At 38.1% G+C, this 72089-nt stretch overlaps 4 protein-coding genes, 1 non-coding gene and 2 pseudogenes across 5 annotated transcripts in view; 6 read left to right on the top strand and 1 right to left on the bottom strand.

Moving 5' to 3' along the window:
- The first annotated feature begins 1428 nt into the window (after positions 1-1428).
- Positions 1429-1532, top strand: LOC143383966 (U6 spliceosomal RNA). Its single transcript, XR_013089226.1, has one exon. It is a non-coding gene; the product is annotated as a U6 spliceosomal RNA (small nuclear RNA).
- Positions 1533-12262: 10730 nt separating this feature from the next.
- LOC143401187 (olfactory receptor 7E24-like) lies at positions 12263-13078 on the top strand. Its single transcript, XM_077110322.1, has one exon. The coding sequence runs from the start codon at positions 12263-12265 to the stop codon at positions 13076-13078; it is 816 nt and encodes a 271-aa protein (XP_076966437.1).
- A 1409-nt stretch (positions 13079-14487) lies between these two features.
- Positions 14488-15279, bottom strand: LOC143401181 (dnaJ homolog subfamily B member 6 pseudogene; annotated as a pseudogene).
- A 22240-nt stretch (positions 15280-37519) lies between these two features.
- LOC143410860 (olfactory receptor 7E178-like) lies at positions 37520-38485 on the top strand. Its single transcript, XM_076871629.2, has one exon. It carries the CDS (start codon positions 37655-37657, stop codon positions 38483-38485), a length of 831 nt encoding a protein of 276 aa, XP_076727744.2. The 5' UTR covers positions 37520-37654.
- A 16017-nt stretch (positions 38486-54502) lies between these two features.
- Positions 54503-55501, top strand: LOC143401174 (olfactory receptor 7E24-like). The gene has a single exon (XM_076858310.2). The coding sequence runs from the start codon at positions 54503-54505 to the stop codon at positions 55499-55501; it is 999 nt and encodes a 332-aa protein (XP_076714425.2).
- A 7550-nt stretch (positions 55502-63051) lies between these two features.
- Positions 63052-64036, top strand: LOC143401168 (olfactory receptor 7E24-like; annotated as a pseudogene).
- Positions 64037-69871: 5835 nt separating this feature from the next.
- Positions 69872-72089, top strand: part of LOC143410857 (olfactory receptor 7E24-like) — a 3325-nt gene continuing 1107 nt past the window's right edge. Inside the window, exon 1 of the mRNA XM_076871613.2 lies at positions 69872-69900. Coding sequence (XP_076727728.2) covers positions 69872-69900 — 29 coding nt within the window. The remainder of the gene's footprint in view (positions 69901-72089) is intronic.

Here is a 72089-nt window from a genome sequence, read left to right as displayed (position 1 = left end):
AGCAGTATGCTCCAATTTTCTGCAAGGGGTTTCATCATTCTTTGATCTTCTCACTAGCCTCCTTTGTGCATTTAAGTTTTCTCTTTAAAATTATATAACATGAAATAAGAATCCTTGCCTGTGATAAACTTCAGATTTTGATAAACAATATTGAGTCAGTGCACGTAATCAACAATATCACTAACCACAAATGTGGCACTGGTGTGCAATGCACCTATCAATGATTTTTAAATCCTAGACTGTAAAATCTCTTTTGAGTAGTTTTATTTTACTCAGGTTTACTGTGTCAACCAATACAATATCAGCAAAGCATCTGTTTATATAAAATGGCACTTAACTCTTTTTCTTTTTCTTGATACTGTACTTCCTCTAGCCTGCCAAAACTGCTTCATGGTTTTGTGGTCTCAATCCATCAAGTTTATTGTTTATGATTTAAGAAAAAGGAAAGCCCTTAAACTCAAGTTTTATTTCCAATCTTCTTATTTCTTCATGGATTTTCTGGTCAGTTATTCCTGCCACCTTGATTTCAATTCTCTTATTTAGACTACATGAAATACACTTGGGTTCATATTCATTTTTCACCGTTATTGAACTGTATACAGCCCCAAACAGAATATAACAATAAATAATAAAACAACTTCTTCAAAACTTCCTCATCTGTAAAATAGGGTAATAATTCCCAACTTGTATTATTGTCAACAGGAAATTATTTTAACAAATCTCTCAAGCTGCATAACTTGTAATTCTCTCCCACTATTAAGTGTCTATGTGTATATCTTAGAATATCTATACACAGTGATGTCAGACCAACACCAACTGTATCTGCATGCCCACATGTGAAGTTCTCCATGGTCCTTTCTTATACCAGATCTGAAATTCATTGCCTAACAATATCCTGACATAGAACATGCTCTATGAGTATTATCTACTCTTCTTGTCCATAATACCCATTACCTAGATTAAAATAAGTTAGTCCAATAATACTTGTGCCAGGACTAACATTGGCAAGAGATCTGAATCATTATATAACAAATTTGAGTCTTGATATCTCTGCCTGATTCCATTCTCCTGCAAACCTGTCTCCCAGACATATCTACTGTCATGAAATGGGGAAGTGTAATTTTCTGTTGATATTTTCATTTCAATGTTATGTACCATACAATTTCCTTTACAAAATTGCTTTTAAAGTACCTAAAAATACACATCTAAGTATTCTGCAAAAAAGTGCCTATTGCCCATGAAAATATACCAGTTTACATTAAACTGAGGTAATAATTCCTCTGTGAAGTACATTTTTCTTCTTCAGTTTTTATCTGATGCAAAGTGCTACCAGAAGAAAGGACATTGTCATTTAGTTGGATACTTTATTAATATGGCAATGATTTCAAAACACATCTGCCAATTGATTTGTCACTCAAATAAGAATATGCTTGCTTTGGCAACACATATATTAAATTTGAATGATTTAGAGAATTTTAGCATGGCCCCTGCACAAGGATGACATGCAAATACATAAAGAATTCCATATCAAAAAAAAAGAATGTTCCATAACATCTTGTTTGGGGATAGGAGACTGATTCCAATGGGAAAAAATGCATGTTGAAATTTGCTATTAATGACCTATATTTGTGTCCCTATAAGAGCAGACAATATCACCTACATCTTCTCAATCCTGATATGAATCAGGAAAATGAAGCATCACCCCAAGTAGTAATATGCTGTCCTTGAAGATTCCTAGATTCCTGAAGAAATTTCATCTTGTGCAGGGAATACTGTTTCCCTCTGGCTGCAGCAGAAGAGCTGGTGCCCTGGGCTGGAGTCAGGAAGGCAGCATTTCAGACCCACACCCACCTGCCAGTGTGTGCACAGTGTGCGAATCTCTCCTCTCCCTGCTCACGGCTTAGGGGAAACACAGATTATAACACCATCTCCACAACATGTGCAGCATCAAAGGGAAACGTGGGACTCAATAAATATTTGGTCACTATGATTTCAATAAACAAATTCCATGATTAGGTAACTATCAGCATTATGGAGGAAAGCCATGGTCAAGGGCACTGAGGCTGGGATGAGGTGGAACTCTGACCTGTGCCTCGTGGAAGGCTGCAGTGTTAAGAGCCTTTCAGCTTCTGCCTCATTGCCATTATTCAAACCCATGAAGATTTCTGTCATGATTTCTGAAACTTTCTACTGTGGATGACATTAAATAAAACTAAATGGTCCCTATGTCCAAAACATGGACAGAGAAAGACACTATTTTAACTTCCATGGGCACTGCTAAAAGGAATGAATGTTCAGACAGGAGGCCACAAGTCTGTTCATCCAAATTTATTTGGCCAATTTAGAACAGAAAGAATGGGGGTTTATTGTCCAACAGACCTGCTCTAGACTCCTCTTGTGCCAAGCAGTGCATGGACTTGGAGTGTAAGAAATAGGAAAAAGAAAACTTGTTCTAAAATGCACAGCACATGTATCTGTAAGGGCAAAAATAAAGTGTCCCATCCAGAAATACGAATGGTCACTTCAGATTACTGAATGCATTAGTTGAGTGGCATGAGGATCAACCTAGTCATGCTAGCAGTAACAATAATCTCTAGAATTTTTTTCCCAGATTTTATTCACATATCTCATATTATACATAGAATAGCACCAAGTATCTATTTATCTTTACTCATTGCAGTTGCATCAGTGGGAAATCAGCTCAGATGGCAAGGCTGACTCTAGACCCCCGTGAAACTAGGGACTACCGTACAGACATAGAGATTTGGGACTGACAGACTCTAAAATGGATCAATCAAAGATTTTTTTTTTACCTTCACACTTAACAGTTTTCAGCCTTAGTCCACAGATCTTAACCACTGGTAAATCTCAGGTACATTTTATAACTCTTTCCAGTTTTTTGAGTGAGGATGAAATCAAGACCTAACATTAGGTTTCCTTTGAGATTGAGAGGACTGTTTTCATGTGTGGAAGAGCATGTGGTGAGCTCAAGGAGGCTATGGAGGGAGGCCAGGAGCATGATCTATGCTGAATGATCTTGAGCCTCTTTTACTGTGACCTCTCCTATGACCTGTGGCTGTTCCTCCATAGTGTATGCAGCAAGTGCCTCCACTGCTCTGTCCTGTGATTCCCAGGAATACTACAGGAAGAGCACCATGGGCAAGGCTCTCTTTCTTCAGGACAGGCTGTCCCATCTTGTGGATTGGACAGCCTGCCAGGATTCTCCCGTGATTCTCTGAGTCCTTGGTCAGACAGCCCAATGCAACCAGGCTGCTGTCTCCTAGCAAACAAGAACAAGTTGCATAATTATAAAGTTTTTTTTTACTATAAAAGAATAATAAATGAGGCATAAATTATCAGAGTAGGACACACAAGAAGTGAGACAGATAACACAAAATCTGTTCCTCAGCCCCTGATCCTGGGAAGCACTGCGTGTCTGTTCATGAGGCTCTGTCTTCTGTCAACCCCTCATCATCCTTATCAAGACCACCACAGTTCTGTCCTAGAGCTTAGGAAACATAGTTGAAGGACCAATTTTTTACAGGAAATAAAAACAGCATAAGTAGAGAGCACATTTTAGATAAGATATATGATAGCCCAGCAAAAGTATTTTAAAAAATTCACAAATTCTATACATCAAACTTGATCTCCTGAAATCCTCCCATCTGGGAACTCCTACTTTGATGTTTGTACTTCTGATAAGGAAGCAACACTTGCAATTCCAAGGCTCCCAGTTCCCTTACAAGGTTATGCTGCTTCTCTACTGGGTAATGATAAGGACTGCACATGCCAAGACCCACCGATACCTGGTGCCCAACAAACGCTCAGACTCTGTGCCCAGCATTCCCAGGAATATGCTGTCACCTGGGAGCTTCCTGATGCAGAAACACAGCAGGAGACAAAGTCACGCAGCTCACTGGACAGGAACTATCAGTGAAAGGGCTGCAGGCATAGGCTGACTATGGATTAATATAGGACCTTGGAAGCTTAATGAACAGAGCTCATAATTAGAATAATTGGTCCATGCAATACCCATCTCTAAGGACTTCCCAACATTAATGCAGAAAATGAAGAAGAGAAAATAAAGATGAACTTAAGATTTTGACCCTAGCTGTAATTAGAAAGAACCTTGCATATCAATTACTTCTTTCATTTTGTGTTTTTTAAACACTTCTATTTTTTTCTTTTTTAAAATTTGTTCTAACTGGTTATACATGAAAGCAGAATGCATTTTAATTAATTCATTGTACACAAACGGAGCACTTCTCACTTCTCTGGCTATACATGATGCAGAATCACACAACTCATGCAATCATACATGTTCATAGGGTAATAATGTCCATCTCGTTCCTTCATCCTTCCCACCCTCATACTCCCCTCCTCCTGTTACTTCCTTATGCCCTGTCCAAAGTTCCTCCATTTTCCCCTACCCAACACCCACTATGGATTAGCTTCTGCATATCAGAGAAAGCATTTGGCCTTTGTTGTTTTTTTTTTTTTTTTTGAGATTGGCTTATTTCACTTCATGTGACATTCTCTAGCTCCCTGTTAGGCTGAATAATATTTCATTGTGTATATACCACATTTTCTTTATCCAATCATCTATTCAAGGGCATCTAGGTTGGTTCCATAGTTAAGCTATTGTGAACTGAGCTACTTTAAACATTGTGTCTCTGTAGTATGCTGACTTCAGGTCCTTTGGGTATAGACCAAGGAGTAGGGCAGCTGGGCCAAATGGTGATTCCAAACCAAAAACTGAACACCAAAAACCAAATATCCCAATCAATAAATGGACTGAGAAACTGAACAGACACTTCACAGAAGATATACAATTGATCAACAAATATATTAAAAAATGTCCAACATTTCTAGCAATTAGAGAAATGCAAATCAAAAGTACCCTAAGATTTCAACTCACTCTGGTCAGAATGGCAATTATCAAGAGCCATGTGCCTCAAATCCACACATCGTTTCAAATATGGCTTCAGTTATTCAATCTGAATACCTAGCCCAAGTTACATGAACTCTCTCATTTCTGTTCTCTAAAATAAAATTGTGTGATACTTATGCCGCGGGAAGTCTTTGTACATGAATTCAAACAATCTACAAATAGATGATGTGGGGGGAAAATGCTCACTCATACATTGCCGATGGGACTGCATATTGGTGCCACCACTCTGGAAAGCAGTATGGAGATTTCTTAGAAAACTTGGAATGGAACCACTTCTCTGTTTTCTTAAGTTCCATTTGATTAGGGTAAATTACAAATAATAAAAATTACTATTGTACCATAATAAGTATAAAAATTGAGTTACATTTATTTGGTCATTAAGTTTTTTTTAATTAAACATTCATTTCTTTTTTTTTAATTTTTATTGTTGGTTGTTCAAAACATTACATAGTTCTTGACATATCATATTTCACACTTTTACCCTGTATACAGATTGCAGAATCACATCAGTTAAACATCCACTGATTTACATATTGCCATACTAGTGATTGTTGTATTCTGCTACCTTTTCTATCCTCTACTATCCCCCCTCCCCTCCTTCCCATTTCTCTCTCTACCCCATCTACTGTAATTCATTTCTCTCCCTTGTTTTTTTCCATTTCCCCTCAATTCCTCTTGTATGTAATTTTGTATAACAATGAGGGTCTCCTTCCATTTCCGTGCAATTTCCCTTCTCTCTCCCTTTCCCTCCCACCCCTCATCCTGTTTAATGTTAATATTCTTCTCATGCTCTTCCTCCCAACTCTGTTCTTAGTTGCTCTCCTTATATCAAAGAAGACATTTGGCATTTCTTTTTTAGGTATTGGCTAGCTTCACTTAGCATAATCTGCTCTAATGCCATCCATTTCCCTTCAAATCCCATGATTTTGTCATTTTTTAATGCAGAGTAATACTCCATTGTGTATAAATGCCACATTTTTTTTATCCATTCATCTATTGAAGGGCCTCTAGGTTGGTTCCACAGTCTAGCTATTCTGAATTGTGCTGCTATGAACATCCATGTAGCAGTGTCCCTGTAGTACGCTCTTTTTAGTTCTTTAGGGAATAGACCGAGAAGGGAAATAGCTGGGTCAAATGGTGGTTCCATTCCCAGCTTTTCAAGAAATCTCCATACTGCTTTCCAAATTGGTCGCACCAATTTGCAGTCCCACCAGCAATGTACAAGTGTACATTTTCCCCACATCCTCGCCAGTGCTTGTTGTTGTTTGACTTCATAATGGCTGCTAATCTTACTGGAGTGAGATGGTATCTTAGGGTGGTTTTGATTTGCATTTCTCTGACTGCTAGAGATGGTGAGCATTTTTTTTATGTACTTGTTGATTGATTGTATGTCCTCCTCTGAGAAGTGTCTGTTCAGGTCTTTGGTCCATTTGTTGATTGGGTTATTTGTTTTCTTATTGTTTAATTTTTTGAGTTCTTTGTATACTCTGGATATTAGGGCTCTATCTGAAGTGTGAGGAGTAAAGATTTGTTCCCAGGATATAGGCTCCCTATTTACTTCTCTTATTGTTTCTTTTGCTGAGAAAAAACTTTTTAGTTTGAGTAAGTCCCATTTGTTGATTCTAGTAATTAACTCTTGTGCTATGGGTGTCCTATTGAGGAATTTGGAGCCCGACCCCATAGTATGTAGATCATAGACAACTTTTTCTTCTATAAGACGCCGTGTCTCTGATTTGATATCAAGCTGTTTGATCCATTTTGAATTAACATTTGTGCATGGTGAGAGAAAGGGATTCAGATTCATTTTGTTGCATATGGATTTCCAGTTTTCCCAGTACCATTTGTTGAAGATGCTATCCTTCCTCCATTGCATGCTTTTAGCCCCTTTATCAAATATAAGATAGTTGTAATTTTGTGGATTGGTTTCTGTGTCCTCTATTCCGTACCATTGGTCCACCTGCCTGTTTTGGTACCAGTACCATGCTGTTTTTTTTTTTTTTTTTTTTTTTTACTATTGCTCTGTAGTATAGTTTGAAGCCTGGTATCGCTATACTGCCTGATTCACACTTCCTGCTTAGAGTTGTTTTTGCTATTCTGGGTCTTTTATTTTTCCATATGAATTTTATGATTGTTTTATCTATTTCTACAAGAAATGCCATTGGCATTTTGATTGGCATTGCATTAAAGCTATAGAGAACTTTTGGTAATACTGCCATTTTGAGGATGTTAGTTCTGCCTATCCATGAACAGGGTATATTTTTCCATCTTCTAAGGTCTTCTTCTATTTCTCTCTTTAGGGTTTTGTAGTTTTCATTGTACAAGTCTTTCACCTCACTTGTTAGGTTGATTCCCAAGTATTTTATTTTATTTTATTTTTTGAGAATATTGTAAATGGAATGGTTGTCCTCATTTCCATTTCAGAAGATTTGTCACTGATATACAGGAATGCCATTGATTTATGCGTGTTGATTTTATATCCTGCCACTTTGCTGAATTCATTTATTAGCTCTAATAGTTTCTTTGTAGACCCTTTTGGGTCTGCTAGGTATAGAATCATGTCGCTTGCAAATAGTGAAATTTAAGTTCTTCTTTTCCTATTTTTATGCCTTTAATTTCTTTCGTCTAATTGCTCTGGCCAGTGTTTCGAGAACTATGTTGAACAGAAGTGGTAAGAGAGGGCAACCCTGACTTTTTCAAGATTTTAGAGGGAATGCCTTCAATTTTTCTCCATTCAGAATGATGCTAGCCTGAGGCTTAGCATAGATAGCTTTTACAATATTGATGTATGTTCCTGTTATCCCTAGATTTTCTAGAGTTTTGAACATAAAGGGATGCTGTACTTTGTCAAATGCTTTTTCTGCATCTATCGAGATGATCATATGTTCTTATCTTTAAGTCTATTTATGTGGTGAATAACATTTATTGATTTCCATATGTTGAACCAGCCTTGCATCCCAGGGATGAATCCTACTTGATCATGGTGCACAATTTTTTAAAATATATTTTTGTATCCAATTTGACAGAATTTTACTGAGGATTTTTGCATCTATGTTCATTAGAGATATTGGTCTGTAGTTTTCTTTCTTTGAAGTGTCTTTGTCTGGTTTAGGAATCAGGGTGATGTTGACCTCGTAGAATGAATTTGGAAGTTCTCCCTCTTTTTCTATTTCCTGAAATAGCTTGAAAAGTATTGGTATTAGTTCTTCTTTAAAGGTTTTGTAAAACTCTGCTGTATACCCATGGGGTCCTGGGCTTTTCTTAGTTGGTAGTCTTTTGATGGCTTCTTCTATTTCCTAAATTGATATTGGTCTGTTTAGGTTGTGTACAACCTCCTGACTCAATCTGGGCAGATCATATGACTTAAGAAATTTATCGATGCCTTCACTATCTTCTATTTTATTGGAGTATAAGGATTCAAAATAATTTCTAATTATCTTTTGTATTTCTGAAGTGTCTATTGTGATATTGCCTTTTTCATCCCGTATGCTAGTAATTTGAGTTCTCTCTCTTCCTTAGCATGGCTAGGGTCTGTGGATCTTATTTATTTTTTCAAAGAACCAACTTTTAGTTTTGTCAATTTTTTCAATTGTTTCTTTTGTTTCAATTTCATTAATTTCAGCTCTAATTTTAATTATTTCTTGCCTTCTACTACTTTTGGTGTTGTTTTGCTCTTCTTTTTCTAGGGTTTTGAGATGAAGTGTGAGATCATTTATTTTTTTTTTTTAAGGAATGAACTCCAAGCAATGAATTTTCCTCTTAGAACTGCTTTCATTTTGTCCCATAGATTCTGATATGTTGTGTCTGTGTTTTCATTTATCTCTAATTTTTTTTTAATTTCCTTCTTGATGTCTTCTGTAACTCATTGATCATTCAGTAACACATTGTTCATTCTACAAGTGATATAGGATTTTTCCTTCCTTCTTTTATCGTTGAACTCCAGTTTCATTCCATTATGATCAGATAAGATGCATGGTATTATCTCTATTCCTTTATAATTCCTAAGAGTTTCCCTGTGACATAATATATGGTCTATTTTTGAGAAGGATCCATGTGCTGCTGCAAAAAAAGTGTAACCTCTTAATGTTGGCAAAACATTATAAATGTCAATTAAGCCTAGGTTATTCATTGTATTTTTGAGTTCTATAGTTTCTTTATTCAACTTTTGTTTGTAAGATCTGTCCAGTGGTGAGAGAGGTGTGTTGAAGTCTCCCATAATTATTGTATTGTGGTCTATTTGACTTTTGAACTTGAGAAGAGTTTGTTTGATGAACATAACTGCACCATTTTTGGGGGCACATATATTTATGATTGTTATGTCTTGTTGGTGTATGGTTCCCTTGAGCAGTATGTAGTGTCCTTCTTTACCCCTTTTGATTAACTTTGACTTGAAGTCTATTTTATTTGATATGAGTATGGACACTCCTGCTTGCTTCTGAGGTACATATGAGTGATATGATTTTTCCCAACCTTTCACCTTCAGTCTATGTATGTCTTTTCCTATCAGATGCGTCTCCTGTAGGCAGCATGTTGTTGGATCTTTTTCTTTGATCCATTCTACTAGCCTGTGTCTCTTAATTGGTGAGTTTAAACCATTAATATTTAGGGTTACTATTGAGATATGGTTTGTACTTCTAGCCATATTTGTTTTTATTTATGTTACTTAACATGATTTGTTTTTCCTCCTTGATTATTTTTTCCTTTACTGTACTATCTCCCGCTGTTGGTTTTCATTGTTATTTTTTTATTTCCACTTCCTGTAATGTTTTGCCAAGGATGTTTTGAAGAGCTGGTTTTCTAGCTGCAATTTTTTTTTTAACTTTTGTTTATCATGGAAGGTCTTAATTTCATCATCCATCCTGAAGCTTAATTTCACTGGATACACGATTCTTGGTTGGAACCCATTTTCTTCCAGTGTTTGAAATATGTTGTTCCAGGATCTTCTAGCTTTCAGAGTCTGTGTTAAAAGATCAACCATTAACCTGATTGGTTTACCCCTAAATGTATTCTACTTCCTTTCTCTTGTAGTTTATAAAATCTCTCCTTATTCTGTATGTTGGACATCTTCATTATAATGTGTCTTGGTGTGGATCTCTTGTGATTTTGCACATTTGTCGTCCTGTAGGCTTCTAGGATTTGGAATTCTGTTTCATTCTTTAAGTCTAGAAAGTTTTCTCATATTATTTCATTGAACAGATTGCTCATTTCTTTGGTTTGAACCTCTATACCTTCCTGTATCCCAATAACTCTTAAGTTTGGTCTCTTTATGTTATCCCACATTTTTTGGATGTTCTGCTCATGGTTTCTTAACAGTCTCACTGAGCTGTCTATGTTCTTCTCAAGTTGAAATACTTTGTGTTCATTGTCTGATGTTCTATCTTCTAAGTGTTCTACTCTGCTGGTAATACTCTCATTTGAGTTTTAAATTTGATTTATTGCTTCCTGCATTTCCAGGATTTCTGTTTGTTTGTTTTTTATAACCTCTATCTCCCTGTATAGTTGATCTTTTGCTTCGTGGATTTGTTTATGTAATTCATTGTCAAAGTGATCTTTTATTGTCTGATTTTAGTGTCTAATGTCTTCCTTGAGACACCAGATCATCTGAAGCATGTATATCCTGAACTCTTTATCTGACATTCCACCTGCTACAGATATTTCCTCTTCTAAAGTTGAGTTGACCTGCATTGCTTGTGGTCCTTCCTTTCCTTGTCTTTTCATACTGCTCACGTTTCTTTCCAGGTTTGTGAAACTGTTGTGTTGTTGAGTTTCCCCCTATATATTTATATTGCTCTTGTATAGTTGCAAAGTCACTCTTTTGTGGAGAAAGACAATGTTAACAGTTCCCAATATCAACAGTACATCATCTAAGCACACATTTTCCTTATTACTACATTTGTAGCTAGAGTCTATGTCTGCAAATGTTGGTTTCAATTATCATTCACAAATATAGTCATTAGTTTCATGAAAGGCATACCATTTCTGGTAGCACGAAGATAACTTAATTTCAGGTGTAGGATGTTATTATTAGGGCGAAAGGGGTGAGGGTATGGTGTTAATCTAACTTAGTAACTTTGGAGAGCTCCAAACAATAGATGGGTAATTTATGGAAGAACGTCTAGATTCAAACTCCTATCTGTATTTATAAGATTACCCTACTTATAAATAGTAAAATTTAGGGAGTTGCAAGTGGGATAGAGGGAGTAGGAAGGAGAAAAACAAATAACAAGGAAATAAAGAGAAAAAAGAGAGTGGGAAAAAGAAAATAAGAGAAAAAAAGACAAAATAGAAAAGAAATAAAAGGGGGGAGGGTTGTGGGGCATATGCAATTCCTCTATATTATATTACTCTGGTGAAGCAGTTGTTAAAGACCTTTTTCATGCACAATTCTTGGTTTCACATATGTTGAGTTTGTGAGGACCAGAGGGGGAAGGGTAGAGGAGACTGGATAAATGGATCAAAAGAGAGAGAAAATAGAAGGAAAGATAAAAAGAAAAAAAATGTCTCTCAGAACTCATTTTTTTATTTCTTCCAGTGAGTGGCACTGTCTATTCCTAGCTTGAGTCTCTGGGTTCAGGGTGGTGGTGATAGTCAGTGTGAGAGGACGTGAACCTCTCAACTCTTATTCTCTGAGATGTAAACCAGGTGCCTGATCCACTGCAGAACTAAGCTGGTAGCCACGCCCACTGGTTGGTGGGTTTTAAGGGTTGGTGGGATTTTCCAAGATGAATTCCATCAGTTTTTCTCATAAGGTGTTTGATGAGGTAGGGGGTGTTGGGGAGACCTTATGTTTGTCCAGAGCTGGGTCCGGTGACCGCACGGGCAGGTGGCTGGGCCGCTCCTCCAGTTGTGGTGGTCTGCCTACCACACGGGCAGTGGGCTGGGCCCCTTCTCAGGATTACATGCTCTGCCTACAGTGCAGGCGGGCGGCTGGGCCCCTCTGCCAGTTGAGGTGGTCTGCCTATCATGCAGGTGGTCGGCTGGGCCCCTACTCCAGTTGGAGTGGTCTGCCTACCGCTCCGGTGGGTGGCTGGGCCCCTCCTGCAGTTGGAGTGGTCTGTCTACCACGCATGTGAGTGGCTGGGGCCCTACTCCAGTTGGGCTGGTCAGCCTACTGCTTCTGCGGGCGGCTGGGCCCCTCCTCCAGTTGGGGTGGTCTGTCTACAATGCCTCTTTTTTTTCCTTACACTTTTTGATTTTCAAAAGGTGTCCAAGAAACACAAAAGCACAAAATTTAACTCACATATCAGAATTCTATCTAATGGAACAATCAGAGGATCCAGACCTGCAGCCCCTCCTCTTGGGCTGTTCCTGTGCATGTACCTGGTCACAGTGTTCGGTAACCTGCTCATCATCCTGGCTGTCAGCTCCACCTCCCATGTATTTTTTCCTCTCAAACCTGTCCTTGTTGACATTGGTTTCATCACTATCATGGTTCAAAAGATGATTATGAACATCCAAACTCGCAGCAGAGCCATCTCCTATGTGGGCTGCCTGAAACAGATGTCTATTTTTACCATTTTTGTGTGTATGGATTATATGCTTCTGAGTGTGATGGCCTATGATCAGTTTGTAGCCACCTATCACCGCCTGCACTATTTGGTCATGATGAGCCCTCGTCTCTGTGGCTTCTTAATTTTGGTTTCATTTTTGTTCAGCCTTTTGGACTCCCAGATGCACAATTTGATGATCTTAAAGATTACCAACTTCAAGAGTGTGGAAATTTCCAGTTTCTTTTGTGACCCTTCTCAACTTCTGAATCTCTCCTGTTTTGACACCTTCTCTAATAACATTGTCAAATATTTTCTGAGAGCCTTCTATGGCCTTTTCCCCATCTCAGGGAGCCTTTTCTCTTACTATAAAATCGTTTCCTCCATTCTGAGGATCCCATCCTCAGGGCAGGAGTACAAAGCCTTCTCCACCTGTGGCTCTCACCTGGCAGTTGTTGGCTTATTTATAGGGACAGGCTTTCGAGTGTACCTTGGGTCAGCTGCATCACATTCTCCCAGGAAGGGTGCAGTGGCCTCTGTGATGTACACTGTGGTCACCTCCATGCTGAACCCCTTCATCTACAGCCTGAGGAACAGGGGCATTAAAGGTGCCCTGAGGAGGCTGCCCAGCAGGATGGCCTAAATCTCAGACCCTGTGGTGTCCAGTTGTGATGTGTGTTGGAAAATTCATTATAACTAATTTTCAAGATGAGCTAATCTGTCTCTTGAGGAACATTGATGGGTTTAATACCACATGTGATGTAAGTGCAATGCCTGCAGCCAGTGATGGGCAGGAATGTTTGAGAGTCCTTCATATTTGGAACAAAGGATCACTTTGAAATAATGATAGATTTTTGAGATGGTGTTGATGAATATTTTAAAAAAAATCTATGTGAAACCCATGTCCTCTGAGGATCCCATCAACAGGTGGGAGGTACAAAGCCTTCTCCATCTGTGGCTCTCACCTGGCCGTGGTTTGCTTATACTTTGGAACAGGCAGTGGAGCATATCTGGGTACATCAGTGTCATCTTCTCCCATTAAGAATGCTGTGGCCTCAGTGATGTACATGGTGGTTGCCCCAATGCTGAACCCCTTCATCTACAGCTTGAGGAACCAAGAAATTAAAAGCACTCTGCTTAGGCTTATAGCAGAATAGTCTAATCTCAGGACACATGGTCTCCATTTGAAATGTAGGCAGGAAAAGGTAGCAAATCTAAACATCCAGATTGGTACACCCTACCTCCTGGTCACACTACTTTTATAGTGTAATGGGTTTAATTCCTCATCAGATTTTATAGTAGAATAATCATTGCCAGGTTGGGTGAAAAATGGGGAATTTAAAATTAGGTACAAAGTTTCAGTGCAGGAAGATGAAGTTTCTAAAGATGGATGATAGTTATGCTAATAAAACAGCATGCATTTAATTAATGCCACTGAATTTTGCACATTCACTTTTATTTTCACATTTAAAAAACAAATGAAAAAGATCCAGATTACCAGTTTTTTAAACCTAAGCTTATCATTACACATTTAAACATTTGTCTAAACTTTACTAAGTTGCCAGCATTCATGCACAACTAGAAAAAATTCTTAATTTCACATGAAACCAGAAATGTATTATTATTAATGCATTAATGTCTTTCATTAGTAAATACTGGAAAAAAACAAATTATCTATAGGAGCCTTATTCTGGCAATGTTAGCTCATAGCCACAGCACTTGGCTCACATGTCAAACACAAGGGAAAGCAGATCCTTGCTGGTATTAGGATAAAAACTTGTCCTAGAACTATTCAAAGGCTCTCCTTGGATTATGTTTAATAAAAACGCAAAGTGCATACAGAGATTGCAACAATTTTAAAGACCAAAAAAACGGTCTTATTGTGTGGTCCCAACAATAAACTCACAGTCTATGCCAAACAGGGACTCTGACGAGCTGTTTATAAATACTTTAGATTGGATACAATTTTACTTAAAGTCGATTTCATCTAAAATCTTCAAAAAATGTTCCTTTTAATCCTCAAATGGAGCTTTTTATAGTGTAACATTTCTGTTAAATGCCTGTGTTGAATTCCTTCTTATCCAAGCGTAGCAGCTGCTCCTTACCATTTATCATTAAGGACTTCAACTGGTTGTTCTCTTCAATTTCTAATCTTTCTTTAACATTCTCAATAATTCTTTTTGTAGTGATTTTTCTGCAATTTACCTTTTTGATAGAAGTTAATATAGATTTGAAGTCACCCATCCCAATGCCACCAAATGATGTAGAAGAGAATAAAGTAAGGCCACCGTAACCTAGTGACCCAAATGAAGTAAACCCTCTATGAAATGAATAAAATCCACCTCCAAATGATGGAAATTCACTTAAAGCAGAGAAAAATGAGCACACACCTCGGTTTATGTTTCCTCGGTGACCCCTTCAGTTCCCAAATAGTCTTCAAATGGATCTTCAAAGAAGTCCAACAAAAATGGGCCCCTTCCACCAAAAAATTCCCTGAAGACATCATCTGAGTTCCAGAATGTGAAGCCAAACTCAAACAGACTGTCAAAATGACTTCTGCCTCCACCTGCACTATTTACGCCTTCTTTGCCATACTTGACATTAATGACAAGAATGAGTTGTTGGGCTGGGGGTGAATTTGAATCAATTTAATAGATAGCATCTGATAACACCTCACATGCCTCAGCTAGGTGTTTGACTTTTCTCTCTTCTTCTTCTTTATTATCAGGTTTTTTTTTTTTTTAAATCTGGGTGATAATTTAGAGCCAGTTTCCTATATGTCTTTTTGATATCCTCAGGTGAGGTGTGCCTCTGCATGCCTAGATCTTCATAGTAGTCCACCATGTTTTAACAGATTTTTGGAACAAGTCCTCTTAGGACACAGCAAAATGGACAGGGCGGGCAGCCAGGTGCTAACGGTCAGGCATTGCTGCACTGGTGGCCGGGGCAGTGACTCATCACGTTTCCTTTCTCTCCTTTCTCCAACATCAAACAGCAGATTGATCTTTATTTTTCAAAAAAGTCAAGATAGAAACTGACACAAATGATGTCAATCGCACATAGAAGCTTCATCTTGAGTAGAGGGAAATTTGAAAACTTTTGTGAACCTTCATATTCTCTACTTCCTCCATAATATGAGGCAGTGCTTAGATTTGAGATAACATGACCATTTTGATTAATTATGGCTTTGTGCAGTGAGCCTCCAAGGTCATAAAATAATCAATATTCATCTTGTGCCTCTGGCCTTCACTTGATGGTCCATTCCAGTGGGCTCCCCACCTGTATTTTCTTCATCAATAATTTTCTACTTTGGGAAGCTTCTGACACACTTCCTATCAATCCTGAGGACAGAGCTTGGATCCTGCACCTGGATCAGGAATCCACAGCCATACTAGAGTGCACTGCAAAACTCCACCTTTTAGGTTGTTACCAAGTCTTGATTTTATTTTTAATTTGGAAACTGGAAAGAGTTTTAAAATGTAACTCATTACATGCACCCCAGGTTAGACTTCTGGACCTCTGCTAAATGGAAAGAGCTTTAAAATTCTGTAAAGTTTCTGATGGTTGGGGAACAACCAAACTTGTTATAGTTTGGCCCATGTGGTGAAGGCTTGTCTGTTCTGTGGTGCTTTATTGGGAGATGGTGGAGCTTTTAGGAAGTGGGGCCTATTAAAAGAAATTTATGTCATTGGGGTCATGCTCTTGAAGAGGACAGAGTGACGGTGGTGTCTTTGTCTCTCTTTTTGCTTCCCAGCTACTTTGAACTGAGAAGCTACTCCCCCCACACAACTCCTGCCATGATGTATTGTGCTGCCACCAGCACACATCAAGGGAGCCAAGTGGGAATGGACTGAAACATCTGAAACCATTAACCAAAATAAATCTGTCAGCCTTTTGAGGTCTTTATCTTGGGTATTTTGTTAGTGACTGAAAGCTAACACAGACCCAGAGATCAACATGTTTTATTTTGAATCCTGTCAGTTCCACTTATTATTTGCATGACCTAGGGAAGGTTGTTAGAGTTTTCCATGTTCAGTCTTGGCCTCTGTGTTGATTTCTACTTGATACAACTGCATGCATAAGAATGAAACAGAAAGTGACACTCCCTATGTGATTAATATGTGATGATTGTATAAGGGGAAAATAAAATTTAGATATTAACATTAAATCATGACAAGGTAACCTTCATTCCAAGTGTGGCACTAAAGTAGGTCTCACCTGAGTCTCACATGCAGAGCCATGCCCAATTTGGGGACCTGGGAGTGTTGTCCCCAGGCCTACTGTTAGGCTGACAATGATGCAGATCAAAGCTGTAGTCTGCAGCACTATCACACAGGTCTCTGCCTCATGCTGGGGAAGGTCTAGAGGCTTCATCTGGAGCTCTGTCCTGTACACAGAGCCATTGGTTTGTACCCAGTGTGGCACCTCACAGCTCAAAGACCTATGCTGGCTTTCATGCTGTACTCCCTGCAGGTTCTTATCCAGAGCTATTGCCTGAGGTTGGAGGAGGGATTTGGAGGCAGTTTCTGGGGCAGGGCTAACTAGTTTCAGAAGGTCAGCTCAGGGTTTGTATGGCGGGGTGGGGGTTGTGACTCTGTTCAGCAGAGGATGAAATCAATCATGATGGGTCTGATTTCAAGTCTTAAGGCAAGGCCTTAATTCTCTCTCTCCCAAGAGCTATGACCCCTTCTGCTGGGCTGCTTGGAGCTGAAGGAGTGACTCCAGCAACCCTGCCCTTCCTTCCTTCTTCAGTGCATCTTTTTCTTTTTCTGATGCTGTTAAGCAAGAGCTAGTTTCTCCAGCTCTTGTTTGGTGCATGTATTAGCAGCTATTCCATTTGGTGTCCCTGTGAGGAGGCGATCTCTGGAGGATCTTGTCCAGCATTTTGGTCGGCAATTCCAATGACCTGGTTCTTCTCTTCGCTTTTATCCCTTGGAAACACTAGTGCCTCTTGCAGATAGCACGGGAAGATCTGTCCTCCAGGGCCCTCCTTGGCAGCCCCACTCCAAGACCCAGCTCCCCAGGCCCCGCCCCTTACGCCCTGCCAGCTGAGGACCGGAAGCGGAAGTGCACCTTTGCCACATGCTTAGGTCCCGCCATATCCCCGCGCCTCTCTGACTGAGTATGAAGTAAATTTTCCTCAGCTTTCCTCTCGGCATGCTGGCCCTGTCCCCGCCATGTTCTGGGCGGGAGGCGAGGGCCGGCCTGGGTCGCTGGGAGACGCCTTCCCGGCTAGTCCCGCCCTCCCTGGGCCTCGCATCGCCTAGCCCTGGTAGGCTCCGCGGGAGCCTGGCTCCTCGGTGACCGCAGCTGGGGAGGCTGCTTGGGCGGCGGGCGCGTCTTCCGCAGGCAGGAGCTGGAGAGCCCCGAGGCCTTTCCCGTCCCCACCCGCGTCCTCTGGCGGCGGGCAGAGCGGGTCTGAGGGTCCAGGCCTGGGGGCCTGGGGGACGTGGCATTCAGATACCGGGGAGTGAGCAGCGTTTTAAATGCCGTCCGCCGCCTCCTGGCCAGTGCGTGGCATCCTGAGTAAAGAGATGCATGGCAGCCGCTTGTCCATGGACGCTGTGACTCAGAGATTTGGTCCTCTGCCAGCTTCAACCTCCTCTCTGTTCCTGGTGCTTCCCTTTTCAATGTCTTTACTCATCATCGGGGTTTGGAGTTGAGTGGAGCACAATGTCCCTCCTTCCCTTCTTTCTGACATCAGAGAACTGATCTACCCCTTCACTATTAAATAGGACATTTGCTGTAGATGTTGGTATTTTCTTTTTCCTAATAAAACTTTTCCCCTTGTTGGTCCTTCTTGTAGGCTAAATTATTAGCAATCATGGGTACTGAAATAGTCATGAGTACTGAAATAGTCACTGTTTATTTCTAAGAGAATGAGGCAGATAATCTCTTGTTTATGTTTATTAATCCATGACTTAATTTTTAAGCATCCTTTATTCCTAGGATGAAATGAATTTGGTTTACAGTTTATACTTACTCGTTCATTTCTCCAGTGTACTGGTATTTTTATATTGTTTGCACATTGTGTATGAGATCTTGTTTCAAGTTGTACCCTTTTGATCTTAGAAATACTCAGGAAAACAGTACCCTCACCCCATATTGGCTTTATGAATTCCTTTCTTAATTGGTGAACCTACCTATAAAAAGTGTATGCAACTTCTCTTTTCTTTGTTTCTTTAACCTGTTTTGTTTGTTTGTTTAATAACTCGATATAACAAGAATTTGTGTTTCTTTTAAATCATTGCTGGAAAACTATAGTGCTTTGTAGAAGAAATTAATTGACTACTTTCCATTTCATATCTATTTCTTTAATATTTATTATATTCTTGCAATGTCTATAATTACAATTCATTCTTTGAACTACCATTTTTGTCTATGGTCTGTTGCTCAAAATTGCTTAGTTTGTCAGTGTTATTAATTTTCAAAGGATGTATTTTTAGGTCTTCTGATTCTGTTAGGTTTTGAAAATATTAATTTTATCCTATTTTCTTTCTGAACTTTTATGCTTTTCTTTTTCCACCTGAACCAATGGTTATTCCATGAATGTGATTTTTTTTCCTCCTGAAAGTTGAAGCTCATAAATATATGCACTAAACCAGCTGTGGATTTACAGTTATTTTAATTTTATGCTTCTATCCTGACACATAACCAGTCCTGACTCACTAAATATAAATATGTGTTCCCTTAACTCTCTATAATATGATGTATTTCTGTAGAGCATATACCACAACTTGATATATTTTGTTAATTTACTGTCTTCCCCGCAAAGACTTTAACATCCATGTTAAAATTTTCTATTTGGTATTTTTCTGTTTTATTCAGTTCTTTATTTCTCGTGACTTCATTTAGTGAAGTCAGGGTAAATATGTCCAAATTAAGTATGAAATGAAGGAAGAGGAGGTAAGGACTTTGAGGAAAACATTCTGGCCCAAGGCCTAGAACTTATTAGAAAGAGCTCAGAGATGTCATATTTGAATGGAATCTTTCTCTCAATCTTCTCTCTATAGTGCCCAATGAGATTTTGGGCTAAATACTAGTAATCTTAAGGAATAATGGCCATTATAATAGCAACTAAATTTTAAGACATGTATTTAGAAATGTATTCATTGGTCATTTAGACTTTAAAGACAAATAGCCTTGTGTTCATACCCTGCTAGAGCAACTGTGTAATGGGGTAACATTGTACAAGTGTGTGTAATAATATTCCTCAACTCTAGAGCTGGGGATATAGCTCAGTTGGTAGAGTGCTTACCTAGCATGCACAAGGCTCTGGGTTCTAATCTCCAGCACCACACATACACACACAAAAAAATTCCTCAACTCTAAACTGGTGGTCATAACATCTGATTTGCAGTGTTTCAAAGAAAAATCACTAACTTAAGGTGCAGACATCTCTCCAGAGTCACATATCAGCATTGTTCAAATGGCTTATATTATTATAAATATAGTAAAGAGTGTTAAAAATGTTTTATTGAGTTTTATTTTTTTTTAATATTTATTTTTTAGTTTTCGGCGGACACAACCTCTTTGTTGTATGTGGTGCTGAGGATGAAACCCGGGACGCACGCATGCGGGCGAGCGCACTACCGCTTGAGCCACATCCCCAGCCTGTTTTATTGAGTTTTAAATATACTATTTGTTCACTGAAGTGGAAGGAACTGTTGAATTTTCATTGTCTGATATTTGTGAAACAGCACATATCTCTATTAGGAGTGACACAAATCAAATATTCTCTGCTACTTGTGTACTGTTCAGGGAAATTTAGCATGTGAATCACAGTAAAGCGGTGTTCTTTGTGTCATTCATACAGAATTCAGTGAATTGATGTCACAAACTAGGTTTGAGGGGAACCCCACAGTTCACTGGTATGGGGGGGAGTGGTCAAGGGCAGAGCTATAATGCTTGTTAACCTGCCAGGGGCTGCTGAAATAGATGTGTGTGAAACTCATAGAACCTTGTTGTATAAATCAGTGCTTTCTTGAACTTGAAATAGGGAGTATATATTTTTAGGGTTGAAGGCACTGCTTGACAAACTTTTGTTATAATGAAGAAATTGACAGCCAAAATTTTTTAGATTTTAGTTAACTTACTTACAGAATGTCACTCTTAATCTCTTTATGATCAGCAAAGGCAGCAACACTGTTTTCTGGCTCTAAAGGGGAAGATCAGGTTTTTTGCCTTCATGTGTTTGCTTGGGCGTCATGGGGTGTGTGTGCTTGTGTTTTGAGGGGAGTTACAACATTGATGTACTGCAGCATGTAGTCATGTGGGTGTGGCAGGTATGGGGAGGTCTAGATTCACTTGTCAGCTTGTTGCGTTTTCTAGAACTTGTGCACATCCTGCTTCTCTTCAGGAAGAGAACATGGAAGAAGAAAGAATAGCTGCTAAATTGCAGAAAACAATGATATAGGTAAGCCAAAGGTAATAATTCTCTATAAGAATATTTCCATTTGAGTAGCTGCCCTAGCTGGTTTTTAATTTTTTTTAAATATGTATTTTTTAGTTATAGATGGACACAATATCTTAATTTTATTTTTCTGTGGTGCTGAGGATTGAACCCAGTGCTCCACACATGCTAGGTAAGTACACTACCTCTGAGCCACAACCCCAGCTCCCTAGCTATCTTTGAGCACAAGCTAGTAATCTGGTTCTTATTGGATCACATGGAAAAAGTATTTTAGGCTTTGAGGGCCATAGAGTTTCTATTGCAAGGAAACTTTCATACAAAATCAGCTATAGAGAGTGTATAAGCAAACGATTTATTATGTTTCATTACTTCATTTACACAGGAAGGCGGCAGGCTGAATTGGTTCATGTGCTGTAGTTTGCTGAACCCTGGCATAGAATACAAGAAAATATGACCAACTGTGCAGCTAGCATGAAAGATACACTTGTTTCTGCTCAGGTTTGTGAGGGGGAACAGAATGAGAAAAGTGCCCGTTCCCTCTGTGTATGGTATGATGCTCTCTCCAGCTAGAGATTTAATCCTGTTTTGTGTTGTGCAGATTACTGTGATGGAAATAAGGTAGCAAGTGACGTTGTTTCTGTAACAAGGAAATTGATGGTGTCAGTGTGGAAATTACTTCATTTTAGTGCATTTTTCTCATTTCTGTCATATGCTCTGGACTGTTCTGGACCATGACAGAAATGGAATGGATCAACATCTGTGATGATGTTCAGTATATACTTGATCTTAGACCAATGTCCTTGACATAGAGCTCCTAAACTCTGGGGCATGGCTGAAGGGATAAAGGTAACTTTGGATGCTAATAAGGTGACTGATATAATAACCTTGGGATGGTTGTTCTTGACAGATGAAGATGTGATTAAAGAGGTGGGACTTTTCAACACCGCTCTCTAATTTCCAGAGGCAGGAGAGGATCTGAAGTTAAGTTAATCACCAGTGGCCAACAGTTTAATCAGTCATATCTACTAGTGGAGCCTCCATAAAATCTCAGTAAGACTGGGTTTATGGAGCTTTTGGTAGCTGAACATGGGAGGTTCCTGGAGCATGGTACCCAGTAAGCATGGAAACTCTGTACTACTTCCTGCCTACCTCTCTCTCTTCATCTGACTGTTTCCATGTACTTTGTGATATCCTTTATAATAAACTTTAAACATAAGGAAACATTTTTTGAATTCTGTGAGCTCTTCCAGTTGATTAATTGAACTCAAGGAAACCTCATGGAAACCTTGACTTATAGCCACTTGATCAGAAGTATAGTGACAAACTACTATTTGTGATGGAATTTTGAACTGGCAGTTCTATGGGATTGAGACATCAACCTGTGGTATGATGCTACCTCCAGCTAGACAGTGTAATTATTTAATTGAATTGTAAGATACCCAGTTAGTATATGCTGGAGAAAGGCTTGGTTCATATGTGGGAGAAATCCCACACACATCCGGTATTAGAAGTGTTTTGTGCTGTAGAGAGAAAGGGTGTAAGAGTGACTGTGTGATCTCATTACTATAAATTGCTGAGAGAAATTTAGTGTTTTAGGAGTATAAAGGCTATGAGACAGGATTTGTTCAGTCACTAAGTTATGTGTGGGTAGAAAGGGAAAGAGATCTGCTGACTGAGTCCTGACATAGACTCTGGGAGACCATAAAATCTTCTGAGCTTCCCCTGAATTGATTCTCAGGTCCCCAGTACTGTCAGCCTCACCTATCTTCTCATACACACTGGAGGAGTTGTACCTTTCTGAACAGAATTTGGAGCATATTTTAGGACTCGGTGACCTTTGGGGATGTGACTATGTACTTTACCCAGCAGGAGTGGGCTTTGCTGGATCTTGCTCAGAGGAGCCTCTACAGAGATTTGATGCTGGAAACCTTCCGGAACCTGGTCTCGCTAGGTAAGATTGGCAATGTTGTTCATGTAGTGGTTTAGAAAACAATTTTATCTACTAGTTGACCTTGTTCCAGGATCTGTGCTAAGGAGTGGGAGTACTTGGTAAATAAGACAGATGTGGTCACTGACTATAGGGTGCTTACGATCTGGAGGCTTCTTTAAAAAATAAACATTAGTATATTAAACTTGCTTTTTATTTTTCTTGTGGTTGAAAAATTTGAAGCTTATTAAGTATTGTTAGTGTGGGCATTCAGGGATTACTCTGGGGCACAGGGAGAGTTTGTGGTTTGAGACCTTTGAGGATTCTAACTGCTGTGAATGCCCTTTACCCTTTGCCACCAGGAGAATATCTATAGTTAAAGAAGTGGGGTTTATTTTGCAGTGTGTCATGGTAGAGCATACCCTGTGGGGATTTATGGGGCATCTTAATAAAAGGACATTAGAAACTACCAATTATAGGATTTTTTTCTTTTCTTGTATGGTTCAGAGATGATTTTGTGGAAGTACATTTATTAGTTCCTTAGGCCGTCTGTAATGAAGTATCATAAAAAGTTCATAAATTTATTCTTGTGTTTCCGGAAGCTGGGAGTATGAATTCCAAGTGTCATCAGGGCTAAATTCTTTCTAAAGGCTCTAGGGAAAAAGTCCCTACCTGTTTCCTTCTAGCTTCTGGTGGTTGCTGGCACTGCTTGGTGTTTCTTGGTTTATAGATGTATCATTCAGTCTCTGCCTCAGTCATCTTTTTCCTGTGTACCTGTATCTCTCTCCTCATAGGGGTGCTAGTCATTGAATTTAGGGCTCATTGTAATCCTAATAATCTCATTTTGACTTGATTTTCTTTGCAAAGACTGCATTTCTATAGACTAAACCTACTTTCCTACCTTTCTCCTCCTTTCACTTTATTTATTTTTAGAGCAGTTTCAAGTTCACAGCAAAATTTACTGGAAGGTGGAGAGATTTGCCATATCCTCTGCTGCCATCTGGGGACAGCCTCTTCCACTATCAACATACACCACCAGAGTGGTTAATTTGTTAAAATGAATTAACCTACATGACATATCATCATCATCTAGAGTCCACAGGATATGTTAACACTCACTTGTGGTGATGTACATTCTTTGGCTTTTGGGACAATGAATAATGGCATGTACCCACCATTATGGAATCCCACAGAGTAGTTTCACAGCCCTAAAAATCCTCTGTGCTCTACCTTTTTTATCTTTCATGTTCCTTAATCCTTTGGGAGCCACTGTCCTTTAAATTCTCTCTAGTTTCGCCTTTTGCTGGAAATCACATAGTTGGAACCATATTGCATGCATCCCTTTTTAGATTGGCTTCTTTCACCTAGTAATATGCATTTAAATTTCTTTCATGTCTTTTCATGACCTAATAGCTGATTTTAGTGCTTAATAATATTTCATCATCAGGATATGCCACTGTTTATTGTACTGATCCACTCCCCTACTGGTGACATCTTGATTGCTTCCACATTTGGGCAGTTATGACTAGAGCTGTCATAAATATTCATGTGCAACTTTTGTGAGGATGTAAGTTTTCCACTCCTTTGGGTGGATACTGAGGGGCAAAATTGCTGGAACATAGGTAAGGATATGTTTAATTTCATAAGAAACCACAAAACCATCTTCCAAAGTGGATTTTTTTTTGCCTTCCCACTGACAATAAGAGAGAGTTGCATGCTTGCCAGCGTTTGGCATTGTCAATAGTGTGGATGTGGGCTATTCTAATAGATTTACAGTGGTGTCTCATTGTTTGAAATTGCATTTTCCTGATAATGTATGATGTGGAACATATTTTTATTTACTTATTTGCCATTTGTATGTCTTCTTTGGTGAGGTGTCAGTTGAAGGTCTTTGGCCAATGTTTTTATAAGATTGTTGATTCTTATTGTTGAACTTTAACAGCTGTTTGTATATTTTGGAAACAGTACCTTATCAAGTGAATCTCTTGGAATTGTTTCTTCTAGGCTGTGGCTTGTCTTTTTATTTTCTTGAAAATCTTTCACAAAAGATAAATTTTTAATTTTAATAGAGTCTAGTATATCAATTGTTGTTTCAAGAATCAATCCTTTTGGTATTATATCTAAGATGTCTATGCCAAGCCAAGGTCATCTACATTTTTCACTGTATTTTCTAGGAGTTATCCAACTCTGTATTACATTTATGTAATTTTGGGTTAACGCTTGTGAAGATTTCACTTTTTACATGTGTTTCCAGTTATTCCAGCAGCATAACTTTAGGAAAAACTATATTTAAAAAAAACTACTGCATTTGTTCCCTTTTCAAAGATCAGTTGACTCACAGTCATCCTTTGGTATCCAAAGGAAATCCCTCTCAGAGATAAAATTTGTGTGTTCTAATTTCTTATTTAAAGTGACACAGTATTTGTATGCAACATATTCACATTCTCTCATATACTTTAAATAATTTCTTGATGACTTCCAAAACATAATACAATGGAAACCTCTCAATACTTGTTATACTGTATTGATCAATGAATGATGACAAGGAAATAGAGACTGTACCATTTTAGTGCAGACGGCAATTTTTCCCCTAATATTTTCTGCTCATGATTGAGTCCGTGGATATAGATGGCCAACTGTATTTATGTGGATTTGTTTCTGGCCTTTCTATTCTGTTCCATTGATGTATTTGGACATGAATGGGGGTGGACAGTGTTCAACTTGGTACATAGGTGGTCACTTTAGCTTATATCTGACAGAAAACAGAGGCAATTGAGTATTTTGAGAGTGTAATATTGCCTTTTCTCTTTCTTTCTTTTCTTTTCGTTTCTTTTTATACTGTCCTTAGATACAATTATGAAGTGGCCTTATTTTGTTTATTTATCATGGTCTTGGAAAAGTTTGTCCAGGGTTGGTATTCTGAGATTATTTATGTTCACCAGGAAAATAAAGTGTCCTGGCTGTATCAGACAAGCTTATAGTAATATTGATACTCATGTGTAAATTTCAGATCACTTGTGCACATCAGAGGCTGCTTTTATCTCCCCATCTCTGCTTTTTCTTTTCCTTTATCTTTTCTTTTTTCTTTCATATATTTGACATTTGCTGAAGTGAAACTTACACTTGACCAACTTCAGAGTGTCAGAATACCAAAATTTTTGCCCCATCTTAGGAAATGTGCATACTTATTCATTGTTTTCCCTCCTGATATGCTTCCTGCCTGTGCAGGGTACCCACTACACACACTCCATCTGATCTCCCAGTGATTACAAGAGGAAGACCTGCATACAGCAAAGAGAGGACATATCCAGAGCTTCTGTACTGAGCAACACCAGGAAAGCAAGAATCTCTGGGATAAACTGGTCTTGGAGGGAAAATAATCAAGTAGAAGTAGTTTGTCTAAGGATGATTATCTTTTGCAAATAACTCTGATTGCTCTTTTGACTTTTTATCAGTGCTCTCACTCTTCTTGTTCTTGGCAAGGAATCCCTTTATTCTGGTCTTTTTAAGTGAATATTTGGTATGTACCTTTTATTCTGTTCCTTTGGTTTCATAATAATATTCTAGTAATCATAATAATATTCTAGTTATCTTCAGCATTAGTATTCACTGAACTATTTCTTAGTGTATTGCTTACCATTTGACTGTTTTGCTTGTTAATACCCAAATTCCTGAAACAGCCACACTGCTCTCAAATGCCTTCACGTTTTTATTTCAGGTTTTGGTATCTACTTAATACTGCTAATGAATTAGTTGCTCTTCGAGATACTGATAGTGAAAAATTATCCAATGAACAGAAAATACTGAAGTTGAAAAGAAGTGGTTCCTGGTCCTCTAATTTCTATGAAAATGGGGAATCTGGTGGTGTTGCTGATTAGAACAAAAGCCATGAGAGACATTTGAGGTGAGTGCCCTTCATATAATAGTAGGTAGTGCCTCAATGGAGAATCTTAAAATGTTTTGATTTAAGAAATATGTATGCATAAGCCTAGGTCAAAAATTGTGGTCTCACAAAGAATTTTGTCAAGATGATTTTTTTCCTCAAATGAAACTGAAATATTGAGTCTTTGATACATACTTTAATTATCAGAATTATTGGAAAAATTGTTACTGGAGTCCTAGGGCCCAGCATTTCTAGTACTTTTGGGAGTACTCACCTGAGCTTCCATATTATATAGACAAGGGGACCATGAAGATGCATAGTGAAGCAGTCTGTTAGACTGTGATCTGGTTGATCTTTATGTCAGGATTGGTCAGGCAGGTCCTTGTGGGAGGTGATCCGAAAATTGCTGTTGCTTTGAGGATAGTTTTGACTCATCACTTATCACAAGATGTTTATAGATCAGCTGGTGGTTCCTGGAATACACTGACTCAGAACAAAGGAGACAGATGCAAAGTGGAGGCAGAGATGTGAAGGCTTTATATTTGCATGCTCAAGTGAAGAGTCAGGTGCTTAGCAAAAACAGTCTTAGTCTTTCTTACAAAAATCCTCAAGTCAAAATCTCAATGACATTATTGCCTGTGGTAGAGCCTTCTCTGAGAACTTTCAGCTAAGTTGACAGGGCAAAAAAACATCAGGCACTCACTGAAAATGCAAAAATTTATTACTAATTATGGGCCTTTTATTTTTAAAATTCATATGGTAGAGAACATTTATGAATTCAGTGAAGAAAATCATTGTGGACAAATTCCAAATCTTATGCTCAAGAGAACTACTGAAGTAGATCCTATGAATGCCATGGGTGTGGAAAGGCCTTCCTGTTGCATTCATCCCTTAACAATCACACCAGATCTCATTCTGGAAACAAGCCCTATCAGTGAAAGGAATTCAGGAAAGGCTTCCATTTTCTTGTTTATTTTAGGAAGCATATGAAATCTTCCACTGAAGAGAAACCATATTTTTCATAAGGAAAGTATGAAAGCCTTCCGTTGCTCCTCCTTGTTCAGGAAGCACATGAAGATTCATAGTGAAAAGATGAACTGTGCATGTAAGGAATGTGGGAAAGCCTTCAGTAGTTCTTCCCACCTCACAGAACACAGCAGAATTCACAGTGGAGATAAGCCCTATGAATGTAAGGAATTTGGGAAGGCCTTTAGCTCTTCCTCTTACCTCATAATACATATAAGAATTCACTCCTGCTCCTTGGCATATACCTAGTGGACCTAAAAATAGCTTACTACAGGGACACAGTCACATCAATGTTGATAGCAGCATAATTCACAATAGCTAAATTGTGGAACCAACCTAGATGCCCTTCAGTAGATGAATGGATAAAGAAGCAGTGGTGTATATATACAAAATGGAATATTACTCAGCTATAAAAGAGAATAAAATCATGGCATTTGCAGGTAAGTGGATGGAGTTGGAAAATATAATGCCAAGTGAAGTTAGCCAATCCCAAAAAACCAAATGCTGAATATTTCATAGTGGGTTTGGGAGGGAGAGTAAGGGAGGATTAGACAAACTCTAGATAGGGCAAGGGCCCTATCTAGAGTTTGTCTAGGAATGATGGTGAAATGAGATGGACATCATTACCCTAAGTACGTGTATGAAGATATTTCATATCTAAATAATGCTTTTCTTGATCTGTGTTTAGTGAGACTGGGAGTATTCTGTATCCTTTGTACATTACTCCCTGCATTCTTATATCCCATTATACCTGTGAAGCCTTCTGGAAGTTCTTTTTAATGATACAGGCATCTCAGAAAGATAAACAATTTTTTTATACACTTAAAATTTATGTCTTTTATAGAACTCATTTTTCATACAAAGTTTGCACTTACAAAATTGATTTATGCAGGTTATATCTGAGGATGCATATTACTAGTCTTCAAGCTTGCCTGAATGAAGTCACCCAGAGTGCTTTAGAAATACTGATGCCAAAGTTTCACCATTAAGGATTCTGATTGACTGCACCAGTATGTTGTCTGAGCATTAGTAGTTTTAAGATACCTCAGGTTTCTGCTGATACTCTTAGGAGTTTCCTTGTATGGAATGACTTACTTTTCTCTTGTTGCTTTCAGGATTCTCTCTTCACTTGTGATTTTTACTGTAATATGTCTCAGTGCAGGTGACTTTGGATTTTTCATAGTTGCAGTTTATTGAGCTTTTAAATGTTTTTATTGCTGCATTAAAAGTATATATAATACATGCAGAACATACATAATTTTTTTCCATTTTTCCAAGTACTTCCATCTCTCTTACTCCCCCTGGTGCCTTCCTCTATCCCACTGGTCTTCCTTCTATTTATATATTAATTGATTCATTATAATTCTGCATAAAAGTGGGATTCATTGTGACATATTCATACATGCAATAGCATAATTTGGCCAATTCTATTCCCCAGTAATTTCCTTTACTGCACATCAGGCAGAGTTGGAGCAGTGGACCCATACTACTTGGTAATGCCCTCACAGAGACAGCATAGCTGAGTAAGTGCTGAGGGAGATGGTGGAAGGAGGAGGAACTGTCAGGACATTCTTTCCTCCTCATCAGGACAAATGACAATCAGGAAAGTGTATGGATTCAGCTTGAAGGGACCATAGTCATCTTGAATTGTAACCAGTGTGATTACCCCTGAGTAACCCTAGTTGGGTTTTCCCACATAGTTTGCAAGCACACTAAATAGATAAATTTATTACAACCAAATGAAGGGTTTTAAAATTGAACACTGGCTCCAGGGATGTCCCGGACCCTTTGAATGTACCTTAAGATAAACTAGGTACATTCCAGCCAGGATAAAGTCATGTTTTTCCTAACCTATAAATATACATCTCTTTCTGACCCTACATGTGGGGATCCAACTGGTCTTTCTGCCACCCAGGACCACACTTCTGTCAGTGACTCCCTTAATAAATTTCATTCTGTATGATCATATATCTTTTTTTGGTCTCACCATACTTTAGGGTCATTCCTAATGTGTTAGGATCATGCTGTTCTGGAACAGACTGATGGGAGAATATGAAAAATTTTCTCAGAGAACAAAGTTACATTTTGCTTCTGGAATGTTCAGAGTTCTGCTCCTCTCCCACACTAGTCCTATCTCCTATAGGCATCTCTTTAAACTGTCCCCTAAGTAATCCAAAATTATGCAAGAGATGATGAGATTGATGAGAAGTAGATTACTTAGGGTTCTCTAAAAGAACAAAACCACCAGGATATGTATGATTATAAAAAAGGGATTTATTAGATAGGCTTTCATGACCAGAAGCTCGGTAGTTCTGCAATGGCCATCTGCAGGTTGGAGAACTGGATTCCTTCAGTAGCTGCTCAGTCCAAGAAGTTGGGGGCTCAGAACAAGAGGGATCAAGGATGCAGCCGCAGTCCAGGACAGAAGGCCTGGAAACTTCCCAGAGAGGCCAGTCAGAGTCTGCTCTGGAAGAGTAAAAGAGCTGGAGTTTGATGTCCTCAGGCAATTGCAGCAGCATTCAAAGCACTCGCCCAAGAAGAATCAAGGTTTTAAAGAAGTCAGATCCTAAGCTGACATGGTGAAGATTTGGCCTACTTTTTCTTCTATTAGGCACAGGGTCTCTGTTCTAGTGCCTAAGTCTTTGATCCACTTTGAGTTGAGTTTCATGCCGGGTGAGAGAGAGGGTTTTGATTTCATTTTGTTACATATGAATTTTCAATTTTCCCAGCACCCATTTGTTGAATAGGCTATATTTTCTCCAGTGAATGTTTTTGGCACTTTTGTCTAGCATAAGATAACTGTATTTACGTGGGTTTGTCTCTGTGTCTTCTATTCTGTACCATTGGTCTATTATGTCTGTTTTGTGCAAATACCATGCCATTTTTCATTACTATGGCTCTATAGTACAGTTTAAGATCTGGTATAGTGATCCCTCCTGCTTCACTTTTCTTTCTAAGTGTTGCTTTTGCTATTCTGGGTCTCTGATTTTTCCAAATAAATTTCACAATTGCTTTTCCTACTTTTTTGAAGAATGTCTTTTATGTTTGCATCTGCTTCTGCTTCCTAATTCTTACATGTTTTTGTTCCATCCAGGCCCCCGTCCTGCCCTCATTAACGGTGGATTGTCTCAGTTCACTGTCCTGCATGCAGAAACACCCTCAGTGACACACCCAGAAGCCTTTTAACCTTATGCATCTATTAATCTAATCAAGTTAACAATTCAGATTAACCATCACAAAAAAGAAGCACCAACCATGACATCATGAGCCTTTATGAAGGGCCTGCTAATTGCCAAGCTCTCTGCTATGTATTCCATGTCGCCTCTTTCATTTCATCTGCATAGTCTCCAAGTTGTTATTGGTCACATTATTATTATTTTAGAGAAGATAAAAGGAGTATAGGATTTAATGAAACTTGCACTACTTTTTCAGGTAGGACGGGGTGAAATCAGATTCAAATTCAGAATTTATGACTCAGAGGCACCTGGTCAGTTTTCTCTCTTGACATCCCAACCAACAATTTCATTTCCTTTCATTCCAGGAATATTCCCCTTTGCTCATTGTGCTCTTCCCCTGTCCTTAGTGTTCACGGTAGATCACAGTGGAAAGCAGTGGGTGACACCTGCTGCATCAACTCTATGAAGAATGGCTGAGGTCAAAGACAGTTCACAGAAAGAGTTCACACATGACAGGCCATGGCAAGTCTCTCTCTCGTCCCCACTCCGCTTCACTTTAATCACCCTCTTCTTCATCCACTCTTGCAGTCATATCACAAGTCACAAAACTCAATTCAAGGTCTTGAGTTCCATTCCTACTCAGGAAACTAGAGTTAAAAATGTACCTTAGATGTACTGTGGTTAAGTCTTCTAGAACACTGATTTAATGTTCAGGAGATCAAGAAACAATTAAGAGGAACAGAGTAGGACTCAGACTAAAATTCAGTGTTGGCTCTACTGATTTCTGTGTGACATAGAACAAGTTCTTTATATCTCTGAGACTCTATGTTGTCACTGAATTAATATCTAGTTGACACAACTATACTGAGTAAGGCTTAAACAGATAATAAATAATACATCCTCTGTGCCAAGGAAGATTTAGGCTCTTGGAAATCCCAAAATGAATGATTCAGTTACTCTTCTCCAAATATTCAGTATTTATTTGTATAAGAACAAAAATTTGCAATTAGAGAACTAGGAAAACCATAACACAAGGTCACAGGATATTTAGGCCAAACAGTATCGTGATTAACTTTACTATGATAATTAATTATAACTCTTATAAAGTGGAGATTTCCAATTTATTCTGTGATCCTTCTCAATTTCTTAGCCTTGCCTGTTCTTATACCTTTACCAAAATCATAATCACAATTTTTTTGGAGCCATCTATGGTTTTCTTCCTTTCTCAGGTATAATTTTCTCTTACTATAAAATTGTTTTTACCATTTTGAGAATCCCAGCATCAGGTGTGAAGTATGAAGTCATCTCCACCTGTGGGTCTCATCTGTCAGTTGCTTGCTTACACTGTGAAACAGAAATTGGAATATACCTTGCTTCAGTTGTATCACATTTTCCAAAAATGGTTGAAGTGGCCTCAGTGATGCACACTGTTGTCACTCCCATGCTGAATCCCTTCATCTACAGTCTGAGAAACAGGAACATGAAAAGTGCCCTGAGAAGGCTCCACAGCAGAATGGTCTAATCTCTGAACCTGTGGCTTCCTTTTAGAATATTGGTTGGAAAAGGCAACAAATCTATCCATACCTATAAATTCTGCTTTCTTTCTTAGTTTCTTAGTTTCATTGTTTTTTTTAGTTTAACATTTTTAACTTCCACCATCTTATTTAGTATAGAGATGATTTCCGAAGTTGGTGGGAGAGAGGAATGTGAATTTTTAAAAAATAGGCACTGTTTCAATTTGAGAAAATAAAAACTTTCTGGAGATGGACAATATTGATGGTTTCACAGCAATGTAAATGAGATTAATGCCACCAAGGAGTATATTTTAAAGTGATAAAATGGTAAATTCTTGTGTGTGTACTTTAGCACAGTACAAATGGAATAAAATAAAGATGACTCTTTAAAAAAAAAAGATCGAATGAAGTAAATATTACACATGAGCATCCTCCAGAGTACATGAAGGTTTAAAATCTTTGGTGGGCATTGTTTTTCTCTAATACTTCTTTCTCCATTAGTATCTATTAATTCCACAGAGGTTGGGATAACATAGACTAATTTGTCTAATTATGAGCATTGTGTATTGAGACTCCAAGGGCATATAATAGTAAATATTCAACTTGTGTCTCCAGCCTTCAGTATGATGATTCTAGTCCAGTGGGCTCTATATCTGTGACTGCTCTCCAATGGTTTTCTACCCAGAAAGCTTATGTCACATATTCATATCAATTGTGAGGACAGAGTCTGAACCTTCACTGGGCTTCAGGCAGAGGACGAGTGTTGGATCCATAGCTCTTGGTCATGATGCAGCAGACACAGAGTGTAACCAAGTAAGTGCTGAGGGAGTCAGGATAGAGGAAGAACTGACAACTGAAGTATTTATTGAGACAAATACACAATAACTGCATTTGGCAGAAGGGGAATAACTATATGAAAATAACTATATGAAAAAATCAGATATGTGAACTTTAAATTCAATGTTATTTGTGGTGAAGGTGACAAAAAAAAAATCTCATCCAAAGTAATGCTTTCCACCCCACCAGTTCTCCTTCTATAGATCTTACCCATAATAGCTAAAACTGGTTCCTGTAAATGGTTTCATAAGCACTCCAAAACCTTCATCATTCAGACAGTGGTGATGAGGAGGAGGATGACAGTAGGCATAACATCATTTACTCTTACTGTTTCATTTCATGTACATAGTTTTCTCCAAATAGGGACTCCTACATTGTTAATTCTTATAGGAAGGAAGGAGCACAGCCTTTTTGTGTAATGCATACTAGCTAGGTAGGTAGAAATGAGGGAAGCCTTACTTGAATAAATCTGATTAGGACCCAGGTCATTCTTGCTGAAAGAATACTGGCATGTTGTGCTATTGACACTCAACCTGCTGTTCACTTCCCTCTCACTCCAGGAGAGACTGCTTGCTTCCTGTTTTCTTTTCTCTGGAGGTTCCAGGTAGATCACAGTGGAGTCATTTTTATTTTATTAATTGAACTTACACCATTGTTGTTGAATAAAATGAGATGTATTCTACATCTGCTGCATGATCTATAGGCAGGAGAGCTGTGGGTCACAGGCAGTGGTCACAAAACAATGACATGTAATTCAGCACAGACCTCTCTCCCCCTCATCCCCCTCATGTGTGCAGCTCTCTCTGTCTTCCATCATTCTTACAATCTACCACTCTGTCTCAATAAAGTTGGCTCCTGGCACTCCTAGTCAGGAGTCTGGAGACCTTAAAATGCACTTTAGATTTATCTGTGGTTAATGCCTCTGGGCCTCTCCTTAAAACTGATGATTGAGAAACAAACATTTCAGTGTTCCAGATCCAGAGACTGACAACATAATTTTTAATGCTGTTGGATTCACTTTTCCTTCTTTCCTTCCTTCCTTTATTCCCTTTTCCCTCCTGCTTCCTCCCCACCCCCTTCTTTCTCTTTATTTCTTTAGATTACTATTGGGGATTGAACCCAAGACCTCATGTGTGCTAGGCAAGTGCTCCACCAATGAGCTATATCCCCAACTCTCCATTTATTATCTCTGTTATGTAGGACAAATATTCAGTATCTGTGACACTCAGCATGATCATCTGAGTTGAATTATAGTTGATAGAACTTTACCAAGTAAGGATTACAGATACAACATTCTCTGTATATGATTTTATAGAATGGATAAATGGATATATGAAATAAGTGCAAAATAAAATTTAGACCATAACATTAATAATGATGATTTTAACCTTCATACCATTCAACAAAAATGTCCTGTGACCTGAAGCTACTCTTTTTCTATATCTGTAGTAGACCATTTTATTTTTGTCATTATGTAAGTATATGCTATATATCTGGTGAGAAATGACTAGCTCTCATTTCTGATTCCTTAGTACCTATTCCTTGTTCACCGAAAAGGAGCCATCACCAAAAAAATCACAGATACATATTCAATAGATCATTCTTTTTTCACAGAAAATGGTCATAATCAAATGGGTTCCTTCTGTCCACACTTTCATCACTTTCAAGAATGTCCCATAGAACTGGGGATAAGAAAAAATAGCTCTTGTTTGTGTCTATGTCATGGACATATGGGTTCTATAATTCCAGTTATCAGCATCTGCAATAGTTTTTCACTGACTGTGGTAGAGGTTTTCATGGATATAGAATGACAAAAAGTTGCAGATAGAGAAGGAGCTATATGATTCTTATTGCTTGGAGTGAGACACGGTTTAGAGTTTCCAGTCATCCCAGGAATGAGTACCCTTTGACAATTGCATTTATCAATAAATTCACATTTTCATAAGAATTCAGTTCTTTATTTCTTTAAACATTTATTAAATTCTAAACTTCCCTAATATGTCAGATATGTACAATAGATAAGTGTTATTCTTTCCATTTCTATTAAGTAGTATAAGTTCAGAGAAGTGCAAAGATTTATACACATACTACAGATTATAGTAGGTTAATGGTGTGAAATCAAGATGTTCATTTCTTGTCTCCCTACTTCTACTGTAGCCAATGGAAATAATATTCCTATAGGAGATGAAATCTATTAGCATGACACCATGGAAAGATTATTATTAGGCCTACTGCAGGTATATTTTTTATGGTGTATCTTAACAATAAGAGAATATATTGATAGTAACTAATATTCTATTGAAATAATATAGGTGATTAATAGTAAAACTGTACATGTCTCAATTATTGGAAGTCAACCATTATCTAATACATATATTACATAGAAATTTTCACTTGTGATATAGGGAGAATGAGAATTTTGAAAGGACTGTCATAATGTTAAAAAATTAAATGATATTCCTTCCCCAGGTAGTGCTGTAAGTCATTTAAAGCATTTGAAGTAGCTATATGCACTTTATAGAAACATTTCAGGAGAAATGGGTTTTGGTTCCTTTGGGAAGTTTTCTCAAATGCTGTTCGTGGACACATAAGTCAATAGGACATGAGGAGAGTGACAGAAAAATGCACTAACCAAATTCCTGTTGTTAGTTGCTTTGGGGGGACAGAAGAGCAGGAGAATGTAATCTTGTTAGATACGAAAAACTGAAATTTCATAGATAAACATCAAATTTTTATCAAATATGATTTTTGAATGTAATGTGACTACAGAATAGAAATTCATTAAGCCAAAAAGAAAAATGAAATTATGTCATTTTCTGGAAACCTGATGGAACTTGAAAGTATCATGTTAAGCAAAGTAAGACAGACTTAGAAATAACAAGTGTTTTATGTTTTCTATGTGGAAGCTATAAAGGGTAATAGGGATCTCACTAAAACAGAAGTGAGGCCATTAGTTTAGAAGAAGGAAATGGGAGAGGGGAGAAGGATAAGGGAGGACTGGGGAGTGAAATTGGTCAAATTTGTGCATGTATAAAAATGCCATAAAGAACCAACTATTCTGCATAATTAATATACACCAATAAAATATTTAAATATTATTTTTGAATAATATTATTATTATTTATATTTTAATGGGGGTAGCGAATATTATTGACATTAATAAAAATTATTACTATGGAGCTTTTTTGAAGTGCACAAAGGCAGTGATTTTCAACTCTAGTGTAAGAAAGGGTCATGAGGAACTTCACATGCAGGTAGTATGATTAAATTAATTTGGTTTATGGTCACTGTATCTGAATATTTTAAAAAGTTAGCCAATAAATGTATTGATAAATGAAACTGAGAAATACTAGTTTATACAATACAAAAGATGTTTTAAACACTTTCTTGTAACAACCCTATATGGTATGTAATTTTCACCTCCATTATGCAAATCAGAAAACTCGCCAGAGGTTTCCTATTCTTTTCTTTACAGTTTTCTACAATTAAATCAGAGTTGACAAATTAATGAACTTGACTTGCCTTTGGGTAGTTGAAGTGAGACAATTGTAATCCATATGTCAGGAAGGATTGATGTGAAAATCTAAACATAAGAAAGTGGGGACTCAAACCTAGGGTTTGGGACTCTTCCCGATGTTGAGGTGCTAAGATGTAAGAAGGTTTATGATCAGCAAAACAATTAAGCAGATTGGAAGGCCCTAGAGGATAAAATTTATATATTAAATGATTTTTAGGAGATATACTATATTTGACAGATCAAGTATATCCTTGAAGGAAGGAAATTGGAAAAATCAAAGAACAGTGGATTTATTTGCTAGCAGATAACTGGCAAGTTTTTTTTTTTTTTTTAATTACAAACAGTCAACTTTTATTTGATGTGCAGATATTTCATTTCTAGAACTTAGTTTGTTTACAAATATTCTAAGTTAATTGAACTTACACCATTGTTGTTGAATAAAATGAGATGCTACAGGCTAAAGTTCTTTCAATATGAATTATTTTTTTTTCTACACAGGGAAGAATATGTCTAATTCTCTATTTTATCTTAAACAGTTGGTTGTTATATAACTGGGATCATGAACTTGTTGTGTGTAATGTGCTTGGTCTTCTAACATTACATAGTTGAGTGTCTCTAAAGTAGTTGTGAACAAGAGGTAAATAACACAGATACAAACAATGAAAGAGTTCTAGGAAAACTGTATATGTCAAAAATCAGAAATGTTTCTAAAAGTCATGAAACACAAGTGTGGAAGGTTGAATAATTGAATTTAAGATATATACAGGATTCTTGGTGCCTCTTCTTTTTCCCACTGGCTTTTCTTTCTCAAAAGGTGTCCAAACAATAAAGGACCACAAAATGTAACACATCTCTTGGAATTTCATCTCCTAGGACTCTCGGAAGATCCACAACTTCAACCCATTCTCTTTGGACTATTCCTGTTCATGTACCTGGTCACAGTGCTTGGGAACCTGCTCATCATCCTGGCTGTCAGCTCTGACTCCCACCTCCACACCCCCATGTACTTCTTCCTTGCCAACCTATCTTTGACTGACATCTGTTTCATCTCCATTATGGTTCCAAAGATGATTGTGAACATCCAAACTCACAGCAGAGTCATCTCCTACATGGGCTGCCTGACACAGATGTCTCTTTTTATCATTTTTGGATGTATGGATGATATGCTTCTGACTGTGATGGCCTATGACCGGTTTGTGGCCATCTGTCACCCTCTGCATTACTCAGTCATCTTGAACCCTCATCGCTGTGTCTCCTTACTGTTGATGTCTTTCTTAGTTAGCCTTTTGGACTCACTGTTGCACAATTTGATTGTTTTACAACTTCCTTATTTCAAGGATATGGAAATTGCTAACTTCTTCTGTGACCCTTCTCAACTTCTTAATCTTTCCTGTTCTGATACTTTTATCAATAATATAGTAATGTGTTTTGTTGTCACCATCTCTGGTTTCTTTCCCATCTCAGGAATCTTTTACTCTTACTATAAAATTATTTCCTCCATTATGAGAATCCCATCCTCAGGTGGGAAGCACAAAGCCTTCTCCACCTGTGGGTCTCACCTCTCAGTAGTTTTCTTGTTTTATGGAACAGGCTTTGGAGTGTACATTGGATCAGCTGTATCAAATTCTACCAGAAAGAGTGCAGTGGCCTCAGTGATGTACACAGTAGTTACTCCTATGCTGAATCCCTTCATCTACAGCCTGAGGAACAGGGACATTAGAAGAACCCTGAGGAAGCTCCACAGCAGCACAGTCTAATCTAAGGACCTGTGGTTTCCATTTGGAATATAGTTTGGAAATACGGCAAAAGTAAACATATAGACACATGAATCATATCTCCTGGATCACATTAGTTTTGTACTTTGTATGCTTTAATTATCATCATGTTTCATAGTATGGAGGCAGTAATATTTTGGAGAAGGAAGAATGGGAGGATTTCAAAATGGATACAAAATTTTAGTTTTGGAGGATGAAAAATTACTGGGGATGGACATCACTGAAGACTGAACATTAATTTAAATATAATTAATGTCTGAATTTTGCACCCTTTACTTAGTCTTCTTAGTTGTAGTATTATTTTTGGTCAGCCTTTTGGACTCCTGGCTACAAAAATGGTTTGCTGTACAATTTATTATTTTAAGGAGGTGGGAAATTCCAACTTCTTCTGCCATCCTTCTCCATTTATTAATATTGCCTGTTCTGACACTTTCACTAATGCCATGGTTGTTTATTTTCTTGGTGCAGTATCTTGCAATTATTGCAAGATCCTATCTCAAGGATCCTTTTTCTCTTATTATAAAATTTTCCATTCTGTTGTTCAGAGAACTCCATCATCAGGTGAGAAGTATAAAGCCTTCTCCACCTTTGGGTCTCACTTTGCATTTTTCCTTACTTTATGAGATAATCTTGGGGTGTACATTGGTTCAATCGAATCATATTCTCCCAGAAGCAGTGCAGAAGCTTCAGTGATGTACACTGTGATCACTCTTATGCTGAATTCCTTCATCTACAACCTGAGGAACAGGTACATGAGGAGGCTCCACAGCAGAACAGTCGAGCCTCAGGTCCTGTGGCATCCATTAGGAATCTAGTTTGGAAAAGGCAGCCAAACTAAGGTCATAGAACTGTTGTCCCAGCATGTGAATTTGCAGTTTGTGTGCTTAATTCCTCTTCTTGTTTCACAGCAGAATGTTGTTGGACACTGACTGGAGATAGAGGAATAGGGACTTTTAAAAGTGTGCACAAATGCTCAGTTTGGGAATTGGAAAATTTTGTACAAATGCATGATGGTGAAATTGAACAACAATGTGAATATAATCAATGCCACAGTACTGTGAACCTAAAAATGGTGATTTTTCTCATGTATTTTTACCACTATAAAGAATGGAAATATGGGCTGGGGATGTGGCTCAAGCGGTAGCCCGCTCACCTGTCATGCATGCGGCCTGGGTTCAATCCTCAGCACCACATACAAACAAAGATGTTGTGTACGCCGAAAACTAAAAATAAATAAATAAATATTAAAATTCTCTCTCTCTCTCTCTCTCTCTCTCTCTCTCTCTCTAAAAAAAGAATGGAAATAAAATGAAAATGTTCTCTAAAAATTGAAGACATGAAAGAAGTTAATATGTACAGCTCAATTCATAATAGCCAAGTTGTGGAATCAGCATAGGTTCCTGTTGACAAAAGATTTATAAAGAAAATATGTTATATTTACATAATGCCATTTTTTTCAGGTTTAAAGAAGAATGAAATTATGTCATTTGCTGTAAAATGGATGAAAGTTGACACTATCATGTTCAGGGAAATAAGCCAGAGACAGAAAGATAACTATCATATGTTTTGTCTCATATGTGAAGCTAGAGGGAATAAAAATTTTAAAAAAAGAAAAAAAATCATATCATGAAAGTAATCAGGAAACTGATTTGGGTAGATGAAGGGGATCAGGTAGAGGGAGGAGGGAAGGTAAGGGGAGGCATTGGAGATTAATACTGAGCAAGTTATGCTATGTACATGCACCAATATGCCAAATGAAATCCACTGTTCAGTCTTTACAGGATACAGTGTGATACTTTAATACATGTATACAATGTGGAATGATCAAATCAGGACAATTCGCATGTCCATCACTTCAAAGATTGAGCATTTCTTTGTGTTGGAAATATCTAAAATCCATTCTTTTAGCTGCTTTAAAATATACAATTAATTATTGTTAGCTGTAGTCATCCTACTGTGCTATAGAAAAAGAAGAACTTATTTCTTTTTCATAAGGATATTTTTGTACCCAATAAAAACCCTCTTTCTATTTCCCTCCAATACTCCCTTATCCTCCCTAGCCTTGGGAGCCCCCACTCTACTCTCCATTTAAATCAAATTTACATTTCTGTTTTCCACATGCAAGTGAGAAATGTCTGTCTTTCTACGCTTGACTTTTTTTACTTGATGTCCTCTAGTTAAATCCACATTGCCACAAATTACTCTTTTTCATATATGAATAATATTTAATTGTGTGCATATGTTACATGTTCACCAATGACACTTTGGCTGATTATCTTGGCTATTGTGAGCTGACTACATGGAGCACTACAATAGTACACTGACACGCAAAGTGAGGTTGCTCTGTCAGATGATGCATCCTCAAAAGTGTTTAAAACAGGTGTGTACCCCAGACTTAAAATATTCATGCAAATCATTTTGTTTTAGGTATAATTGGTACAATTTAAAAGAGCTTTGGGTCCTTTGTAGGAAAACTTTTAATAAGTGTTCCAAATTTATTAGATGTATATTAAAATATAGATATATAAAATGATTAACTGGAAAAAATATGTATTTCCTGCAGATAATGTTGTGCACTAAAAATATTTGAAGTAGATATATGTTCCTTACAGAGAGATTCAAACACAATGCTATGGTACTAAGATCACTTTAGTGAAAACTTGTGTGGGATACTGTTCAGCTAAGATTTAGGAGACTGTTCATGATATACAAATTCATAGTAATGTTATGGAAACTATGACAGGAAAATCTACCCACCACATTTACAAAAACTTTGTTTTGAGGGAAATGTCTACATAGAAATATGATCATACTCATGGCATTTGCAGGCAAATGGATGGTATTAGAGCAGATTATGCTAAGTGACGTTAGCCAACCCCTAAAAACAAATGTCTTCTCCGATATAAGGGGGGGTGACTCAAAATGGGGTAGGGAGGAAGAGCATGAGAGGAAGATTACCACTAAATAGGGAAGAGAGGTGGGAGGGAAATGGAGGGAGGAGGGGAATTGCATGGAAGATGGAAGGAGACCCTCATTGTTATACAGAATACATGTATGATTTTGTGAGAAGAAAAAAAAAAGAAAAGTGTGTCACATTAGATTGGATAGAGAGAAGTGATGGGAGGGGAAGGGAGGGGAAGGGGGGATAGGAAGGGCAGCAGAATAAAATCGACATGATTGCTGTATGTATATAGGTGACTGTATGACCAATGTGATTCTGCAATCTGTACAATCAGAAAAATGAGAAATTATATCCCATTTGATTCAAATGTATGACTTGTCAAGATCATTGTAATGTCATGTGTAGCTAATTAAAAAAAAAGAAAGAAGGGCTGGGGATGTGGCTCAGGTGGTAGCGCGCTCACCTGGCATGCGTGCGGTCAGGGGTTCAATTCTCAGCACCACGTACAAACAAAGATGTTGTGTCCGCCGATAACTAAAAAATAAATATTAAAAAAATTCTATCTCTCTCTCTCCTCTCTCACTCTCTCTTTAAAAAAAAAAAGAAAGAAATATGATCATGCAAAGACCCCTGTGAAACAAAAGCTTTACTGGTATTAGTACAAATTTGTATAAAATATGAGGTGAGGCAAATATTATTAATGTTTATGTGTTTAATATACAGGGTGGATATTGATGAGAAAAATAATAGGTATTATCAAGTGATCGTGTTTTAAGTGTTGGACAATTTTCTATGGCAGGTTTTTTTCTACCCACCAAGAGTCTTAAATATCAGCTGTATCTGATTAAATTCATTTTATTCAGAGACACAGTATCAGTGTATTTGAAATATCTTTGGTAAATACATGGATCCATTGCTCTTGAGATTCACTTGGTTTAAGAAATTTAAATATTAAAAAAATACTGTTTTAATCATTTATAACTATTTAGGTCTAATTATTGTGCTAATTTAATACATGAAGAATTGGTTCAGGTATGTTTATTCTTTGAATATTTTATATAATTTCCAGTTAAATAATTATGTGACCATTCAAAAAAGTGAGTGTCCTTCAGGTAGATGAGTAAGAGAACGTCTAATTCCTGTGACAGCAATTATGTGAAACCTTTGAAGTAGGTTTTGAAGGCTCTTTCAAATCTGGTTTTGGGGGCTCCCAGTATGCTAAGCATGGTTGTAAAATGATGCAGTTTTAACAGTCCACTGTGGATTACAGAGTTTAAAAAAATACAAAAACAGAATAGCAAATAGTGACCAAACAAGATGCATTCCTCTGATTACAAGGAGTTAATTCAAACAAACTTGTATAATATAATGCAATGAAAAAATCTGTTCTAAAGTGTTTACTTTTGTCTAATTATTAACATATGTGGTACACTAATGCCATCTATGTGGTCTGGGATGCTTGATAATTGTACACATGGTTATGTACATATTTCTCAAAATTTGAAGTACACTGAAGATAAAGGGTGAGAATTATGTATTAAGTGACTTCTAAAGACAATCCACATATTTGAGTGAACATTTATTTCCATGAAGAAGCAAAATCCTAAAAGTGAAAGAATTATGAAAACTTATGAATTTAACAGGAAAAAGAGCATACTTTGTAATTATGATGCTTGGACTTTGTGGTAATTCTTAATAATAATAATAATAATAATAATAATAACAACAACAACAACAACACAGGCATGGCTCTTGTAGTATGTTTATAACTATTCTAAGCCAAGGTAATTTTTAAAAATACAATAAATTGATTTTTGATCACTTTTTAATGTCTTTTAATTAGAATTGTTTATCTTATTAAAGGGATAGGGATATTTCTTATTCTATATACTGTATTTAGGGTCTTAGCTACATATTAAATGAATATGAATTTGATATCTCTAATGTTTTTGGACTTAATCTTCAGTAGAATATCTCTGGGTTAACCAGCTTCCTGTTAATATAGCAAATACCTGAAATAACAGGTTATAATAAGAAAGGCATGATTTTAGCTCACAGCTTTAGAGGGTTCAACCCAGGATTAATTGAACCCTATTGTTTTGAGTCTGTGGGATCAGGCAACATATCATGTTGGGAGAAAGCAATAGAGAAAAATTCTTACTGTATATCCAGGGAAAAAAAATGGAGAGAAAGAGGAGGCAGATGGGGTCCCTCTATCCCATTCCAGAGCAAGCTCTCAACCACACAAAGCACCCACTAGTACGCATCTCTTTATGTTCCAACAACTCCCAAGAGCACCACCATAGGGTTCATCCTTTAACACTTGCATCGTTGTGGAACATGCAACATCTGAACTGTGGTCTAATATAAGTAAGATTAGAAACATGAATAATAGTAATAATAATAATGATAATAAATGATTTTAAAATTTAAAATATTTATGATGAAAACATTCTAAAAATTGTTTTTTCCTAACTAGGAAATATGGTAGAAGGTGTATGGTCTTTAAATGCAAGAAATTTTCTATTGAATTGCTTGAATTCAAAATATAGACACACTGCTACATGCTGGCACATGCTTCTTTATTCCAAACCCTCTTTCCTTTTTCAAAAGGTGTCCAAGCAATAGAGAACCACAAAATCTGACACATGTCTCAGAATTCTATCTCATGGGCTCTCAGATGACCCAGACCTACAGCCCATCCTCTTTGGGCTGTTCTGGTCCATGTACCTGGTCACAGTGCTCGGGAACCTGCTCATCATCCTGGCCATCAGCTCTGACCCCCACCTCCACACCCCCATGTACTTCTTCTTCTCCAACCTGTCCTTGGCTGACATTGGTTTTATCTCCACCACAGTCCCAAAGATGATTGTGAACATCCAAACTCACAGCAGAGTCACTTCCTATGTGGGCTGCCTGATTCAGATGTCTCTTTTTATCCTTTTTGGATGTATAGATGCTACACTTCTGACTGTGATGTCCTATGACCACTTTGTGGCCATCTGTCACCCATTATATTATCCAATCACTATGAACCCCTGACTCTGTGGCTTCTTGGTTTTGTACTTTTTTGTTTAGCTTTTTGGAGTCACAACTGCACAATTTTATTGCCTAAAAATTTCCTTACTTGAGAATGTAGAAATTGCTAATTTCTTCTGTGACCCTTCTCAAGTCCTTAATCTTAATTTTAGAACATCTTTACCAACAATATGATGTATTTTTGGTGTACTATTTAGTTTTTTAACCATCTCAGGGATCCTTTTTTCTTGTTGTAAAATTGTTTCCTCCATTCTGAGAGTTCCATCATTAGGTGGGAAGTATAAGGCCTTCTCCACCTGTGGGTCTCATGTGTGTGTGTGTGTGTGTGTGTGTGTGTGTTTTATGGAACAGCGACTGGAGTGAACTTCAGTTCATCTGTCTCACATTCTCATAGAATGAGTGTAGTGGCTTCAGTGATATATACTGTGGGTCACACCTATGCTGAACCCCTTTATTTACAGCCTGAGGAATAGGGACATAAAAAGAGCTCTGAGGAAGTTACACAGAAAAACAATCTAAACTAGAACCTTTATCATCTAATCCTAATGTTAGTTGGAGAAAACAGAAAAAAGAAACAACTAGATCCACAAATTCTGTTTCCTTGGGCACATTATTTTTGTAATTTAATAGATTAACTTCTCATCATTTTTCACAGAATACTGGTGGTTGCTGCTTTGGAGCAAGGTAGAAATGGAGAGTTTTCAAAGTAGATACAATTTAGATTGTAAAAATGTAAAATTTCTGGAGATGTGTGGTGGTGATGTATAACTAACAATGTGAATGTGATTAATGCGATTGAACTATGTTATTAAAATTGTCAAAATGTTATTAAAATTGTCAAAACATTAATTGCCAAAAATTAATGTTTTTATTTTTTGTATTTTCACACAATGAAATAGCGAAATAAAAAGCAAATAGATTTAAAAACTAAGAGAGAAGTGAATAGTACACATAAGCTACATACTGATTAGAAGAGTGGCTCCAAATGATTGAGGTCATTATCTTTATTTTCATTCTCCCATTAATAGTAGGAGGTTCTTTGAAATTGGGATAATGTGAACCAATTTGACAAATTTGACCTCTGTGTACCAAGTCACCAAGATCAAGTTAGAGCAGTTACCCATCTTGTGCCTTCAGTCCTTCAATTGATGGCTCTAGTCCAGTTGGCACCATACCTGTCTGTACCCCCCATGGTTTTATGTGACAAGAAGTTCCTATCAATGTGCTCATGATAATCTGAGGAGTTCGGGGCTTCCTTAGGCCACAGGAAGAGAAGGTTCATCATATTTTCAGTCATTGTTCCTTAACAAGTAGACATTGCAAGATAATCAGGTAAGTGCTGAGAGAGACAAGGATGGGAGAAAGACTAACAGAAGCATTATTTTCTCACCATCAGGTATAATATGTCAGCTGGGGCAGCTGATGGGAGGAAAAGTGTGGAAACTTCAGGTATGTGCAATGTGCAGATTGTGGTCTTGTTTGTGATGTGATTCCCCACCGGCCAAAAAAAAAAGAAAAAGAAAAAAATACCAAAACCAAAACAAAAAAAAAAAACCTTTTTCAATACTTGACTTTCCACCCCACAGTGGTTTTATCTCCCATAGGCATCTGCCTCATAAGAACAGAAAGTGTGACCATGTAAAGTGTTCCATAAGCACTCCAAGACATTTATAATGATAATGAGGAGGAGGAGGAGGAAGAAGAAGACAACAGTAACCCTAATATCATATGCTATTATGAAGGGCTTCCTATGTGCCTGGTGCTGAGCTCTATTCCGTGTAGCTTGTTTCATTTCCTGTGCATAGTCATTCACAAGACATATGCCCCAACTTTTATTAGCTTACAAGAAAGAAGGAGCCCATCATTTTGTGTGGCATGAACTAGGTGGTAGCTAGTAAAGAGTGAAGCCTTGTTTGAGATGACCCATCTTTGTTCAACATAGGGCATTCTTGCCAGCAGAATCCTGGCAGGCCATGAAATTGATAACCCTCATATCCATTTCCTTCTCTTTTGCTCCAGGAGATATTTCTTGTGAGATCCCAGGTAGGCCACAGTATAGCACACCTGTTAGGCACCTGTTGCATGAACAGTTCCAGGTAGAACAGTTGTGCATCACAGGCTATGACCACAAAACAATAGACACACAGTAATTCACCACAGATCTCCATCTTCTCTGAAGTCCAGTTCATCCTTTCATCTGTTCTCATATCATCCATTCCTGTCATCAACCCACTTGTCTCAAACAGAGAAATAAGGTCATGTCCTGGTGTCATTCCATCAGAAATCTGGAGAGAGTTTTCAAATATACCTCAGATGTGCCTGTATTTAAGACTTCTTGACCTCAGCTTAAAATTTTCTGGTAGTTTGGAAACAATAAAAAGCTTCGGTGTTTCAAACTCAAAGATTGAGAATTTAATTTTGTATTCTGTTGGCTCTACTTATTTCTGTGATGTAGTGCAGGTTGTTGATATGTCTGAGGCACAGGATTATCATCTAAGTTTCTAGTTGGTACAATGACACTAAGTAAAGACTACACAGGCACAGCTTGATCCCTGTGAGTTTGTGAAGGACTAAAATGCAAGTAGGAAAAAATGCAGTTTTGACATTAATCTTAATAAGATCAACCTTCATACTATTCAATCAAAATAGCTTTTGATATGAAGTTACCATTTCCGTGTTTCTGTAATGGAACATTTAATTTTTGTCCTTTCATGTTTACATACAAGGAGAGGAGTTATTATTTATTTTATTTTTGATTCCCCAGAAACTATTTGATTTTGGGCACAGAAGAAGTATCAACAATAAAAACTTCCTTTAAACATTGAGTAGATTTTTTTCTTGGTTCACAAAATAATGGCCATACTCAGCATGGCTCCAGCACACGTGGTGTTTTCTCATCTATACCTTTATTCCTTTCAGGAATCTTCCATAGAACTAGAGACAAGTCATAACGGCTCCTAGCTGAGTCTGTGTTAGGGACTCATGGGACCTATAATGACATTTAATAATATCTGCAATGCTCAATTATTGAAAGATAACCACAGAGATTTTATGAGTAGAAAATGACAGAAAAGTGGGTAGGTAAACCTTCGGTTGTAACGCATTTTATATGTTCACATTATTCCAGGATCCAGTGCCTTTTGCAAGCTACTCCTCACTAAATTCACGATCTCCAAAGTGATGGAATTCCTTATCTAAAAAACACATATGGTGAAACAGTTAATGACTTACACATTACCTTGGCATAGAAATGAATGGTATTCTCCCTCTTCCAATAGGGAGTTACAAACAGAGAGGTGGAGACACACATACATTCTAAAAATATAGCAGGCCAATTATGTTGGCCCAAAATGTTGATATTCTGATTTCCATCTCAGGGCACTGTCTCCTCTACTGGAGCCTAGTGGGGATATTATTTCTGATACAAAATGAAATTCCTTGGAGATAATCTCAGAAGAATTATTACTAGATAGACTTCAATGATATGATTGGTTATATATATAAAAGATAAGGAGATGTATTAAAATATAAAATTTCAGATGTGTTTGTTAACATTTCATTAATTTTAGGCATCAATTGGTGTAGTGTGAAATAATAATCACATTTGTGATCAGTGATGTAGAATTATGTAGATTTAACTAAACCATCAGGTCAAACAGTAGTGACATTAAATAATTAATAAATAACAAAATAAAAGTGAGGATTTATATCTAAAAAACAGGAAAATCAGAAAATTCAATATTGTTAAAATAATGTTGAAAATTCAATAATGTTGCGTGCAAGATAACTGGCACTCAATAATGTTTTCTCATTGTGAATTATCAACTTTGATTTAGTGTGCACATGGTCTGTCTTAGCTCTTTCAGTGTTTTAAATATTCTAAAAAAAGTATGTTTTCACATAGTCTTAGAATAAACTGTGTTTGGCTGTTTTTTACCTTCTACTCTTTTCTTAAAGGCAAAAGGCTATTGGTTCTTCTTTATTATTTCCCAAAAATATTGGCTGTATTTTGCTATGATAATGGACTAGTTATCCATAATGTTCTTGATCTTATAACAGTATTCAGTTGATTGTCTCTAAAGTATATATGTAGAAAAGGAGGTGAGTAAAATAGAAATGAATAATGAAAGAGGTTCAAAAAGATTTTGTCCTAAATGAGAGGTATTGCTACGGTGTATGGACCTCAAGTTATGAATAAATACTTTTGCATACTAGAATTCCAAATAATGAGAACTGAATGCCTCTTGGTTCCATTTTCTTATCCATTTTAAGTTTTCAAAATGTTTAAGAAATAGAGAATCATAAAAGGTAACATATGTCTCAGAATTCCTTTTTGTGAGTTTCTCCAAGGACCCAAACCTGCATCCCGTCCTTTTGGACTGTTCCTGTCCATGTACCTGGTCACAGTGCTTGGGAACCTGCTCATCATCCTGGCCGTCATCTCTGACCCCCACCTCCACACCCCCATGTACTTCTTCCTCTCCAGCCTGTCCTTGACTGACAACTGCTTCATCACCACCATGGTCCTAAAGATGATTGTGGACATCCAATTCAGAGTCGAATCATGTATGTGGGCTTCCTGACACAGATGTCTCTGTTTATATTTTCAGAGGTAGGAATGGTATGCTTCAGACTGTGATAGACTACGACCAGTTTGTAGCCATCTGTCATGTCCTGAATTATCCAGCTATTATGAACCCTTGGTTCTGTGGCTTCTTAATTTTGATATCATTTTGGGATAACCTTTTGGATTCTCAGATAATATGATTTAATTCAATTATAATTTACCTGCTTCAAGGATGTGGAAGTTTCTAATTTTTTCTCTGACAATTGTCAATTTATTAATCCTGCCTGTTCTGAAATCTTCATCAATTACATGTCCTGTATTTTGATGTTGCCATCCTGGATTTCTTTCTATAGGAATCTTTTTCTCTTTCTATGAAATTATTTCCTCCATCCTGAGCATACCATCATTGGATGGGACACCCAAAGCCTTCTCCACTTGTGGATCTCCCCTGGCAGTTGTTTGCTTATTTTATGGAGCAGGCTGTAGGGTGTACTTATTCATCTGCATCACATTCTTCCAGAAGGGTACAGAAGCCTCAGTGATGTACATGTTTATTGATTTTTTTCATTTACACATTGAGGAAGAGATTCCTGAGGAGTCTCCAGAGCAGAAGAATCTGATCTCAGTACCTTTGACATTCACTTGGTACAGAGTTTGGACTTGGCAGCAAAGCTTAACATGTACACCTGTAAATGGTGCCTCTTGCTTACATTAGTTTTGTACATTTTAGACTTTAATTCCTTATCATGTTTCACTTATAAACCTAAAGAATGGTCTTTGCCAGTGTGGAGAGAAGGAGAAATATAGAGAATTTAAAATGGGTTCAAAGTTTCACTTTGGGAAGCAGAAATTTTCTGGAAATAGATGTTGATGATAGCTGAACACCAAGGTGAAGGTGATTAGTACCATCAAGTGAGCAAAAAAAGTGGTGAAATGGCAATGTTAATGTATATTTCACTATAAAAAACAATGGAAAAATACCAGTGGGCTTTAAAATAAAAGGTGAAAGAACAAATCAAGTGAATAGTACAGGGACCAAAACTTTGGCCTTCAGCTCTTTTTCCCTCAACTACTATTAAGAAATACTTAGAGATTGGGATTGGGGTAACATGGACCAATTTGGCTAATGATCACCTCTGTGCATTGAACCTCCAAGGTCATGTTGTAATAAAAATCAGCTGTTTCCCCCAGTGCCTCCAGCCCTTCAGTCTGATGGCTCCAGTCCAATGGGCTCCACACCTGTGTCTACCCTCCTAGGGTTGCATAAGGAGGGTTACATCTTACCTTGTATTCACACCGAGCCCACAGAGAGCAGAGTCCTTCACTGGGCATGAGGTGTGGTATTTGAATTGCATTCCTCAGTCATGACCCAGCAGAGAGGCAGCTTAAACCAGTAAGTGCTGAGGGAGATGATGGAGGGAGGGAGGACCATTAGAAATATTGTTTTCTCCTCATCAGGACAAACACATCAGCGTGGGTAGTCGGAGGGGAGGGGAGTGACAAAAAATCATACCCATGATGAGTGTGAAATTGTGTTCTGTGTTATGTTGGGGTCCCAGAAGACTCATGCAAAGATTTGCTTTCTTCCTATACTTGCTGTGCTTGCCAGGCACACCTCACCCATGAACATTTAAATGTTTCCTAAGTACTACAAAAAATTAATGAAGGGGATGAAGAGGAGGAGCAGGATGGCAGCAACCATCACATCATGAACCATGTTTGAGGGATTCCTGAGTGTCAAGCTCTGACTTTTTATAGCTTGCTTCATTTCATTTAATCTGCATAGTTTTCCCCAAATTGTACATGTCCATCTTATTTTCCATAAAATGAAAAAAAAAACAAAGATTTTTTATGTAACTGCTATCAGACTGTTAGGTAAAACAAACTGAAGAGATTTTGAATGGGTCTGTCTGAATATAGACACAGAGCTTCCTGCCAAGAGAATCCTGCTGGGTTTCCTCCTGACAACCCAACAGTAAATTGCACTTCTCTGTCACTCCAGGAAGAGACCCCTTGCTCACTATAGCCTTTACAGGGCAGAGCAGTGGCTGGCACCTGCTGCATCAAGTATAAGAGGGGTAGCTAAGAATATAGGCAAGGACCACAGAAAAGGTAGACAATCACAGTTCAGCACAGATTTCCCTCCTGACCCACTCCAGGATATTTTGGATCTGTCCACAAACTCCTGCATTTTTGTAATCTACAAACCCCACTTCAAAAGGATACTTAAATTCATGTCTTGAAAGACTTGATTTCCTTCTACTGGGAAGAGTCTTCCAAAATTCCTCAGATATCCCTGTCATCGAGACCTCTGAATATCTGCTTAAAACTTACTATTGATTGGAAAACAATGAAAACATTTACTGCTCTGGATCCAGACATCAAGTATTAATTGTGAATCTGTCTCTCGCATCTGTTATGTCAGTGAAACAGACAGATTTTCAGAATATCTTACTTAATTTCTTGTTAATACAACTTCATTGAGGGTAAAGTTAAATATACATATGGGTATTTCCTGCATGATTAAGATGTGATAGATAAAAAGGAGGAAAGGCAATTGATATTATTATTAGTAGTAGTATTATTATTTTAATCTTCATACCATTTAACTAAAATATCATGATATTTGAAGTGATTGTTTTTTTTATTTCTGTAATGGGACATTTTATTGTGTTCTATTATGTCCTTTCATAAGTGTAGGCTGTGTATCTGGAAGGAGAATACAAATTATTTTTTCATTTCTGATTTATAAGATCTTCCCTCGTTTGGAACAAAGGAGGCATCAAAAATAAAAGGACTATCTGTTAATGTTGGGTAGTCACTTCCTTGGTCGCAGAACATGTCCATATCAGTGTGGCTTCAACACACTTGGTGCTTTCCTTCTGCACTTTTGTCCCTTTCAGGAAAGTCAGAAATAACAGGAAACAAATAATAGTTCTTGCTTATGTCTTTTATGCCTCATGGACACATGACCCTCACATTTTTTATTTAACAGCATCTGCAGTATTACATTACTCCAAGGAAATTGCAGAGGTATGTATTAGCATTAAAAAGGAAAGAGGGAGAAAGAGAAGTAGACAGGCATTCTTTATGTTAAGTTAATTCATATTTTTGAGTTCTATCATTCTAGGCTTCCCAGGGTTTTGACAATTGTTTGAGTCAATTAACTTGCCATTTTCATAAGGTTGGATTTCTTTATTTGGAAAGACAAGACAATAACAAAATGTATGTTAGTTTCCAAACTTTCCTTTCATGGGTTATATGTGGAAGACATGGATGTGTTTGTCCCTATTTCTTTAAGCAGTGTACACCAAGACAGCTGGAAAGATGTGCACACATTCATCATATAGTTGCAGGTTAATGATCTGAGATTAAATGTTGATTTCTTGACTCTCAGATCAGAGTACTGGAGCCAAATTAAAATATTATTCCTTTATAAAATGAAATTACTCGATCAATAATCCTGCAAGGATTATGACCAGATAGACATAAGCAATATTTTTAACAGTATAAACTGACAGTCATAGGTTGCGTTTGACTAGAACTGATTTTGTTTTGTTACTGAGATTGAAACCAGAGGTGGTTAACCACTGAGCTACATCCCCAGTACCCCTTTCTAATTTTTTTTTTAATTTAGAGACAAGGTTTCACTAAGTTGCTGAGGGCCTTGCTAAGTTACTGAGGCTGGCTTTGAACTTGCAATGCTCCTGCCTCAGCCTCTGAGCCACTGGGATTACAGGAGTGTGCCATTGTGCTTATCCTAGAACTCATTTTCAATTGACACACCAAATATAGGTGATTAATAGTTAAATGGGGTTCAATAACCAAACTTTATGCATATATTATTTGGAAATTTTTGTTTATGGGATATGGAGAGAGAGAGACAAGGATTTTGAAGTTATTTTGTAATAATAAACTTGCTAATTAAAGTTGTTCCTCCCTCAAGATATACTGTACATAAGCTGAATTATTTGAAGAAGCTGCATGTCCTTGACAGAGAGACTTAAATCCACACAACAATGTAAATTTGTCCATTTCAGGAGCAATTGATGTTTGTTGTAGACTACTTAGATAAGCTTGACATACTTTTTAAGGTACGCCTTCAAGAACAAAACTTACACATACACATATCAGTACTGACATCTCTAGTAACATAGAAAATATACCCACTGAATCCTGTGTGAAGGTTTTTTTTTTTTTTTGAGGGTGGTGGTGGAGGAGACACAGGTATGTAGGAGAATGGAATCATACAAAGAAACCTGGAAGTGAAATTATGTAGGCAAAGATCCAAATCCCTCTAAAATGTTAGTTCTGAAGCACATATTGCTAACTTTATTTTCAGTATAAGTAGTGGGTATTATTGACAGTAATAGTAGATAAACTTAACAGGGCATTTTCTCAATACCAGGGAGTACTCTCAACTCTGGGCTAAGGAAAGAACATGAAGAACTTCACATGAAGATGCTCTGATGATGTTAGTGTTTGACCAATGCCAAGGCATCATGATATTTTAAAATATTCATAGCTAAATACAATGATAAACAAGACTTAGAAACACTTGATTGTGCAATTTAAATAAAATAATTGTAAACTATTCTGCAGTCTCACAATAAGCTAGGTAATTATTGTCCCCATTTTAGACACGAACAAATGGCCCAGGAGGGTTTACTTTATTTTCTCTACTTTTCTCTTCTGCTTTTTTAAAAAATGATATCATATTGTGACCTCATAAAACAAATAACTCTTTGTCACCTTACAATAGCTGAGGTAAGAGAATTGCATCCGAGTTCCAGGAAGTGTGGGCATTAAAATTCTATTACATGGCATAAGAAGAGTAGCACTCATACTTGGGCTTGAGGGACATCCGTGAAGCAAAAATTCTCAACAATGTGTAGAATTTATGATCGGAAATATAATGACCAGTGGAAAACAGAAGTTTTTTAAAAGCCAAAGAACATCTTCCTCACTAGATATTTTATTGAGATTATAAGGGATCAATATAAATAAACCAAATGAAATATAAATTTTTAGTCTGCTTCTTAGTATTTCATGGCTGTTTCATCATTGACAGGTTCAGTGCACATAAAGCCCACATTGAGGTCAGTGATGACATTGCTTATGTGCATTTACCTTAAACATATTTATCAAAATTTGAAGTCTACCAGGTTGAGTATACATATTGTATTTTAAATAACTTTTTAAAATGCAAATAAAATTTGATAGAGGGATTCTTTCACAAATGAGGGAAATCAAAAAATACCAGCAGCCAAAATAGCTTTGGAATAAATCTGGAACATATTTTCTGATATAAACCAATTTACCTTTAGTTTTGATATAATGCAGTCTTTTTTATTTTATTTTTTTACTTCTTTTTTTAAATTTTTATTAATTTTTATTTATTTTTTATTTTTTTATTGGTTATTCAAAACATTACAAAGGTTGCAGATATTTTAAATATTCTAAAACAAAGGAATGTATAGATTGTTTGAATATGTGTCTCTTGCTTATTGTTTACTTTTTTTACAATACTCTTCTCTGTTTCAAAAGGTGTCCAAGAACTAGAGAACCACAAAATCTAACAGGTGTCTCAGAATTCCATCTCTTGGGACTTTCAGAGGACCCAGACCTTCAACCCATTATCTTCGGGCTGTTCCTGTCCATGTACCTGGTCACAGTGCTTGGGAACCTGCTCATCATCCTGGCTGTCAGCTCTGACTCCCGCCTCCACACCCCCATGTACTTCTTCCTCTCCAACCTGTCCTTGGCTGACATTGGTTTCATCTCCACCACGGTCCCAGAGATGCTGGTGAACATTCAGACTCATAGCGGAGTCATCTCCTTCGTGGGATGCCTGACTCAGATGTCTCTTTTTATCCTTTTTCTATGCATGGATGATCTGCTTCTGACTCTGATGGCCTATGACCGGTTTGTAGCCATCTGTCACCCCCTCCATTATGCAGTCATCATGAACCCTCGCCTCTGTGTCAGGTTAGTTTTGGTGTCTTTCTTGTTTGGCCTTTTGGACTCCCAAGTGCACAATTTGATCATCATACACTTTTCCTACTTTGAGAATGTGGACATCGCTAACTTCTTCTGTGACCCTTCTCAATTCCTTGGTCTTGCCTGTTCTGATACCCTTACTGTAAATATACTCATGTATTTTGTTGGTGCCATCTATGGTTTCCTTCCTCTCTTAGGGATCATTTTTTCTTATTACAAAATTATTTCCTCCATTCTGAGGATCCCATCCTCAGGTGGGAAGTACAAAGTCTTCTCTACCTGTGGCTCTCACCTCTCAGTAGTTTGCTTATTTTATGGAACTGGCATAGGAGTGTACCTTTTTTCCAATAAGTCATCTTCCACCAAAAAAGGTACAGTGGCCTCAGTGATGTACACTGTGGTCACCCCCATGCTGAACCCCTTCATCTACAGCCTGAATAACAAGGACATTAAAAGTGCCCTGTGGAGGCTGCACAGGAGAGCAGTGTGATCTCAGGTCCTGTGGCGTCCATTTGTAATGTATGCTGGCAACAGCAGAACTAAACATCCAGACATTGATCTACCACATTGGTCACATTATATTTTGTAGTTTGATAGCTTTAATTTCTCATCATGCTTCATAGTAGAAAGAAGGTTTCCATGGCTGGGGGAGGAATGGGAAGTTTTAAAAATTGGTATAAAGTCTCAGTTTTGGAAGGTGAAATAGTTCTGGAGATAGAAGGTGGTGATGGTTGCACAAGGAAGTGCCTATGATCACTGCCACTGTTTATCTGTATTTTGATATTTTCAGTTTGTATGTAAAAAGAAGATGGATCCTTAGGGAAAAAGAGAAAATCAGAAGTGAATAGTACACACAAACTTTCTCCTGAGTGTAGGAAGAACCCAAACTTACTGTAGACATTCATTTTCTCTTCTTCCTCCACTAATAGGAGGAAGTCCTTTGAGACTTGAATTTTGTATATCAACATGACTTAGTATGAGCTCTGTGTGTTGGGCCTCCAAGGTCTTACAGCAATAAATAATAAGGCCGTGACTCCACCCCTTCATCTGGACTCCCAACTGCGCAATTGGATCACCGTACACTTCTCCTATTTGAAGAACACATTAAGTGCTCAGGGGTGGAACCATTTTTTACCCTCATGAGAACAAACTTTTTAAAATGTAAATAGATAAAATGAATACCAGTAGAGTAAAGAAAGGGGAACAGGTGGAGGGAAGAGGGAAGGGAAAGGGGAGGTACTGGGGACTGAAGTAGAGCAAATTATATTGCATGCATGTGTTTTTGTATCAAAAGAGCCCAGATAATATGTATAACTGTAACATATAATAAAGGCATTAAAAAGGTGGAACAATACCAACATGCACGTTTCAGATATGAGTTTTGTGGACTTTATGTATTTGGATATTATGGGGATACCCCTACTTCCCCTAGATAGCTTAACCCCAACAGGAAAATTGGATCCCTGAAATCTGTTTCATATGTACTCCAAAAGGATTATGAAAATAATGCTGAGAAAGAAGAGGAGGATGATAGTGTCCCTAATGACATGGACTGACTTGGAGAGAGTCCTAAGTGCCAGGATCTGATTTATGTATCCTCTATAACTCATTTCATTTCATCTGCATTAACTTGCCCAAGTCTAAGCTTCTATATTATTATTATTATTCAGAGAAGAAGGAAACACTGCATTTTTATGTAGCTAATATGGGGTGTTTGGTGGAATATTGATAAGGCACATTTGCATGGTTTGTCTGATTATAAACATAGGGCATCACAGCAGGAGAATTTTGGAATGCTGCCTCCTTGACAACCCAAGAGAAATGGTCAGCAACTCCTGAGTAAACTCTGGGAAGGATGACTATGGATGACAGATTTCCATCACATGAAGATTGGATACACAGTGACCAGCACAGATCTCTCTTCTTGCAGCTGCCTGTGTCCTCCTCTGATCTCTAACCAGCCTGCTCAATCTTAAGAGGAGACAAAAGAGATGTTATACAAACCTTCTTTAAAGTCAGTGTCATTCACTCCTGGGTCCTAAGATGTCATGTAATAATAATGACAACGTTCAATTATTCAAAGATTAACACAGGATCTTAATGAGCAGAAAAAGAGAAAAAGGAAGCCCAAAGATTGTTATTTTTCCCAAACCACAGTTAAAACACGTGTAACCTATGTGATTCTGCAATCTGTATTTGGGGTAAAAATAGGAGTTCATAACCCACTTGAATCAAATGTATGAAAGATGATATGTCAAGAACTATGTAATGTTTTGAACAACCAATAAAAAAAGAATCCCCCCCCCCTGCATTATGCAGTCATCATGAACCCTCATCATTCCTAGTGTGAATAAGTTTCTAGATCAGCCTTTTGGACTATTGTGGCATAATTTGAGTGTCTTACAATTTCCCAACTTCAAGGTTGTGGAAGTTGCCATTTTCTTCTATGACCCTTCTCAATTTCTTCTTCTTTTCTGTTCTGATGTTTACCAATAATGTAGTCATGCATTTTCTTGCTGCAATCTCTGGGTCTCTGCCTATTTCAGAGATCTGTTTCTTTTACTATAATTTTTTTTTCTCCATCAACTGAGAAGTCTAAAGCCTTTGCTCTTCTGGGTCTGACTTTTTGCTTGTGGCTATTTTTGTATGGCAAAAGCTTGGGATGCACCATGGTTCTGTTGTATCACAGTCACCTAAAAATAGGGCAGCAGTTACAGGGATGCACACTGTTGTCACCCCTCTGCTGACCTCCCCTTCATCTATACCCCAAAGAATATGTTTCAGCATGGTAGAAATTACAGACATCAAACTACAAAAATAGAGGTAGCCAGGGTTGGGGGAGGAAGGAATGGGAAGATTTTTAAATGGACACAAATGTTCACTTTCAAAAGATGAAATATGAATGCAGATGGATGACACTGATAGCTGCAGAATAATGAGACTGGGATCCATGGCACAGAATCCCATTTATATGTAGAATCAGTTAGGTGTTAATAAAGGGACCCAAGAGAAGGGAATATTGTAGACAAAATTCTGCTGAATGCAGGAAATATCCACAACCTTTATACATTCATTACTCTTCTTCTTCCACCACTAACATTAGGAAGTCCTTGGAGATTTGGAGAGCATGAACCAATTTAGCTAATTATAGCTCTAAGCATGGAGCCTCCGTGCTATATAGTAGGTAAAACTTCTCCTGTATCCAGGCTTCAGCATGATGCTCCAGTCCAGTGGGCTCCACACATCAGATCTCTCCTACTGTGGTTTTCTGAATTGGGAAGTTGCTATCTTACACTGTATTCATATCAATCCTGAGAATCGAATCCAAGCCTCAGGCAGAAATTTGGCAGAGGTGACGTGTTGGATCCTCAGACCTTGGTCATGACCCAGCAGAGACCCAGCATCACCCAGTAAGTGCTGAGGGAAATGATGGGTGGAGGAGGGATTATGGGTCCTCCTCACTAGGACCAATTTTGTAGCCAGAGAAGAGGCACCGATATGCAAAATTTTGGCTTTTAGGACAGTGAAGTTTGTGTTCTTGGTCATAGTCAGGGTCCCCAAAATCTTATTTAATGCTTTTCTTTCTTCCCATAGATAGCTCACTCACTGTCTAGGAGAAAATGGGCCTCTTTCCACTGTTCTATAAGCACTCCAAAAGATTAGCAACGGGACCTAGGTAGCAGGAGGAAGACACCAACCACAACATCATGGAGCATTCCCGAGAGCTCTTTAAATCCCAGGCACTAATTATGTTGCTTGTTTACGTTTCATCTGCATAGCTTTTCTGTTGTTATAAATGCCCACATTATGATTTTACATAAATAGAAAGAGACAGCATTTTTAGTCACTTGCATGTGGTTTTGAGGTAGAAAAGAGTGAGTTCTGTTTTCACCAGCCTGATTATAGACAGGGCATCTTGCTCTACAAATACTGGCAGGGTGCCCCTTGACAACCCAAATGTCCTTTTTATTTTGTGTCACTCCAGGAAGAGATGCCTTGTTCACTGGGCTCTTTTATTTTCTTTTTTTCCCCGTCATGTGCTAGATCACAGGGCAGAGCAGTATGTGGCACCATCCATCCTCTTTGGGAAGCACAGCCCCAGCCCATGGGCACAGATCATGAAAGAGCAGACAAGGAGCGTTCAGCACAGACCTGACTCTTGCCTCGTCCAGGAGATCCCTGCAGCTGTGCACACCCTCCTGGGAACTTGTACTCAGCCCACCCAACCTCAAAGACCTGAAGTCAGGGCTTGATTCCATTCCTAGGAAACCAGAAACACCTAAAAGAATGTTCCTCAGATATAGGTTTAGTTAAAGGTCTACATCTAGTTTCAAGTTTCTAATATTTGGGAAACAATGAAAGATTTATTGCATGGGACTGAAAGGCTACAAATTTAATTTTCTCTCCATTTGGCACCTGTTTATTTCTGAAACCTGAGGCAGAGTGTTATTATCTCTATCTCAGCATTGTCATCTGAGCAGACATCTACCTAGTCCATACAGCTGCAAGACAACAGATTAAGCAGTTGCTCTTACTGTGATCCCTCATAAGGAAGGGACAATCTAGATATCAGTATTATAAATTCAATCTTGTACCACACTTCCAGTCTGAAGTGAACATTCTCCTATTTCTATAACAAGAAATTTCATTTTTCTCCTTTTGTAAATATTACTTGTATATTTGGAGAGGAATAATAATTCCCCAGAGCCTATATCTTCTAGGCCCAGATGAGGACTAAACAACAAAAAGCTCTTTAAATATTGAAGAGACCCTTTCTTAGTTCACAAACCTCGACCATAATCAGTGCAGCTTCAGACACTTGGAGTTTTCCTCCTGCACTTCAATCCCTCTCAGGAGTGTCCCATGGAACTAGAGTCAAGGGCTTGACTTGGGACATGATACATGTCAGGGCTTCGTATCATTCCAGTATCAGTGCTTTTGATGTTCACATTCATTGGTAACTCACTATTCCCATAATATTCTGTATTTTTTAAAAATAGTAACCACAATGACCAAACCGTTTTAAGTTCAAACTTCACTTATATGACATGTGTAGACAGGTACTCTGCCCCTAGCAGTGGGTATATAAGTTGATAGAGGTGGAGAGTGTCACACATACCTGCATCCAGCCACAGGTAAATGACTACTCATGGAAATGGTGATTTCCTGACTCCCACCCAGGGCACCATCTCCTCTAGTGGAGTGAAATAGAAATGTGATTCCTGAGAGAAGATGGAATTCCTTGTTGATTCCCTATGAGAGAATTATGAATTGATGCCCTGTAAGGAAGTGTTGATGTATATGTTAAGTATATTAATAATAATGCCTGCCTTTAATCGGGACACCAAATATAGGTGTTTTGCAGTAAAACTGAATATACATCAGTTGTTGGAAGTCACATAACTATCCTCTACCCTGATGATGCATGAGACTTTTCAGTAGTGTGATGTGGAGACAAGCAAAAGAATTTTGAAAAAGTGCCCTAATAAAGCATTGATAAATGAGGCCCCTCTTTCAGGTAATTGTGTGCATGAACTAAAACATTTCAGGCTAATATTTGTACTTGACAGATTTAAAACCACATGCCAAAGTAAATAGTAAACTAGTAGTACATTTTAGGTAAAACAGGTAATTCACACTGTTTACATGAGCTTTAGGAACTTTTAGGTTAGTTTTAGAAAAAAAAAATTTTACAGAGATCTAAGTCAATACTGAGATGGAAACATTGATAGGAAAATCTAACCATCAAATTCATGATAGAATTTGCCTTTGGGGAACAGGTGGATCTTGCAAATACTAAGCTTTCAAATTCAATGTCATGATTCAAATGTGTGTAAAACATCAGGCCTGAAGCATGCATCATTAAATGTTTGTATTTTAATGTAGGTAGTGGGTACTCTTGGTAACAATATTAATGGAACATTTGATAAGTGCCTGGTTTCTAAGGCAGTGATTCCCAAAGCTGATGTAGTAAAGGACCCTGGAGACCTTCACATGCAGATACTCCTGATAGAATTGTTTTGGAGTGAAGCTACAGAATCAATATATAATAAAATATCCATAGGTAAATATATTGCTTAAAGAAACTGAGACAGACAACCCAGACAACTTGAAAGATTTTTCAAAACCTTTTATTTTATGATATAAAATTGAGACCAACAAGGTAGAAGAGATCAGGGCAGTAAGGAGGGGAGGGCCAGGGAATATTGGGAAGTGAAATTGATCAAATTTTGTTAGATGCATGAACCAATGTACAGCAATAGAACTCAGAATTCTGCATAATTAATGTGCACAATGAAAAAAACATCATCTAGGATTCCTTTATGGCGCCGTCTGGTCCTACTGCCTTCATAATTATCACCATTTTAAAGATGAGGAAAGTGTCTTGGCATTGTCACGTTATTTCGGGTACCTTTCTCTTTTGTATTTTCCACAAGGAAATCATAGTGTGAGTTGAGAAAAAATAATGTGCCCAGGTTGTCTTCAAGTAGCTGAAGTAGGAGAACTACAATTTATGTATCAGGCAGAATTAATGTGAAACCACTAACTCAGCCTAAGAAGGTTCCTACTTCCAATTCACATTTATGATTTTTGGGTTTACTCTTAGCTCCAAATTTTCAAATGAAAAAGAAAGGTTCATGATCAGAACAAATAACAAAGCAGGACTGGCAGGCCATTATAGAATGCAGAATCAAGAGGGAAAAAATTATCTTCCTTTGAGATAGTATGAGTTAAACAACAACAAAAACCAAAACCACCCAAAAGTTAAAAACAAGTTCCAAGTTTAAAAACTTTAAAAAAAATTTTATTTGTTTTAATTAGTTATACATGACAGTAGAATGCATTCATGCACTTTGATAGATCATACATAGATGGGATATAGTTTCTCATTTTTCTGAGTGTACATGTTGAAGAATCACATCGGTCATGTAGTCACATACATACATCCAGTAGTAATGACTGTTTCATTCCACTATCTTTCCTATCCCCACATCCCATCTCCGCCCCTCCCATCCCTTCCTTGTACCTAATATAAGGTAATGCTATTCGTCCCTAGTTTCCCTGCCTTATTAAAAAACAAGTTTCTTTACATTATTTCTTAAGCTTGACTGACAGGTGCAATATAGGCTAATGTCACATTTACAGTAGTGACTTCATATTATTATGTGCATTTAACCAAATTGTATTTGTGAAAATTTGAAGGTTATAAAAGCTGGAGTATTTACATTAAATAATTTTTTAAAAAACAAAATATGTTTCCTGGGCATATATGTTCACAAAGGTGAATGACATTTAAACACACGGGTGATGAAAAACTCCTGTAAGATAATTGTCAAATATCAATGTTTTGTAATAATGAATTGATAAAATAATATAGTCTTAGCTCTGATACCATATTGACAAACATTTTAATAAAGGGAAATTGTACCATTGTCTTAGAATAAAAAGTTATATTTGACAGTTTCTTAAATTCCTCTGATGATGGACTTTTATCCAACAGTGGAAAAGATATGTCTTATGTTTTACTTTTCTAAAAAGAGTAGTTTGTACTTTGTTGTGTATGAGGATTTGTTATCTATGACACTCTTGGTCTTCTAATATTGCTCTGCTTGGTATAAATAAAGCAGGTGTATACAGAGCATGGTAAATAACAGCAACCATTAATGGGAGAATTCTCTGAAAATTGAGTTTGTTAAAAGACAGAAGCATTTCTGAAGATATATAAAAAGAAATATAAAAACTTCATATGTGAATACTGAAATTCTAAGCATATAAAGAATACTGAAACCTGGAATGGTGGTGTACCTATAATCCCAGGGGCTCAGGAGGCTGAGGCAGGAGCATTGCCAAGTTTAAAGCCAGCCTCAGCACTTTAGTGAGACCCTAAGCAACTTAGTGAAGCCCTGTCTAAAAATAACATAAAAAGGGCTGTGGATGTGGCTCAGTGGTTAAGCACCCCTGCATTCAATTCCTGGACACCCCCGCAACAATGAAGAACACTGCATTGCTATTATGTTCTTTCCTTTAGTCATTCTTCCAATGCTTTATTCATTCTTCCAATGCTTATTTCTTCAACTCAAAAGGTGTCCAAGCAATATAAACCCCACAAACCTAACATCTGTATCAAAATTCCATCTCACGGGACTCTCAGAGGACCCAGACCTGCAGCCCATCCTCTTTGGATTGTTCCTGTCCATGTACCTTGTCACAGTGCTTGGGAACCTGCTCATCTTCCTGGCTGTCAGCTCTGACTCCCACCTCCACACCCCCATGTACTTCTTCCTCTCCAACCTGTCCTTGGTTGACATTGACTTCATCTCTACCACGGTCCCCAAGATGCTCACGAACATCCAAACTCACAGCAGAGCCATCTCCTACGTGGGCTGCCTGACACAGATGTCTCTTTTCATCATTTTTGTCTGCATGGATGACATACTTCTGAGTGTGATGGCCTATGACCGGTTTGTGGCCATCTGTCACCCCCTGCACTATCCAGATATCATGAACCCATCCCTCTGTGCCTTCCTGGTTTTGGTGTCATTTTTAATTAGCGTTTTGGACTCCCAGATACACAATTTATTTGCATTACAGTTTACCTATTTCAAGAATGTGGAAATTTCCAATTACTCTGTCACCCTTCTCAGGTTCTTAATCTTGCCTGTTTTGATTACTTTAACAGGAGCATAGTCATTTATTGTCTTGTTGCCATATTTGGTTTTCTTCCTGTCTCAGGAATCCTTCTCTCTTACTCTAAGATATTATCATCAATTTGAAAATTCCATCCTCAGGCGGGAAGTACAAATCCTTCTCCACCTGTGGGTCTCACCTGGCAGTTGTTTGTCTATTTTATGGAACAGGAATTGTAGAGTACCTTGGTTCAGTTATGTCACATTCTCCCCAAAACAGTGTGTTGGCATCAATGATGTACATTGTAGTCACCCCCATGCTGAACCCCTTCATCTACAGCCTGAGGAACAAGGAAATTAAAAATTCCCTGAGGAGGCTGCACAGGAGAATAGCTTAAACTTAGAATCCCTGGCATCCATTTGGAATATAAGGAGGAAAAGGTAGCACAAGCAATAGTTCATTGTCCCTAGTCACATTAGTTTTTACTTGGTGTTCTTTAATTCCTCAGTGAGTTTCTTAGTAGAATGGGTTTTGTCACTTTGGGGAGACAGACGTACAAAGGGGGCTTTTAAAACTGTGTTGAAAATTTCATTTTTGGAATAGGAAATATTTGTGGGGATCCATGATGATGCTAATGATGATTGTACAACTGTGTTTATAATTAATGCCACTGGAATGAGCAGTTAAATGGTAATTTCTGTTATGTACTATTTATCACAATCAGCAATGGGAATATAGTGCAGATGGTTCTTTAAATATTATGACATAAAATAATTCAATTCTGATGCTTTCTGCTAGTAGTACAAGAGTCCAAAATCTGTGTGGACATTCATTTACTCTTCTTCTTGCTCAGCTACTATAGACTTGCATAACATGAATCAATTTTAGCTAATTCTGAGCAGGTGCATGGAGACTCCAATGTCATCTTATAGCCACTAATCAGCCTGTGCTTCTAGGCCTTTGTGTGATGGCTCTGGGCCACTGGGCTTCATACCTTTGTCCTCCTTCCATGGTTGTCTGCATTGGGAAGCCCCCATTTCATACTGCATTCATATCAGTCCTGAGGACAGAGCCCAAGTTTTATTAGGCATGGGCCATGAAACATAACAATAGCCATCTTGGGCTTTCCCTACAATTTCCCCTTTTAGGGTTCCCCAGTATATAATCTACACATTTGAAGTTTTCTGCAGAGATCCCTTAGTGAGGAGGGCAGAGCCCCTGTATCCACAGGCCACAGCAACAATACAACCAGAAAGCAAGCCCCACTGTCTACAGTTACTAAAAGCCATCTCTGTGTGGTGGATAGACAAGTGCACTGTTTCTGCAATGGATCACTGGTCAACTGCTGTGTAGCTGCCACTTCAGAGGTCATATGTGCTAAAGCCATTCTAAAGTTTTTTGAGTGATCTGGAATATACATCCAACACTCAGTACCAAACATAGTATGTACCCCTATGTGTGTTCTTTTGTTAGGAAATTAAGTGCTATGTGATTTGGTAGTGCAACTTTACATCTATTTCTTCATTTACTAGAGACATGTATGATTTGTATGATTTAAGGCTCAGACTGTGTAATCAGCCAAGGAAATTATCTGCATTTCAGTCATCAGGGAAACCCCCTGTGGTAAAAACATCCAAGGTGTCTGGCACATTCTATATCAGGATTTTACAGTCTCCCAATTGGAAGACATCTGGAGCAAGGTTTGGCCTATGGTAGGAGGGAAGTATGGATAAATCCAAGTGCAATTCTCTGTCCTATTCTATGGGAGCTATAGCTACTCATGAGTTCTAGAGTACCATGTGATCCTGGCATAATCATCATACTTGTTCTAGATACCTGGTTGGATAGTTGGGCAAGAGCCTCTAGGTACCCAACCCACAATTTTTGTACCTTCCATTTTCTCCAAACACCGGGAAATCAGATTTCTTAGTTCTGAAGTTTCATATGGGAGCCAAGACATTCCATCACACATAGAGTACCCCAACCACAGGCAAGAGGCTCTGAGTTACACCTGGACTGCTCTCACAATGGCTGCCTTAGTTTCATTCCATATTGAGGTGGCAATAAAACTCTTTCCCAGCTAATCTTCTGTCCAATTGTTCAGAAACGTAGTCTGGATTCACCAGAGAGATCATGCATTAGAACTCACAGTGTTAACAGCCTTGCGCTGCTGGCCCACCACAATAAGGAGTGATTAAGGTACCCATTTCACAGGTCAGGATGTGCAGCCACGGACAACTCAGCTACAAATTCAGTGGGAGCTGCATGTCCCATACCACCCACAGGCTGCAGGCAGAGAGAGATACTGGTCTGCTCAAGCAAGGACTTAGGACTCCAGTCAACTAAAGGGTGAGTGCAGCACCTGTGGGGAATCGTGAGAGCTCTGAATGAGCATCCTGAGGAGAGGGAGGTGTTGGTGCACCACAACACCTAATTGAGCCTAAGACTCCATTTTGCTGCCTTAATAGAGGTCTAGGTAAGGAAGGATGTTGTACTTAAGCCCAGGTTTGGGTACAAGGGAATGTTCTCTTGCCTGCTTCCATGGGCTTGAATTTGGGAGTAAATTGTGCATTGGACATGGTCTGGACAATAAACGCCTCCCCCCTTCATTGAGTAGCCCTGTTGGCCCCATGGGGGAAAGGTTTGGAGTGTGATCTCTTGTGATACCATGGGGACTAGTGAATTCCCTCTCCCCCTAGGAACATGAGACGTGGCCAGGTCCTGCAGATAGGACAGATAGATTTTTAAAGGCACATTTGTTATTTCCCTTTGGCCCCGTATGAGTTTCGCAGTGCTGGTGCATACAGAGCCTGCTGAAGTTCAGGACCCAGCTGTACCAGCGTGGTTTCACCACACAGGAAGCCGCCACTAGCAGCTTTCCAGGACTTATAAAGTAAGAACTGTCATAGACAGCTGAAGACTCCATTTTGCTGCCTTCTGTAACAAACAAACAAACAAACAAACAAAACTGTTACAAGAGCTGTTCCTGAGAAACTGAAATGAAATCTGTCTTCTTATAAAAATTGTCTCTCTGTGCTTTGTACCCGAAAAACTGTACCACACTCAGGATGCAGCGGTGGTCAGTGATCGTGGTGAGTTACATACCCTTGTGGGTCTACATGGCTTTGAAGTAGAGTCTTGCCCCTCGGACCCCAGCCCAAATTCAGGATGGACTGTCTCGCACCTGCTTGAACCCAGGACTGTGGTCAACTGAACTTCAAAGCTAATGCTTTTTTGGCTTCTGTTTAACACTTGCTTGCTGACTGGAAAATTCCAGTCCTGCCCAGAGCCCACAGATCCCACTTATTAATGTTTTAATTTCTGTGATTGGCTGGCTCACATGATGATAAGTAAGTCACTGAGTTGTGGTTTTTGTGCTTATACTCTCCTTGGATGGACCAGGAGGCTGCTGTCCTCCCACAGAGCTTGAGTCTTTGCAGTGGGTGACAGTCTCTGGGCAGGTAAATAAAGCTATCTTTTGATTTGAATTTGGACGTAGAGTGCTTTCTGAGGCGTCTCCCCATAACAAGGACACTGACACCCTCTCCCTCTCTACTTCCTAATCAGGGACCTTTCTCTCGGGAGGTCTTAGGGGTTGCACTCCAGGGGCTGCAAACCTGTCTTGGAGAGCTGTTTTGTACTGGGCAGTCAGGGAGAGGGGGAGCTGGGGACCATGGATGCCTGCCCAGCTGGTGTCCCAACTGGGAGTTTGCCACAACTAAAGATGGCAACGCTGTCCCAACATGGAGACAGCTGCTTTCAGTGATGGAGTGTCAGGTCGGGTGGGGGAGGCGGTGGCACTGGGCGATGTGGTCAAAGATGCAGCTCAAACCCAGTGCAGGCGGGTGTCGGCCGGTGACTAGTCTGTCCCACAACACAACCAGACACCCCAATGAGAACAGTGTCACATTTTAAACATGTAAACAGTGTAGAATGATCATGTCAGAAAAATGTGGTACCCATCACCTCAAACATTCATCATTACGTTTTTTTTTGGGGGGGGGAACATTGAAGATCCACTCTTCTAGCTGTTTTAAAGTACACAGCAAAGGAATATAACAGTGGTCCACTTTATGCTGTGAATAGAGCCCTTGCTGCTCAGCAACTGCAACTTATTTTTAAAACAAATCTCTTTCTCTTCCTCTCTCCCTGTTCCTCCTGAATCTCTTCCCTCCCTAATCTCTGGGTAAACAGGATTACCTTTCTCCCCCACCTCAGGCAGAGTTCTCTGTCCTAGAGCACACACCCACCACAGGAACAGAGTAATTCAGACTTGGGGATGGCACCAGAAGATCTCAGAAATGACAGTCTCCCACATTAACAAGTGAATTACAACTCCAGACAGAAGACATGGGAAGTAGCCTTTCAACCACCTCTTTAAAAAGCCCCATGTTTCCTTTGACAGGCAGAATCACAGCATCTGAGACAAGTATTTCCTGTGCTTCTCTTTTGCAAACAAAGCAATAAAACTTCTTTTTCCCTTTTTCTCCAAACCGCATCCTCATTATTGGATTAGCATTGGGGAAAAGAATGGAGCTTTCAGTAACAGGTTGACATCTTTAATTCCCACCATGTTTCATCATGAATGAAGGTAGCCAGGTTAGGGGAGGGAGAAGGATGAGATTTTAGAATAAGCCCAAAGTTTCAATTTGGGATGATGAAAATCCCTGGAGATGGGTGTCCCTGATGGCGCCACAACAATGGGAATGTAATCAGTCCCACAGATATTGGACAAAAGCATGGTGAAAATTGGGATATTTAGTGTATACTTATCCATAATCACTAATGGAAATAAGATGCATTCAGGTCCTTCAAAACATAAAGCAGACACAGAAAGACTAGTGTCTTATATTCTCTCCGATATGTGGAAACTATAATAGTGACGACCCTGAACCGCAAGCCTGTTTGCACAGGGGGAGAAGGAAGAAGGATGAAAGGCAGGGACCAAGCTACCCTGTATGCAGGTATCCAAATGTGGCACTGGACCCTGTGAAGTGTGCAACTCCTAGGTGTTAATAACAGTCACCGGAGATGTGGACAGCATCCTGCTGAGGACAGGAAGGGGTCATTGCCTTAAGGGCTCATCCATTTTTCCCCCTTCTCATTTTAAAAAATTTTATATGTGTGTGTGTGTGTGTGTGTGTGTGTGTGTGTGTGTGTGTTTGATATTAGGCTGTATTTTAAGATACATGCATGGAGTATAACTTATTCTAATCAGGATCCCATTCTTGTGGTTGAACATCATGTGGAGTTACATTGGTCATGTATTCATATATGAACATAGAAAAGTTATGTCTGATTCATTCCACTGTCTTCCCTATTCCCATCCATCTTCACTTCCCTTCATTCCCCTTTGTCTAATCCAATGAACTTATTTTTTTTTTTCTTTTTGTTGGTGCTGGGGATTAGACCCAAGGCCTTATTGATGCAAGGCAAGCACTCTATCAACTGAGCTATATCCCCAGCCTCTAAGACGAGAACTTGTATTCTTCCCTCCACACCACCCCTGCCATTATGTGTTAGCATCTGCATATCAGAGAGAACATTCGACCCTTTTGAAGGGGGTATTGACCTATTTCCCTTAGCATGACAGTCTTCAGTTCCATCCATTTACTGGCAAATACCATAATCTCATTTTCTTTATGGCTGAGTAATATTCATATATATGTGTGTGTGTGTGTATATATATATATCTCACATTTTCTTTATCCATTCATCTATTTAAGAGCAACTAAGTTGGTTCCATGGCTTATCTATTGTGAATAAATGCTGTAAACATTGATGTGGCTGCCTCACTCTAGTATGCTGGTTTTAAGTCCTTTGGTTTTAAACTGAGGACTGGGATAACTGGGTAAAATGGTGGTTCCATTCCAAGTTTTCTGACAAATCTCCTCACTACTATATAGAGTGGTTGCACCAGTTTGCAGTTCCACCAGCAATGTAAGGGCTCATCCATTTTCTTTCTTTTCCTCCACTAATCTTAGGTAGTCCTGAGAGATTTGGAGAACAAGAATAAATTTGCCTAATTATGAGCCCTGTGCATGGAGCCTCCAAGGTCATATAATAGTAATTGGTTTCTCTCCAGCCCTTCAGCTTTATCATGCCAGTCCAGAGGGTCCATTCCTGTGTCTCCTCCAATATTTGTCTGCCTCAGGAAGATCCTGTCAGTCACTGTCTTCATCTCAGATAGTGATTTGGCCGAGGAGGGGCACTGGATCCTCAGCCCAGGGCCATGAGCCAGCAGAGGCCCAGCGTCATCGGGTAAGTGTTGAGGGAGATGAGGGACGAGGGGCCAGCGTTGGAGGGCTGTCTCCTAAGCATCAGGACAGTCATGCAGTCCGTGCAGCCAGAGGAGAGCTCAACGGCAGTGAGAATCAACTAGGCTGTGAGGACTGGGAAACTTGGATTCTGGTTTGTGCTCAGGGTCTCAGGAATCTCATTAGATGTTTCTCCTTCCACCACAGTGGTTCCCCAGCACATAGATATATGTCAGATTGTGTGTGTGTGTGTGTGTGTGTGTGTGTGTGTGTGTGTGTCAGATGAGAAGCACACATTATTAAATGTTTGTATTTAACATATGCAGTGGGTACTATTACCAGTAATAACAGGTAGTATTAATGGAACATTTACTAAGTGCCTGGTAATTTCAAAGTAGTGATTCTCAAAGCTGATATAAAGAGGACCACCAAGTCCTTTACATGCAGATATTTTGATAAAATTGATTTGGAGTAAAACTATAGAATCAATATAAAATAAAATATTCACAGGTACATACGTTGATAAACAAAACTTGAGATCCAATCAATTTAGGAGATTTTTACACATCTTGCTTGCAAAATAGAAATGCAAAGAGGGTGGAAGGGATTGGTGATACTAAGGATAAGATGTAAGGGGAGGCACTGATCAAATTGTGGTATGTGTGTGCACAAGTGTGCAACAGAGAAGCTCACCATTCTGCATAATTCACATGCACAATGAAGACCTTACCTAGAACTCAACTTTGAAATCATCTGGTCCAGAGCTGGGGTTGTGGCTCAGTGGTAGAGCACTTGTCTAGCATGTGTGAGGCACTGGGTTTGATCCTCAGCACCACATAAAAATAAATGTACAAAATAAAGGCACTTTGTCCATCTATAACTAAAAAAAAAAAAAATTGAAAAAAAACCCTAAAAACCATCTGGTCCAATTGCCTTTATAATGATAGTTGGCAGTCCCCTTTTGATATGGTAATTTATATATTTATGCATATTTGACACATTGAGTTTCATCTGAATCTCATTAAAAAAATCTTTCTTACCAAAACCCTATTAAATGGATAATTATTATTTGTATTTTAAAGATGAGAAAACCGCATCACTGTTTGCACATAATTTCTGGTCTTTTGTTTTTGTGTTTTTCACATGACATCATGGTTTGAGCTGATAGATAAAACATACTTGAGTTGTTTTCCAGTAGCTGAAATAGAGGACCTGCAGACCAAAAATCAGGCCTCAGTTAAAGGTCCTCATTGTGCATAGTAATTATGCAGAAAGGTAAGTGAAACCTATTAACTAGGCACAAAGAGGTTCCAGCTTCCAACTTACATTTATAATTTGGGGGCCCCTTCTTGGCTCTAACGTTTTCAAATGAAAATGAAAGGTTCATGATTAGGAAAAATATAATGCAGCAGTGTTAATAGGCCATTGTAGAATAAGAAGCAAGAGAAAATCCTCTGTCTTCCTTTGATGCTTCATGCTGAAATAATATGGAATTGGACCAAAAAACAAATAACTGCTAAATATTTAAAAAATTTAAAAAAAGAGTTTCTTAACATTGCATTATCTTTAACTATTGACTGACATTTGAATTGTATAGTAATGACACATTTGTGATTATGATTTCTTATTACTATGTCACTTAACCAAACCTTCAACATGTGAAGGTCACCACAGCCAGGGTCAGTATTTTTTTACATCAAATAATTTTTAAAAGCCAAAAAAGTTGATAAGGCCTACATATTCACAAAAGAGGACACAGTACTTAAATGCATCCTACTGTCATGTATAACTCATTAACACAAATAAAGCAATTAAAGAATTATAAAAAAACCTCCTGGGAGATGACTGTTAAATAACAATGATTTTTGATAACAAACTGTTCAAATAACATACTTGTAGCTCCAATACAGGATATATCAACATTTTAAGGAAGAGAAATTTTTCCATTATCATAGATAAAATGGTGTGTTTCATAATTTCTTAAATGGCAATTATTTTTTTCCTACACTGGTAAAGTAATTCCCATTTTCTACTTTTCTTAGAACAGTAGTTTGTATTTTTCTGGGAACATAGACTTACCTGTAATTCTCTTGGTCTTCTAACATTGCTTTGATCAGTACCACTAAAGTAGGTTTATATATAGTGTGATGAATAACAACAACCCAAAATGGAGAGGTCTAAGAACACTGGGTT

The sequence above is a fragment of the Callospermophilus lateralis genome, chromosome 1, assembly GCF_048772815.1.
Source record: "Callospermophilus lateralis isolate mCalLat2 chromosome 1, mCalLat2.hap1, whole genome shotgun sequence".
Classification (NCBI taxonomy): domain Eukaryota; kingdom Metazoa; phylum Chordata; class Mammalia; order Rodentia; family Sciuridae; genus Callospermophilus; species Callospermophilus lateralis.
Note: the sequence above shows the minus strand (reverse complement) of the source record. Positions and strands in the feature narration are given on the sequence as shown.

Bases quoted from the DNA above. Each gene is read 5' to 3' on its own strand.
- LOC143401187 (XM_077110322.1), top strand. From the start codon at position 12,263: ATGTACCTGGTCACAGTGTTCGGTAACCTGCTCATCATCCTGGCTGTC.
- LOC143410860 (XM_076871629.2), top strand. From the start codon at position 37,655: ATGTACCTGGTCACAGTGCTTGGGAACCTGCTCATCATCCTGGCTGTC.
- LOC143401174 (XM_076858310.2), top strand. From the start codon at position 54,503: ATGTGTCTCTTGCTTATTGTTTACTTTTTTTACAATACTCTTCTCTGT.